Source organism: Salvia miltiorrhiza, unplaced genomic scaffold, assembly GCF_028751815.1.
Source record: "Salvia miltiorrhiza cultivar Shanhuang (shh) unplaced genomic scaffold, IMPLAD_Smil_shh original_scaffold_468, whole genome shotgun sequence".
In the NCBI taxonomy this organism is placed as follows: Eukaryota; Viridiplantae; Streptophyta; class Magnoliopsida; order Lamiales; family Lamiaceae; genus Salvia; species Salvia miltiorrhiza.
The window spans coordinates 259,278-330,480 of NW_026651556.1; the positions used below are offsets into that span (position 1 = coordinate 259,278).

At 37.2% G+C, this 71,203-nt stretch overlaps 4 protein-coding genes and 1 long non-coding RNA gene across 7 annotated transcripts; 3 read left to right on the top strand and 2 right to left on the bottom strand.

Annotated features, from left to right (window-relative positions):
• The first annotated feature begins 1,189 nt into the window (after positions 1-1,189).
• On the top strand, positions 1,190-2,776 carry LOC131004892 (transcription factor MYBS3-like). The gene is made up of 3 exons (XM_057931653.1): positions 1,190-1,832; positions 2,200-2,402; positions 2,508-2,776. The coding sequence occupies exons 1-3, from the start codon at positions 1,541-1,543 to the stop codon at positions 2,697-2,699; spliced, it is 687 nt and encodes a 228-aa protein (XP_057787636.1). The 5' UTR covers positions 1,190-1,540; the 3' UTR covers positions 2,700-2,776.
• A 13,269-nt stretch (positions 2,777-16,045) lies between these two features.
• On the bottom strand, positions 16,046-18,348 carry LOC131004893 (uncharacterized). Its single transcript, XR_009095144.1, has 5 exons — positions 18,161-18,348; positions 17,570-17,649; positions 17,398-17,481; positions 17,246-17,305; positions 16,046-16,496 (listed from the first exon to the last, which is right to left on the bottom strand). It is a non-coding gene; the product is annotated as an uncharacterized LOC131004893 (long non-coding RNA).
• Positions 18,349-19,730: 1,382 nt separating this feature from the next.
• On the top strand, positions 19,731-23,286 carry LOC131004894 (1-aminocyclopropane-1-carboxylate oxidase 1-like). Its single transcript, XM_057931655.1, has 4 exons — positions 19,731-19,774; positions 19,846-20,062; positions 20,132-20,355; positions 22,527-23,286. Exons 2-4 carry the CDS (start codon positions 19,955-19,957, stop codon positions 23,110-23,112), a joined length of 918 nt encoding a protein of 305 aa, XP_057787638.1. The 5' UTR covers positions 19,731-19,774; positions 19,846-19,954; the 3' UTR covers positions 23,113-23,286.
• Positions 23,287-31,549: 8,263 nt separating this feature from the next.
• LOC131004895 (uncharacterized) lies at positions 31,550-39,241 on the bottom strand. 3 transcript variants are annotated; one of them, XM_057931657.1, is made up of 9 exons: positions 38,855-39,209; positions 38,157-38,224; positions 37,293-37,440; positions 37,104-37,184; positions 36,863-36,949; positions 36,502-36,587; positions 36,187-36,307; positions 34,826-34,934; positions 31,550-32,346 (listed from the first exon to the last, which is right to left on the bottom strand). In XM_057931657.1, exons 1-8 carry the CDS (start codon positions 39,098-39,100, stop codon positions 34,860-34,862), a joined length of 912 nt encoding a protein of 303 aa, XP_057787640.1. In that variant the 5' UTR covers positions 39,101-39,209; the 3' UTR covers positions 31,550-32,346; positions 34,826-34,859. The 3 variants fall into 3 exon arrangements, with proteins under 3 accessions (XP_057787640.1, XP_057787639.1, XP_057787642.1); XM_057931656.1 differs by lacking the exon at positions 31,550-32,346 and adding an exon at positions 32,653-33,593; XM_057931659.1 differs by lacking the exon at positions 31,550-32,346 and having other exon boundaries at positions 34,428-34,934; positions 38,855-39,241.
• LOC131004896 (tetraspanin-2-like) lies at positions 31,684-33,521 on the top strand. Its single transcript, XM_057931660.1, has 2 exons — positions 31,684-32,263; positions 33,083-33,521. The coding sequence occupies exons 1-2, from the start codon at positions 31,766-31,768 to the stop codon at positions 33,392-33,394; spliced, it is 810 nt and encodes a 269-aa protein (XP_057787643.1). The 5' UTR covers positions 31,684-31,765; the 3' UTR covers positions 33,395-33,521.
• Positions 39,242-71,203: the final 31,962 nt, after the last annotated feature.

Here is a 71,203-nt window from a genome sequence, read left to right on the forward strand (position 1 = left end):
TATTTGAAATTAAAGTAAGCAAAAATTTATGGCTTCATTAATCATTAGTGTATAAATTAACACTTGTAAACAACACATCTCCTCGGACTATTTAGTGATAAAGTGGATAATCCCAAGGATAAAATCTCGGATTCAATCTCACAACATCTCATTTGGTTCGAGCTAATGTGGTTTGTAGATTATTACGCAAGAACAAAAGTTATTGAACATGAGCATAACTTTACCTGGGCGCGTTCGATTGTCGAGATTGAATTAGCCTAAAATTAAGTTGGCCCGAGATTAATTTTGTTATAGGGATAGACTAAGACCCATATATAATTCAAGATTAGCATTTGCACTCGTGCAACGCACGAAAAATATTTTTATATTTTATTATATATAAAATTGATATTAATTTGATTATTATATAAAATTCTAAATATAATTAAAAATACTACAATTTAAGATAAATATATTTTAGTTTAATATAAAATATTAAATAATAATTCATATTAATAAAAATTGATATTGTAAAAAAAGAAAACAATATAAGTTAATAGATAATTGAAAAAAATAGACTTATTCAAAAAAACGAGGAGAGAGAATTTTCTTAAGTTTTAATCTTTACATAACATATACCAAATTAAAGCTCTTGTCATGATCTTTAATTTGATATGCATATCAAATATCTTATAATTAGTCGAATTTCACAATTTTAAAAAAGAAATAAAATAGAAAAATAAGAGGTTAATAGAAAAGAAAAAAAAGATGTATGGCTTATAAATAAACCTCCAATTTTATTCTAACTACAAAATTGCCACTCAATTTTAAAACTGATTTGAAATCAATTTAAAATTGAAAACTTCATTTTTAATATAGTATAGATTATTCGTACATGACATTGTCCCGAGATTGACTACCGAGTCTCGTATCCATCCAATCGAACAAAATATATACTCCCTTCATCCCTAAAAATTGTGGCTTTATTACTATATTGGGACGTCCCTGAAAATTCATGTGGTCTTTCCTTATTTGGAAATGACCCCACAAATTTTTCCTCTCACTATTTATAAAAGGATATGAGATTCAATCTTTACTTAAACACAATTACCACACTTTTTCTTAAAACATGTGTCATTTCACTTAAACACAATTACCACACTAATTCTATCCGATCCTTCAAAACCGAACAGCCCCTGATGTACTATAGGGTAAAGATAGGCTAGCTTCTGATGTGTGCCATAAAAAATGAGCAGCGACCCTATCACATACAAACAAAAAAGTAAATATAAATGCATGTGCATATTTATATCACTATATATGTACGTATATTTCTATGTTGAGCAAAAGAGTCAAGTTGGGGGAAAATATCAAGCATAAAAAAAAAATGTAGATCCAATCATCTACAATTGGTGTGCAAACCATTTTGACAAACCCCAACTTATCCTCACACATCATATCAAATAATATAATGAAAGAAGCAAGTGTGCTAAGTCAATTAACAATAGCCTTATAATATCCCTCTCTCTCTCTATCTCTCTCTCATGCAGGAATCGTTGAAATGGGGAGGAAGTGCTCGCATTGTGGGAACATAGGTCACAATTCAAGAACTTGCAACGCATCAAAAGGCCCTAATAATATTGCCGGTGTGGTGAGGCTATTTGGGGTCCAACTCGACATCTCTTCGAACTCGGTTTCATCTTCTTCTTCTTGCTCTATCCCAATCAAGAAAAGCTTCAGCTTGGACTGCTTGTCGTCGTCGTCTTCCTCCTCCTCGCGACCCGCCGCCCACAAGCCCTCCCTCGGCTACCTCTCCGACGAACCTCTAGGCCGACCTCCCGACAGAAAGAAAGGTACTACTTACCAATTAATTAGGTTTTCAAACCTCCATCTGAATTCAAGCTGTTGGAATAAATGTTTTCATGTCTGGTTTTTTGTGGAAACATATGCATGATTTTCCATGCCTTGTCTCTCTCCACAAAACACATACTATATATATTTCTCCATTAATACTGTACCCTTTCACAGAAGTTTCTTTTTTTTAAAAAAAGACACACACACAGTGCTTTTCTGCCCACACACACACACACACACACACACATATATATATATATATATATATATATATATTTATTGTTGTTGTGATACCCGTCATTCCATATATATTCTAGAAATTAGACTTCCAAATATACAAACGAGTATAATATTTGAATGAATTAGGAGTGGCATGGAGTGAAGAGGAACATCGCACATTCCTAATAGGGCTGGAGAAACTAGGCAAGGGCGACTGGAGGGGAATTTCTAGAAACTTCGTCACCACTCGAACTCCAACTCAAGTTGCGAGTCACGCTCAGAAATATTTTCTCCGACTCGCTTCCCTCAACAAGAAGAAACGACGCTCCAGCCTCTTCGACATCGACATGGTATCTATATTATACACACTTGTCACTTTTATTCAATAGTACTACTACTTTATTTCTTTAAACATTCAAAACAAAGACAAAAAATAACGACTTTCTCTTTAAAAGGTTGGTGATTCAAAAGACTCTAAACACCACTTCGAGTTCGACGTGGACCTCAACTCACTGGGTCATGACGAGGGCCGTGATTTCCCCCCGAGTTGGGCCTCTGACTCGCCCGAGTTGGAACTCACGCTTTCCGCTCCTAATTCTTCTTCTTCATCTTCTTCCCTCCTAATTGGAGCTATTAGTGTCACTTAATTCATCCTTTCCATTTAATTGTAATATTGCGAGATATATATGAATCTAGCTAATTAATTAATCTTGATTTTAATTTATATGGGGGGAGGGAGACTCTGCTAATTGCTGCTCCCTTAACTGTCTGTTTCCTGCTGCTGCTGCAGACTAGCAAAAGTTATAGGCGTACTAGCATGTTTTTCGCATTATTTTGAACCATTATTCAATGACGAGTGTGACTAAATTTAGCTACATATAATAGAAGAGGGAAGAAAAAAGCACATTGTGTATAATTGCCACTTAATTTTTTTTGTATTATCTAAGCTTATAAAAATATTTGGTTTTTTAGACTTTTAGGCCTCCAATTCAGTTAATTTGGTCTTGTTTGTAGGCAATGATACATTATATATACCTTGTCTTAATGACTTGCAAATTCTAAACGAAGTCGGATAAGAAAACAAAGAATACAAGACTCAAAAACTGAATTATGCATCTATAATGAACTTAATTAACCAAATTCCCACCTCTACAATAATTCCATGAGTCGATCTAGATATGGAAAACTCAGAAACTATACATGCAATTAGTATGTGTATAAATATATATATAAATCAGAGAGCTGAATTTGCAGAAGACATAATTGAAGGGTTGTACGAGTTTTGGCTGAAACTTTCGAGTACATATATAGGCCTTATTAATGTTAGGTGAATTTAGAGAGAGGAATTTCGTATAGATCGAGTACATGAGTTTTGTCATTGGGGTAGAGAGCCAAAAAGACTTAGGTTTAATTTGTTGGTGGAAAAGCATGCATATGCAATGAATTGAATGGAAATTAAATTGAATTACTCCGCTTATAATGTGTGAAAGTAGTAGATAAAGACATGGAAAATAAATTATTTTTTTTGAAGGTACGACATGGAAAATAATTACTACGACATAACTCAAAAATTATAATGGACCACCGACAAAATCTCCTCCTAAATCTAACTTTTTTGGCCGTTTCTTAGGTAAAAAATCTCTACGTGTCGATCTCATAATGGCTCTTTGCAATGGGGATTCACACTTAAAAATGTGGACCATTGTTTGTATTGTATCATCTTTTTCTTTATTTTGAAAAGAAAACTAATAATGGTTAGTTTCTCGTTTTCCATTTCTCCTCGAATTGTACTCCTTATTATAGTATTATATTCTTAGGTGCTTTTATTTTTATTATAAATTTTTCAAGGTGCGCTTTATTTTGATGGAAAAAGAGAGAAAAAGTATATTTAATTTCACCTATATATTTTTCATCATTTTCATATGTTTATTATAATGTAAAATTTTCTCCGAATATGATGAAATATTTTCTCAAGCATCTTTTTTTCACTAATTTTCTCTCCAATGTTGGATAATATTATTTTAGGATAGAGGTGTGAAAATATTTTTTCATTTTTTCATCTCTAATAAACATATGATAAAAAAGGAGAAAAATATATATATCTCTTATCCATCATTTTCCAATGAAAATTTTACAACCAAAGTAAACGTATTCTCATTGGAAATTTAACGACGGCTTGTAGACGGATTTACGATCGGCTTGAGTTGCCGTTGTTAAAGGCACATTTTTCTCTAAGAGAAATTCCGTCGTTAATTTTCACCATTATTTTAAACTTTCTTCTGTAGTGCATACATCATAAAATAATTATATATATATATATATATATATATATATATATATATATATATATATATTTGAGATTTATAATTAATATTCATATCACAATCCGACCCAGTACGATCCAGACTTATTTGCCACCTCAAATTCTAATACATATCTAACTCCATTTGAGATACTGTTTTCCAATACTTAACTTTCTCCTTTTGTTCTCTCTAAATCTATATTTATACTTATCTAACTCCATTATTTCACCCGTATAACCTACATTCTCTCTACTAGTGTCAAGAAAAGGACCTACATATTACGTGCATTAATATTAGTGGCTTTTAACTCTCCTTGAACACAAAAAATTGGGTATAATCAGATATATTGTACAATCGAATTGATTCGCATTCATAATAATGTTATTTATACAGTTCGAATCAAAATACGAGTTCGGGTAAATATGTCATGGTCTAAATGTGGGTGCAACCCACTTGTATCCTAGGATCCTCCTTAAAACTGTTATTCCCCTCGAATAACAATTGCTATCGATTAATTAATTAACTATTCCAATAAATCCACTTAATAATTTAGTCTCAATTAGCAAGTCATTAAAGTTAATTTCTCAGCATTTTAATGATCAAATCAATATATACATGTATATTATTGGCGCAAGATTGTCACTAATGTTATATATATATATATATATATATATATATAGGTTTAAATATATAGTAATTAGTTAGAACTGCATTATGCAGCTGCTGATTGGCTTTCTGAAAACAGTGTCTGGAAAAGAACAAGAGTTTGGTAACACTATCAAGCGCGGGTTGAAAGGGATGTGATCTTTTGTATTTTAGCATCTTCTTATGATATCCATTCATATAATTTAATTCCCATTTGTTTTGTGCGTGACAGAATATATAGAAAATTATTTTCTAGCATGCCAACCCATAGCTCAACTACTTGCAAACAGTTGCGTTATATATCTGGACAAAACTATATATAATTGATTCTGCCGATATTTTGCTATATATTCCTTCCGTATATTAATAAGTGTTTCATTTAGTTTTTTTTAAGGAAGATATATATTATATTAAATACAGAATTTCTAATGCAATATCCAATTATCCATCAACTACAAAGACCGAAAAACTATCAATAACATATAATATAGGTTGGATACATTATACTGCAAATTCGGACGAGATCTTATGTCTCACAATTTATTATTCCCATCATGTTTCATTCTTAATCTCAATATTTTGTAATTATTTAATATAAAAATACAGTAAAAAATATTAATGAGCTCTAATTAATATTTATGACTAAAAATTGAAATTTAAATAATTAATTTTAATTCAAATAAAATATAGAAAATAATTATAAATCTTAATGGAATGAGTCAACCCTAATTAATTATCATAAAATTATACTATAGCAAATTAAAAGTAGAACACAGTAAAACATTAAAAGTGGTATAGAGGAACTCATATGCTGCAAATTGATATGATCAAAAGATAAAGAGAGTCTGTAAAAATCTCAATAGATCCAATCCGATGCTCCAAGCTTGTAGTAAGCCGCACAATCTCTGTAATCATAACATTAGAAGTAGGGGTGTAAACAAACTAAGCCGCTCGCGAACTATTCGGAGCTCGGCTCGAAAAAAGCTCGTTCAAGTTCATTTAGAGAAGCTCGATAAATAAACAAACCAAACTTGAGCTTAGAAGTATTCGGCTCGTTAGCTCGTGAACATGTTCGTCAAGTGATTCAGCTTGAATACAACTTATATTTATCCATTAAAATTAATAATAATTGTATTAAATCTCTAGTTAATTTTATTTGTCATAAGAAAATAATTAATATATTTATTATTTTAAATAAAATAATTTATTTTTAAAATAACATAATCAATATTTTGAATATAAATATAAATTTAGAAAGTTCGTATAGGCTCGATTAGGCTCGTGAGCCTCAAAGTATTCGGTAAGTAAAGTTCGAGATTCGATTCGATACTAAACAAACCAAACTTGAGCACACCACTATTCAGTTCGACTCGGTTCGATTACACCCCTAATTCGAAGTGAAGGATCACGTCACTCGCTCTCTTTTTCTAACTTTCTTGTTTCCTTTTCTGAAAAAAAAATAGTCTATTACTACATCTTTAATCTTTTCTGTCTTCAATAATGTCTCAGTATTTAATAAATTATAAACTAATACCCAACATTATAACATTTTCATAGGTATGTCCTGTGGACTGAGGTTATAAATACATAATCTAATATGTTTCACGTGAGTCAAAAACAACGACATACCACCTAAACAGTTAGGTGATGGGAATACTAAGAAAATATGTGCCGATCATCTGACCATTTTGAACAAGCAAATAAAAGTTTTGGTCACTAATTTAAAAAATATAAAATTTAGTTATATTTTGTGCATTCTGCCCAAATTATCATTTTACCCGTTGATCACGCTTATTTGTGTTGCACGAATGGTACTACTAACCATATTAGTGTCAATAGAGTCCTAAACTTGTGCTGATACACTGCCTTATATATAGATGGATGCAGTTATTTGGCCATTTTGAACACTTACCCGTAGGGTTTAGATTTTTCATTTAGAGTTTAGATTTCCTATTTAGAGCATCTGCAGCGCGGCCTTTTCACCCTGGATCGACGCGCGTAGTCGGGCGCTGAAGACACGGGCGAGTTCGCGTTTTCCTGGCGTCTCGAATCAAAGGGCATATTTTAAGGGCATCGGAGCTGGAAAGTTGGAAAGTTGAAAAATACACTACCATAATAATAATAATAATAATAATAATAATAATAATAATAATAATAATAATAATAATAATAATAATAATAATAATAATAATAAATAGGAAAGTTGGAAAATATCTAGTAGAAACTAGGTTGTATTTTAAGGGCATCGGAGCTGATCTGTGACAGCCATGAAATATGAATTGAACTAAATAGCCAAATAGTAATAGGATAGGACCACAGAGAAGGCTAGAAGGAGACTTAATTTGTTTTATTTGAGACAATTCTATATAATTTACAGTGACACGTATATTCATATTTGAATACCAAGAATTACCGCCCAAGTTATAAAGGGAATTATAAATGTGGTGTGAATTTAGTTCGAAATCAGAAAATTGGTTTAAATTAGTGAGAAGATAATTATATTTGATTAGTTTGAATAGAATTGCATGTGACTGTACGAAAAACTGAATTGAAATTAAATTATTGACATCAATAATTATGAAGGAAAAACCACAATGGTCAACAATATCTAGTAGTAGTGTACATTAACAATATTGCAAACAAAAATATATGAATGAAATATTCCTACAACCAATATTCTTATCCAGACTATATATATTGTACGAGATTAAGTTAAATAAGACAGCAGTTTTTCACCATGTTTTGACGTGTCACAAAATAAACCACATAAAATTATTGTGAAGGTAATGGTCCATTGTCTGAGTTTCGAAAAATCTTGATTGTTATGTAAAGTTTTCAGAAAATAGGACAATCTATTTATAACGAAACGGTCCATATTTAAAGGACAACTTTTGGTATATAGCGACACTTTATACGTAACCTCGACTCTCGGTCTCAATTTTCTGTAGTAATTTATTTTGTGTTTTTGTCTTTTAAAGTCGTTTGAATGGTACCATAACATTCACAAACCCATGTTAGAAATTAAACTATGGTTTTACTAAATCTAAAAAGAGAATGATTTATTGGAGTTTAAATACACCAATTTTGAAAGTAGTTTGGTTTCACACATAAACTTTGAAAGGAATAAAAAAAATACATAAATTTTAATATTATACTTACTACAAATTCAATTTCTAGACGTTCAAACTCTACAGAAATCCTACGATTTTGATGTTTAGTGTTTTGCAAACCTTCTCAAAACAACGTTGTTTAAAGATATATATATATATATATATATATATATATATATATATATATATATATATATATATATGACATTGTTTTTAAAGATGTCCGATGAGTATACGTCAACATTCCGACTTGTCACGTCAGCTTTAATTTGAGCTAAAATTAAATTTGTGGTAAAATTGCTATTAAAGTTCATGTATTTTTTTACTTCTTTCAATGTTTATGTGCAAAATCAAATTACCCCTAAAATTGATGTATTTATACGCTAGTAACCCACAAACAAAAAATTAGTAGTATAAAGTTTCTTAAAAAAAAACAAATAAATAAATAATTCGAAAACTAGCGTAAATGTGCAAGTGATTAATTAGTTAGAGATGACAAACGTTGTCTATGGAAGCTCGATCGTATTTGAGGAGTAATTCCCTGAAATTAATTTCTATATATAGACGAAAAGTCTACTTAGAATAAATTAATTTTAAAAGTACCAATATAAGCTAGAACTTTCTTTTAGCCAGAAAAAAAAAAAAAAAAAAAAAAAAAAAAAAAAAAAAAAACAGTTACTACTACTTAATTGATTTAAACATCTATTGGAAATACTTTAATCTGGCGAACATATGATAATTTTAAAGGGTAATTGTGCTTAAAAATATAAATTTTCATTTAATTTTGGTTTTACACATGAATTAGATATTTTATTTTCAAATACACGAATTTTTAATTGTTCTAATTTTTCAATATGATTGTCAATTTCAAACAAACAGTTTAATGCCATTATAACAAGTTGAAATGACAAATTAATGTCATCGTGACTAGCTAAAGTTGCATAGACATCCAACTAATGTGACTAGGCATTAATTTTTTTGATATGTCTTGAATCTCCTGCTTTGTAGATTTGGGCTTTAAGCCCAATTTTAGTGTATTATCTCAGTACTATATATATGGTCTTGAGATCTGTTATTTGTAACTTAACCGCATAAATAAAATCTGTTTTCCTCTCTGTCTGTGGACGTAGCCAATTTGGTGAACCACGTAAATTTGTGTCTTCTTTACGTTTTCTGTTCGTTTATTACTTTATAATCCTAATCTGTCACAACAAATTTGAGGAGCAATTGACAACTATGTGAACAATTAAAATAATTGAATGTTGTCTGCGTGTGTGTTAGCCAAACGGTAAGGGGTTAATGTCTAAGGCCAAAGGTTTTGGGTTCGAGTTCCCTGTGACGCTGCCTTTAAATTTCTTTATTTAATACTGTTAATTTATATATAAAAAAATTGAATGTTCATGTATTTATAGGCAATTTTTTTGGTTCGGATTGAAAATCATAATTAAGTGAAAATTCACTTAGATAGGCGCAATTAGAAGTATTTTGACACCTAAAAAATGACACTATTCTTTTTCCATAGTGGCTGAAAAAAGTCATGCATCAGTCCTTTTAAGTTATTGAAAATTTTCAACGTATCTACTTTACTATATATAAATAAAAAAGTGGTGTCATTTTTGAAAAAAAATCTAAAATATGTGAAATACCAAAAATCGAATGAAAATTGGTGAATTATTTAGTAATGAACCCAATAAAGAAAATAATTGAGCATGCATATATGGACAATTATAACTAGTGCTGGCAGCTATATATATATATAACTGAGTTATGGTCCCAACTCCCAAGTGAGGGCTCACTACACAACTACAAGAATTTAGGGCTCACCACACACTTTACTCTCTCTTGCTACAATTCTTTAAAGAATAAGTTCCATACATCCACAAGAATTTTCAACACACTTAAAAAAAAATCTTGAAATAATATGGTTTACTTGAACTACGCCATAATGCAACAAGAGTTATCAAAAATTTAGTTTCTTAGACTTCCAAGAATCTAGTTTCTTATACTTCCAAACGACTTCCTAATTCCTCTATTCGAATTTGTTTTACTTTCTTTCTGGCCTAGTTAAAGTAAAGGCTAAAATGGCATGTAAATATAGATAGGATAAAATGAATAAATCTCGTAAAGAAATGATTGGAGAAATTTGTCGATGGTAGGTGGGTGGTGTGTGTGATGTGTGAGTTGACACAAGTGTTGTGGTTTATGGATAGAAAAAAGCAAAGAGAGAGACAAAAAAAAGTCCTAGAGCACATTAACTTGGAACAACAAACAAGCCTTCTTCTCTCGACTATTCTATACCAATTGTCGTCTTCTTTAGCTTTTTATCCTTGAAACTTTATATCCTACCTCAAACCCAACTTCATCATCAAAACCACTCTCTCTCTCTCTTTCTCTCTCATATGATTTGGCACTGTCAAGGCTTCTCTCTCTTAAGCAAGCATTTCTCAAAACTTCCAAGACAAAACTTTTGTTGGTTTTTTTTTTTTGGCCAATTTTCCCACAAATATATACATATATGGGAATTAGATAAATAAAAATAAGAGCCATTTTAGAACTTAATACCATAGATATATATATATATATATATATATATATATATATAATGGATTCATCATTTTACGGTGAATTTGTGGTCTTAAATTTGAAGTTCGTAACGGCAAATATTCTATAATTTTGAATTAATCATTTTTAACAATAAATTCATTATGTTACACAAAAATTTATCATGTGTTTACAGTTCCTAGTTTATATTTTGAAAAATAAATTATAACCTATCTCTAACTTTTATATATATATATATATATATATATATATATATATATAGAGAGAGAGAGAGAGAGAGAGAGAGAGGGAGGGAGGGAGGGAGAGTGAGCGGAGAATTCCATTATATATAATTTTCACCGATGAGAACATTTTTAGGCGGTCCTCTTTATTACTCTTCTCCCAAAAGGCTCGATTTATGAGTAAAGACTTAAAAGTAAAAATATTAATTTATGGCTCAAAATTAGTGTAAAAAATCTAGGGTTAAGTACCAAATATCCCTCTATCGATGACGTCTCTATCGTGCTCAGGACACTATAGTCAGGATAAACGTTGTTTGCTACCTCAACGTGGCAAAATCGAATTAATTTCCTCCCCACCACTTAACGGAGCTTAACACCATTAGAAATTTTTTTCTTTTTTGTTTTTAATTAAGGTGGGCCCCAGCTTGCCTTCTCTCTCTCTCTCAATTCCGACAGGGGGCATTTGCTATTGGTCATTCTCTTTTCCCCGACTCAGCTCAGTCACCGCCGCTGCTCCATCACCCCGGCGAGAAGTGCTGCCACCGGTCACCCTCTTATCATCGATTCGACCCCAGACACAAGATCCTCACCCATAGGTGTGAACCCTGCGCCGCCTCCTTCTTTGGCGACGACAAGATGCCGCCGCCTCCCTCTCTCATTCCGGCGACTGCAGTGGCCAGCGGAGCCAGCCACAGCCCCAAGCCCTATCTCTCTCTCTCTCTAATCGAAGCTGTGGTTAGTGCACGACGGCGCCTAGCTGCTGTTGTCCATCGAAGATCGAGGGAGGGTGGTGCGGCATGGCGGCTCCACCCGCTACTGCCGGGTCAAGGACGCAGAGGAGAGAGAAGGCGGTGAGAGATAGAGAGGCAGCTAGGACGCGGCTGTCGACGGTAGCTCGGAGCTACTGTCCGGCCGAACAAAGGGAGAGGGAGACTAGGGCGAGAGGCAACGGCAGCCTTCGTTGCTGCTCGCCGGAATTGAGAATGAGGCAAGTCGGGGCCCACTTTAATTAAAATATTAAAATATATATATATTCTAACGATGTTAAGCTCCGTTAAGGGGCGGGGGAAAATTGGTTCTATTTTGTCACGTTGAGGTAGCAAACAGCGTTTATCCTGATTATAGGGTCCTGAGCGCAATAGGGACGCCATCGATAGAGGGGTATTTGGTACTTAACCCAAAAATCTATAGATTATCGTTGTAAATTGTATTGGCCTATGAAAATTTGAAAATGAGGAACGGATTCAGCAGAATAATTTCGCCCAATGTATGTTTTCACGAGAAGGAATATCTTTGCCATTATGGGTGTTTGTTTGTAGCTAAAAATATCTCAAATTCAAATCTGAGACGGTTAAAAAGAAAGAACACTAGAATGTTGGCCTATAATTTTAGCCCATAAATTTACTTTTGAGAAGAATATATATGTGTTGTAAATAATCCCACTAGATCTGGACATTTTTTACTATCAAGCCCACTAGAAACATCCTAATGGGCTCAAGATTGACAATAGGCTCACTTGGTACAAGTTTCATGCAATGCAAGTATCAATCTATATATCGAGTATCCTAGGAAAGTTGTGCCTCTGCTGCTCCATGCATATCGTATACATTTTCAAGGAAATTTAAGAAAATATGTATCCTGCCACGAGATCTTGTAAGCAATAATTTTGTTAATAATAATAAAGTCTTAACTGCCTGATGGATAGGAGTCCACTCATTGTATATTGAATTTATAGATCAAGAAAGACTAATTGGAAACATTAACACAAAAGAGCTTATGCGATATGATAGAGCAAGGCTGTTTCTAGACAAAAATTAATACCAAATATATATATATATATATATATATATAAAGGAGAGGGCTACAGTATAAATATTATTAATATATAAAATAAGAAGTAGTTAAAATATATTAATTATATGTAGAACATGTATGAATTTGTTGTGTAATTGTATGAATTGCGAAAAACAAATTTTTTGCTACCTTTGGGATTCGAACTCGGGACCATGAATTCATCCAACAATGTGATGAATCAAACGTAAATATTGATGATCTAAGGGCTGAAAATGATTTCTATTTTATATATTAAGAAGTGTTTTCACAGTAGCCATTCATATATAGGGAAATGGCTAACATAAGAGCATTTCTTAAGATATAAAATAAGAATCATTTTCAGCCATTAGATCATCAAGATCTACGGTTGATTCGTAATCATGTTGGATGGATTTATGGTCCTGAGTTCGAATCCCAAAGGTAGCAAAAATTTATTTTTCACAATTCATACCTTTATACAGCAAATTCATACGTGTTCTACATAAAATTCATACATTAAAAATTGCTCTTATTTCTTATTTTAAGATGTGCTCTCACGGTAGCCCACCCCTATATATATATATATATATATATAGGGAGAGGTTCAAATAAGAACCACTAATAAAATAAGAACAGAGAACCATTTTAAGCCATTCGATCATCAAGATCTACGGTGGATGCATCATCTTGGTGGATGGATGCAGATGCTGGGTTCGAATCCTAAAGGGAGCAAAAAAATTATTTTTTTTGGATGCATTAAATTTAATAGCGGATGCATTAATTTTATTGGTTCTTATGTTCTTACGATAATTGTGGTTCTCACTATAACCGCACCATATATATATATATATATATATATATATATATATATATATATATAGGGTTGGCTTCAATGAAAACAACACCCTATATAGAGAAAGGAGATTCTAGTTCGTTAGATCAGTCTTGATCAAGGGTCAAGATTAGAAGATTATATAATTATTATAATCATTTATTGACTTAAATTATGATATATTTCGTTCGAAAGGTTAATAAAGTAAAAATGCCATGAACAAAAATTGGTAAGATTCTTCATATCCCTAAAATCTCTCACCTTCCATATCTGTAACAAATCTCGGTTGGTTTCAATGGGATTTGATTATAGGCATATGCTACTTTTCAATTTCAACACTGATAATCATGGGTTATTGAAATATTTTTGCTTATGCCGTCGTCGACGAACCCATTATTAATGTGAAAATTGCATTGATATTCACCACATATACCAGGTTCATGCTGAACATGGGTATATAGCCCTTTGAACTTTATCAAACGCACAATTGAACAAGGATATATAGCCCGTTGATATTCACCACATATACCAGGTTATGCTGAACATGGGTATGTAGCCTGTTGAACTTTATCAAATGTGCAGTTGATCAAATATGATGAACATGGGCAACATAAATTCAAATCGTACATCGTACTATACTGAGTGTTCATTAATTCGTTCATTACAGTAGGAGTCTCTGGTTCCATCTTGGATACATAATTATGCGCATGAACAATCGCGTAAATCAGTATAAAACTCTTCTTTCCAACATCAAATCTATAAAGTTCAATAAACTGGACGTTTGAACATTCATATTACACATTCAATTTCTGGAGTTTTTCTTCAATGGCGTTCGAAAGATATTTAGGGGCAAAACTCTACAATTACTAAAGATATGATATGAGAGATTGTGAATAACGTATCTAATGTATCCTCCATCAGTAAAAAAAAAAGATTTGATTGTATTTAATTACGGTAATCAACAGTTACAATAATTATGAAAATACCAATATATCATTTCCCATATATAATATCATGAGATCTGATATTCAATATAGCAACCGTCCGATTTCATTCAATCAATGAACGAGATCATGTCTCATTTCTCTGCCTAACTTTATGTTTTCATAGAACTTTCCCCTATATATATATATATATATATATATATAGGGTTGCGCTAAAATAAGACTCAATGTTAGCCTATAAAATAAGACTGAATTTGAATGCTTGATCTCTCATTTATGGACGGTTAGATGTAGATTAGAAATATTAGGATGGCATTAAACGAAAATCTTTACAAGGTTAATAGTGTAATTACAATATCATTAATTAATATCTTCCCTCATTTTGGGGGATCACGTTTGGATATCATAATTAATCAATATCTTTTTCATATCTTCATACCCAATATTATTCTCACGTCTTCTATCAATACATAAAAATCGATGAATTAGTTATGTATGAATGTTTTAATTCACATATATGAATGATTTCCATACATTTTCTATATTAGGTTAAGTGTTAATATTTTTCATATCCCTAAGGTTGATGACGATGATAGTGATGATGACTAACCGCATTCTCTATTTAACAAATTAGTTTATTTTGTTCTCCATTTTTCATACCCCTATATATGTTTTATATTCACATTTACGAATATTTAATCATTATCGATATAATAATTCATGAATTTTCTATTCTATATACATGAATATGTATGTTTATTAATTTTTTTGTTGCTCCTACTTTATTTTCTATTCACTTTATGTTTTCACTTGTCATAATGTTTGTTTTATTTTAGACTATGTACATGTTTAAACTTATTATAATTTTAAGGGATTATAGCCAAAAAAATACACGAACTTTGATAAAAGTTGCAATTTTCACCTGAACTTTCAAATTGGCCAAAATATACATGAACTTATATTTTTTGTTGTAAATTTCACCTCGACGGAGTTCAATCATTGCAAGTTCAGGTGAAATTTACAACAAAAAATATAAGTTCAGGTATATTTTGGCTAATTTGAAAGTTCAGGTGAAAATTGCAACTTTTATCAAAGTTCGTGTATTTTTTTTGGCTATAATCCCTAATTTTAACAATTTCTATTTCTGTAATACATACTTCAATATACGTCCATCTACATTAAGTCCTTGACGATTTTTTTCATATGATTGGAAATTATGATCGCACATATGAAGTTATGTATGAATTTTTTTAATGTACAAATATGAATGATTTGCATATACATGTATGAATATTTTTCTATTATCTTAGTTTATGAACTATACATTCACTATATTCAGTTAAGTGTGAAAATTTTTCATACACCTATAATCTAAATGTTATATTTCACGAATCAAATTATATTCTTACATCAAACATGATGTAATTCATATGCACAATTTAGAAACACTCAACAATTGAAATAATTTAAACCACAAAATAAATACACCATTAATTGACAAAACCATAACATTCAAACGTACATACCAAATTTAATGGTCTAAAAAATCCGATAAATTGTCATAGAATATTATTCATAAGGCGTCGACACAGAATTATTGTCTTATCGCGCACTATAACAAATGTCCTAAATCAAACATGATATAATGAAGTTTATCCAATCAACTGGGCGTCGACATTCACCGCCGCATCCCTGTGCAGCAAGTCAAAATTCACATTTGCATTTTCTTCTATTGCTCATTTGATGCGGTTATTATTCCATGCAAGAAGCGCTACATCGCACCTCACCCTCAGAAGATTCAACTGCTTTTTCGATTTATTGCCCAGTCCACAGGTCCATGAGGACAATGTCTCACCCATAAACATTTCCATGTGTCGCAGCAGGTAAACACTAGTGTCGTTGATATTCTTGCAATCTCCTCACTTAATTTGGACCACCATCAATCTTGCCCGCTGCACAATATTGCTCCTATGCGTATGTCCTGCGCATGCCATATAATCTGCAAGCATACTCTTCTGTATATATGTATAGCACATTACAATAAAGTAAGTTACATAATAATTATCAATTTTTAGCATCTCCTGCGTACGACACGAACAATTTAACAAAACAAGCAAATATAATTAGCAACAAACAATATTATTTTACATAAATTCACTCACAACTACTATTATATGTTATACTATATGTTTAAACAAATAAGCTATACTAGAGAATTTAATACTATATTTTTCTAATGTAACCATAATGAATTGATTATATTTTATATAGACTAAGTTCAATCAATAACCATATAATATTCATTCATATAAACATCAATATTCATACCAATTATATTACACATGTAAACGAACAATGAAATATGTACATATAGAATAATATCAAGAAAAATTCATCAAAATACTTATATTTATTCACATATACACCAAATTCAGCCTTTAAAAAAATGCACACGAATGTTTGCATTTATTCATTACCATAACAATGAACAAACTATGCAAGTTATCAAGTAAAAAAAATTCACACACGGACCACTTAAAATTCATTCACATAACTTTAATATTCATGATGATTATACATACCCCAGAAAAAATCCATCAAACAGAATGTTCTCCAACAACTAACCCCTACGAAATTATTCATGTATTCACTAATACTATTCATATGAAAAGATAATTTATACATACCCAAAACATAAAAAATATTATCCCACATTATAACAATACAAAATTCATATCAATAACAACTTAATAGAAAATTATACCTTCAGCTATTGTCCTTACAAACGAAGCAAACATTGGATCATTCCGATATTTTGATCAAACTGGAAAGTCAATAAAAAATACGGCATTTAAAAACACATTGTGCTATTAGATAATGCACCCCCCGTGCAAGTCATGTTACTTAATGATTTACCTTCTGTTAAGGTATGGCTAGATTCACCAATATTGCTCAAGCCTTTTCCAGATTTAATGCTTAAAACATTTTCCACAACACTGTCTGCACAATGAACAAAATAAAATATTTATTTATGCAAAGAAAAAAATGCATACACGTAACAAATGCGCACTAAACAAAAAATTCCCACCCGTCCGTAACTCGCTTGGCCTCCACATTCTTTGACTTTACCAGTATTACGACGTGTGTAGAATGACCCTTCATAATTTCCTACACACTCAGCATAGAAGAAACGCAAAAATATGAGTCCCGTTTTAAAGCAACAAAGAGTCAAAATTAATGGGGAAAAAAAATATCACAAAACCTAAAAAATGAAAAACACTCGGCAATGTCAATGTTGGAAGACCATCTACATACCATGAGGACAAGAAAAAACTAAAATACAAACAAACAAATATATGCCATAACAAAACATCATAAAAAATCCAAAAAAAAATATAAATCGACAAAATTATGCATTTGTTCTACTAGATATAGCCATCTCAAACCCCCAAAAAAATAAATTTTACAACATGTGCTATCGGATCTATGTACCAAACAAACCCTCCATAGGAATCACACAACACTTCGAAACCGCACAATCTAGCCGAAAATTGAATTTTACAAAAGTATGTAGGGCATAGCAAATGAACCCATTCGAAAATTGAATAATACAAAAAAGTTCATGGAAACATCAAACTTTTCAAATAATACAATTATAAAACACATTTGCTCATCTCACCCGGTATAGTAGCTTTAGTTCGTCCCATCGTCGTCGCTCTGTTCTCACAATCGAAGAAGGAAAACCCTACTCCTCCTTCGGCGCTCTTTGTTTGTTTTGTGTAGAATGATTTTTATTTTTTTGATTCAGAAGATATTAACTATTTTGAGTAGATACATAATATTTTAATTTTCATTTACTATCATGCTTTCATCACTCCGGTCCATTGAACATATCTAGAAGTAATCATTGCAAATCTTAATATTCCTTTTAATTGATGCTTTAGAATCGAAACTACCATATAAAAGATTTAGGGAGTCAAATTCATGTGGCCGATTATACCCTTACGTCATAATTCGGTCTGCACAATTTATTTTATTAAATGCACTATACACAAGAATTTAATTAAAATCCAGCCGTAGATCATCTACAATCTATGGTTATAAATTAGTCTTATATTATAGACTAAGAGAAGTTCATTGAATAGCACCACCCTATATATATATATATATATATATATATATATATATATATATATATATATATATATAGTGTGGTTTTAGATAGAACTACATTATTTGTGAGAACGTGAGAACTATTAAATCTAATGCATCCACTGTAAAAATTAATGCACTAAAAAAAATAAAAATAATTGCTCCCTTCAGGATTCGAACCCAGGATCTATATTTATCCAACAAAATGATGCATCCACAGTAGATCTTGATGATGAAATGACTGAAAATGGTTCTCCATTCTTCTTTTATTTAGTGTTTCTTTCTTGAACCTCTCCCTATATATATATATATACTCCCTCCGTCCATCAATTCAAGGCCTACTTGCCTTTTTGGTCCGTCCACAAAAACAAGGCCTACCTATTTTTGGTAAGTTTTTATTCATTATTTAATCAAAAAAGTCAAAGATTCTTTACAAAAAAGTGGGACCCTTTCTCCACTCAACTAATAAAAATACACTTTTTTTTAAAAAAGTGAGACCCTTTCTCCACTCAACTAATAAAAATACATTTTTTTTCTTAAAACCCGTGTTTTTTCATATAGGCCTTTAATTGGTGGACGGATGGAGTATATATTAGAGTAGAGCAAGGCTGTTTCTAGACTCGACTATGAATCTTGTTCAACCCAATTTTAATAATCACGCCCACAGACGGCCAAACCGCCCATTGTAATTTGTAAGAGCTACTTGTTCCTTTTTTTCCCAACTCTGGTTTTAACATTTTGATGTAAACTTTATTATGAGAGTGAAATGTAGACTTCTTTCCAAGAAAAACATTTTAAATTTCTTCACAAATATACTCGACTTGAGTTTAGAAAAGATCCGAGAGTTAAAAGAATCAAAGACATGTCCCATATTACTTACTACAGAAATAATCTCCCACCATCTTACGAATCAAAATTCATCAGAAAACATATTATTGAACCAAATATTTGTATTTTATGATTGTTCAAATTAAACTCCATCAGCATTAGTCATGAAAGATGGTAAAAGTGCACCTAGTTTTGGAAAACAACTTAGAATTGAAGAAAAGGGCAACCAATAAGAGTGAAAGGCCGTTGACGAGTTAAAAAACTGCAGAGATCACATGCGATGTAAAGATGTCTATGAAAGCAACCATCCATGGTCTGAACTTGTCCATTTTCTCAATGCCTTCAACTCTAACCGTATTTAACTGTTTTTCATTATTTTATTAGGTAAATACCAATTCAACTCTTTCTCTATATATATGCAACCAAAGTTAGCATCACCCCCACACAAAAAAGATACATATATAGCAGCAAAAACGAAGTGAACATTTCTGAGATGGAGATGGAGATACCCGTCATCGATTTCAGTAAGCTCAAGAGCGAGAAGAGAGGCCAAACCATGGCGCTCCTGCACGAGGCCTGTCAGAAATGGGGATTTTTTATGGTAATCAAACTGCCTACACACACACACACACCATCTTAACTATATATTCTGATCGCCGGCGCTGTGCAGATCGAGAATCACGACGTCGATACGGAGCTGATGGAGAAGGTGAAGGCGCTGACCAAGGCTCACTACGAGCACAACATGAAGCCCGGCTTCCTCGACTCAGACGCCGCCAAGAGCCTCTCCGCCAACGAGTACGTTCCGGACATGGACTGGGAGAGCACCTTCTTCATCTGCCACCGCCCTGACAACACCATCAACGACATCGCCGCCCTCTCCCAACACCTCAGGTAAGAGAGACCGTCGTACCTATTTTTTATTTTTTGATAAATTAATAATATTAAATAAAGAAATTTTAAAGACCGCGACTTAGAACTCAAGACCTTTGACATTAGAATTAACACACAGACGACGTACCTAATATGAGACCTGAGCCAGAATATTACTACGCACAGGGGCGGAGCCAGGGGGGGGCAGTGGGGTCACTGGACCCCCCTGGAATTTCCAAAAATCCCAGGGGTATTTTAGTAATTTTACAAATATATTTTAAAAAAATAAAAAATATTAATTTGAGAGAGAGAAGAGAGTCCAAGGAGGCAGTGGTCGGTGGTTATTTTGGAAGAGAGAGAGAGTTGCTAAATGGGCTGCTGAGTGGGCTTATTCTTTTAATTAGAATGGAATTGTTTCCTTCTTTTAATATGCGAATTCAGAATGATATAGTTTCATATTTGAGATGAGAATTGGGATGAGAGTATATATAATAAATAGGGGTTATTGCCATAAAATTCATCAAGTTTGCAAATTTTCTGGTTTATATCACGACTTTTTATTTTTGCCAAAAAATACATGAATTTAGTATTGATTCTTAAATATCCCGCGATGAATAACTCCGGCGAAATCAAAACTTATGTGTCATTTACGTGGCTTATGTGGCACAGACGTGACATTTAATTTATATGAGATTTAATTAATTGAGTAAAAAATTGAAAATTCTTAAACAAAACAAAGCACCTTTTCAATTTATATGTGGTCATCGATTAAAATAAACAAACAAAAGATAATAACTAAACAAAAGCCCTAATCAAAACACAAAAGGACGAAAACTTGCTGGAGCCAAATTCAAAAAAACTTGCTGGAGCTTGTCGCCTTATTTGCTTGGTTGATTTATGAAAGTTCAAATCTCTACCTTTAAGAGAGATGGGGAGCCTGTCATCCCCCAACTGAAGCACAAGCGAAAAATCAAAATCATAAGCAAACTCAATCACTGAAAATAAGAACAAGAGAGGCTAACAACAGAAAATAATCACCGCAGCAATGTTGTAAAAGAAAAATCGAGTAGGTTCTGTTATATTCCTCGCGCTCGATGACGAACGAGAAAATAATCACCCATCAATGTTGTTGTTGTAGCGAGCCAAAGCCCCAACCTCTCTTTAGTGTTCTTCTTCTTTAACGATGAAAGTGAGATATTTACCCTACTTTTATGCCCAATTAAAGATTGCCCAACTTATGCTTCCTAAATCTTGTTGTTGTAGCAAGCCAAAGCCCAACATTTGCAGAACTCCTTCTTCTCCACGTGTTCTGCTTCTTTAGCAAAGAAAAGGAGTAGCTTACCCTAATTTTATGCCCAATTAAAATTTTCCAACTTAATATAACCAAACGACATCGTATAATGCTGAACAAAGTGATGTCATTTTATCATTGGCCGTTTATTACACGCTGGCAATTCCGGCTGCCACCTAAGATTGGATTTGGGCGAAATAGCAACGTATGGGATATTTAAGAATCAATACTAAATTCATGTATTTTTTGGCAAAAATAAAAAGTCATGATATAAACCAGAAAATTTGCAAACTTGATGAATTTTATGGCAATAACCCCTAATAAATATATATTAATTATAATTTAATCGGTTAATTAATCGGTTATTCACATAAATTTATTCCAGTGTCCTTCCAAAAAATAAAACAATAAATTATCGTACTAGTTTAGTGATGCTAGACGATTAATGTGGTGGTTATCTCATCTGCTATAATAATAATTCAAATGCATTTACAGACAATATTTATGGTATGATGTATTATGTATATTGTGACAGAACAAAGGTAATGTTGCTAAATGGTAAGGTATGTCTTTTCTAAAGAAAATATATGCTATAATTTGAGACTTTTCTAGTTTTCTGCCCCCGTTTCTGTAGAGCTTGCAAATGATGATTTTGGGTATTGACTTTACAATATAACTTGTGCTTGGTTATTAATATGCTTGCTAATTGTTATATTGGACTTTTTTTAAAAAAATAATTATGTTTATTTTTTTAACTTGCTATATAATTTAAATAACATTATAATTATATTAATTATTATTATTTATTTTTTAATTTTTTTTATTTAATTATTATTTTTTTGAAAAAAAAAATTTTGGACCCCCCTGAGTCGAAAGTCTGGCTCCGCCCCTGACTACGCAGGCAGTCGATGGACAAGTACATCGACCAGGTGATCGCGCTGGCCGAGAAGTTGTCAGAGCTGATGTGTGAGAATCTCGGGATCAGCAGGGCCCACATGATGGAGGCGTTCGCCGGGAGCCGGGGCCCCTCTGTGGGGACCAAGGTGGCGATGTATCCCGAGTGCCCGCACCCGGAGCTCATGAGAGGCCTCAGAGAGCACACGGACGCGGGCGGGATCATACTTCTGCTCCAGGACGACCAGGTCCCGGGGCTGGAGTTCTTGAAAGGCGGGGAATGGGTGAAAATCCCGCCTTCCAAGAACAACCGGATATTCGTCAACATCGGGGACCAGGTGGAGATAGTGAGCAACGGGGTGTACAAGAGCGCGGTGCACAGAGTGATGGCCATGAAGGAGGGCAACCGCATCTCCGTCGCCACATTCTACAACCCCGGTGGAGACGCCGTCATTTCTCCGGCTGCCGAGCTCCTGCTTCCGAGGGATATTCAGTTCAAGGATTATCTCAAGCTCTACACCAAGACGAAATTCGGGGACAAAGCCATCCGCTTTCAGTCCCTTAAAACGTCTATGGCGGCGACTGAGAATTGAAGCTGCTCACAAATGCTTCCTTAGAAGTGGCATGCATGTTTGAGTATGCATAAAGTGTGGAGTCTTGAGATCATATATCAACAAAATTTCTATTCTTCACTTGTTAATGTAGTGGAATGAGTGTGACAATCTTAACATCAAGGTTAATTTTCTATTCAAGAATGCTTTGCTCAATTTTTCCTTCTAAATACTCCATTCGTGCATCAATTCATGTCCTATCCATTTTTAGTAATTATTTATATATTTTTTAATTGGTGAATCCCTATAAATAATACATTTTTTCTTCACTCAATTAATAAACAATACACTTTATTAGTCTCTTTCTTCACTCAACTAATAAACAATACATTTTTTTTCTTAAAACACGTGTTTCCTCCCCCTAGATCATGAATTAGTGGATGGAGAAAGTATTATTTTCTCAATCTAGCTTGTTGTGTGAAAATCATACAAATTTTAATAAAATACTTGAATATACGGGAAATAAAAGTTTAATTTTTATTATAGTGTTCAAGTAAAAGGTGGATCCAATAATTAGTAAATTTTGTGAATAAAGGATAATAATCTTAAAGGTTAAAATTAAAAGCGTGTGTGCAATAAATTTTTGGGGACGAATTAAAATGGTAAAATAAATAATCTTTTTAAAATGGCAAAACGAATAAATATTTTGAAGGAGGGATAGAGTGATATACATATTTTACTTACTAAAGTCAAAAGGGAGGGAACAAACTAAAATAAAAGGTAGCACAAAGAGTATTCTTTAGCTAAAGTTTAGTGCGTACGGCTGAAGTTTAGGAAACATACTTGGTTATTAATTAATGTAGCTCTTTTTTTTTGATCGGTAAAATTAAAATTTTATTAAGATAAAAAGCAAGGCACCAGGGATGCCAATCAAAACAAGAAGGAAAGATTGAAACCCTTTGAGCACCACATGGTGAAAGGGATTCTCAACTCCAAAACTTTATAGACCTCATTCCAACTCCAAAGTCTACCCTTGATCTGTAAAACAAGTCTCTCAATATCCCAAATCTTTCCTTGAAAACGACTCTCGTTTCTTTTTTCCCATAGTGTCCAAACCGTTCCCACCCATAACGCATTTAGCAATCTTCTTCCTTTCTTCTTTTTGGCAGCAGAGATGAAGGAAGTGTAATGATGGAGAGTACCTCTAGGATTTGCCGTTTTGATGTGTAACCATTGGAAGATTTGGTCCCACACCGCCGCAGCTTTCGGGCAATGAAGAAACAGATGTTCCGTCGTCTCCTCTCCAGCGACACAGGCGTTGCATCCTCTCTCTTCCCAGCTAATTTGAATTTGTCGTCTTCTTAAGTTGTCACAGGTAGCCAAACGATTTCTAAGACATCTCCACGCTGTCACCTTGGCTTTGTGCGATGTTGGAGCCTCCCAAACCATTGCCATCTCAGCCGGTTGAGTTTGTTGCGCCTCTCTGGAAGCCGCCACCAAATCATAAGCCGACTTTGTTGAGAATTTACCGTCCGTAGTTGCCCTCCAACTCCATCCATCAGTTAAACCTGTAGAAGGGACAAAAGCAGCAACAAGTCTCAAAAGTTCCTCCACCTGTCCATTCTCTCTTTCCCTCAAATCCCTCCTCCAATTCACCGACCACACCCACTCTTCTCCTTCCCAAAACCCACTCTCTCCGACAAGGGCTTTCTTATTCGAGCACAAGTTATACAATCTCGGGAAAGAGAACTTGAGAGGTTCGTAACCAGCCCACACGTCCTCCCAGAACATTGTATTCATCCCATCCCCGAGACTGTGTTGAAGGTGATCAATGAACCATCTATCGTCTCTTCCTCCCCCTTTCTCCACAATTTTCGCCCACCACCCCAACTGCCCACTTCTTCCCACCATCGAGCAATCCCCATCTTCGCCCCAGACAAGTTCCCCATAAATCGATTTGATCACTCTCGCCCACAAAGCTCCCCCATCCACCAAAAATCTCCAAAGCCATTTAATTAACAGAACATGATTAAACAATTCCACATCCCGAAACCCAAGACCTCCTGTTTTCTTATTGGAACACAAGGAGCTCCATTTAAACCAGGTGATTCTTCTCGACTGAGAGTCTCCACCCCACAGAAATCTGGAGAACAAGGAATTGAGGTTCTTGAGCACAGTCTTGGGAATGAAAGCGTAGGCCAGTTGATATACCGGAATAGATTGAAGCACCGCTTTGACAAGAGTGATCCTCCCTGCCAACGAGAGAGGTCTTTTTCTCCAGCTTGCAATTTTGTTTGAGACTTTATCCACCAAGAACTTCCATTCGCTAACACCATTGCTTCGGCCTCCAATTTTGGTTCCCAAGTAAAGACACGGGAAGTAACCAATCTTGCAATGGAGAAACGAAGCCCATGTCCTCTCGACTGACACATTCACTCCCACCGTCATCAGGCTGCTCTTCGCGAAGTTGACAGCAAGACCCGAGACAAAATGAAAGAGAAGCAACAGACTTTTCAGTGATTCCACATTACGCTCATCAGCCTCTAAAATAAAGATGGTGTCATCCGCGTACTGGAGATGTGTAATCGGCACTTCATCCTTACCAATCTTAACAGGAAACAATAACTGTCGTTCCACTGCTCTCTCAACAAGCGCATTCAACCCTTCCGCAACAATGAGGAATAAGAAGGGAGACATCGGATCACCCTGTCTCAAGCCTCTCTCCATTTTGAAATCTCCCGTTGATGACCCGTTAACAAGGACACTTGCTGTGGCTGACTGTAGACACCCTTGAATCCATTTCCTCCAAATCCCATCGAAGTTCATTCTATCCAGCAAAGTATCCAAAAAATCCCATTGAACTGAGTCGAAAGCTTTGGCAAAGTCAATCTTAAAGAATATCCGGCTTCGTCGCTTCTTTTTTGACTCAACAACAACTTCATTCAAAATGACCGCACCATCGAGAATGAACCGCCCTTTAACGAAAGCGCTTTGATTATAAGAGATGATCGACCCCATCACCTTCGTCAGTCTCCCCGCCAAGATCTTTGCAATGATTTTATACAAGCTGGTAATGAGCGAGATTGGACGAAATTCGTTCAACGAATCAGCCCCTTCTTTCTTCGGTATTAAAACGATGAAAGAAGCATTACCTCCTTTAGGAATTTTACCGTTCGCGTGGAAGTCCTTCAAGACCTGGAGGATATCCTCCTTAACCACATGCCAAGCCGATCTCCAGAATGAAAAGTTAAAGCCATCAGGTCCTGGACTCTTATCGCCAGAGCAGCTCCAGACCGCTTCTTTAACTTCTTCGGGTTCGAAACCTCTAATCAGCCAATTTCTCTCCTCATCAGAGATTTTCCTTCTCACAAAGTCAATGGGAATAACAGGCATCTGTCTATCTTTCCGCTTGAAAAAGGTTTCAAAATGATTTCTCACCCTAGCTTTTACCTCTTCCGGTTTGGAGATCCATGAGTTATCAAAGATCAGTCCGCCTATGTCATTCTTCAACCGCCTCCCTTTAATCGCCTTATGGAAGAAGCCAGAATTCACATCTCCCTCCTTAAGCCATTTCAGTTTAGCCTTCTGTTGTAAGGTCATCTGCTTATGCTTCATCTGAAGGGAAATGAGAGCTTGGAGCTCATTTCTCCTTATAACATCCACTTCGCCTAAACAACTCTGCTCGTCAAGCTCATCTTTCTGTTGTAACTCCTTCTTTAATTCGTGAATTTTAGAATCAATCTCACCAAAGGAAGTACGATTCCAAACTTTTAAAGCCTCGCGAAGTTTCTTCAATTTCTCCTTAACCACGAAAAAGCTCCATCCCTGACAGTCAGTCCCCGTCCACACTTTCTTTACAACATCTTCAAACTCCGGGTGATTCGTCCAAGCATTTAGGAACCTAAAAGGTCTTGGTCCCCAATCCTCCGTTCTAGTAGTGAGAACAATTGGGCAGTGATCCGAGATCGAACGCTGAAGACCGCGTGCAGAACTTCCTTCCCAAGAAAGCATCCAAGTTTCGTTAACAAGGAAACGATCGATCTTGCTCTTGCATTTGCCATTGGGCTTGTACCAAGTGTACTTTCGACCTTGTGTATGAATTTCCTTCAGATCGTTCCCCCTAATAAAATCCTCGAAAAACCTCGCATCCGACGCTCGAAACGTCTCCCCGCTGCCCACCCTCTCTTCTCTTCTCCTGACTGCGTTAAAATCTCCCAAAATACACACACTTCGATCCGCATTCTGTTCAACAATAGAACCAATTGCATCCCAGAGAATCCTCTTTTCCTTTGATTCAGTTGGCGCATAAACATTGATAATGCAACACAAGAGACCGTCCTCCTTGTACCTACCGTTAACAACCACGGCCCCCGGTAAATCCCAAGAACTAGATGCTTCGAACACCTCCCTATTCCATAAACACGCAATTCCCCCAGCTCTCCCCTCAGAGTTCCTGATTGCCTTATCTGTGTTATTAAACCCCCACCAAGAATTACAAAAAACATCACTAAAAGTCTCCATTTTTGTCTCTTGTAAACAACAAATATCAATACTCGCTGTCTCCAAGAATTGAACTCTCCGATTCCTTCGCAACAAACCGTTGCAGATACGTCAGTCGAGGTTACCAATCATGAGGAGACAACGTTGGGAGGCTCGAGACTGAGCCTCCCAACGTTGTCTCCTCATGATTGGTAACCTCGACTGACGTATCTGCAACGGTTTGTTGCGAAGGAATCGGAGAGTTCAATTCTTGGAGACAGCGAGTATTGATATTTGTTGTTTACAAGAGACAAAAATGGAGACTTTTAGTGATGTTTTTTGTAATTCTTGGTGGGGGTTTAATAACACAGATAAGGCAATCAGGAACTCTGAGGGGAGAGCTGGGGGAATTGCGTGTTTATGGAATAGGGAGGTGTTCGAAGCATCTAGTTCTTGGGATTTACCGGGGGCCGTGGTTGTTAACGGTAGGTACAAGGAGGACGGTCTCTTGTGTTGCATTATCAATGTTTATGCGCCAACTGAATCAAAGGAAAAGAGGATTCTCTGGGATGCAATTGGTTCTATTGTTGAACAGAATGCGGATCGAAGTGTGTGTATTTTGGGAGATTTTAACGCAGTCAGGAGAAGAGAAGAGAGGGTGGGCAGCGGGGAGACGTTTCGAGCGTCGGATGCGAGGTTTTTCGAGGATTTTATTAGGGGGAACGATCTGAAGGAAATTCATACACAAGGTCGAAAGTACACTTGGTACAAGCCCAATGGCAAATGCAAGAGCAAGATCGATCGTTTCCTTGTTAACGAAACTTGGATGCTTTCTTGGGAAGGAAGTTCTGCACGCGGTCTTCAGCGTTCGATCTCGGATCACTGCCCAATTGTTCTCACTACTAGAACGGAGGATTGGGGACCAAGACCTTTTAGGTTCCTAAATGCTTGGACGAATCACCCGGAGTTTGAAGATGTTGTAAAGAAAGTGTGGACGGGGACTGACTGTCAGGGATGGAGCTTTTTCGTGGTTAAGGAGAAATTGAAGAAACTTCGCGAGGCTTTAAAAGTTTGGAATCGTACTTCCTTTGGTGAGATTGATTCTAAAATTCACGAATTAAAGAAGGAGTTACAACAGAAAGATGAGCTTGACGAGCAGAGTTGTTTAGGCGAAGTGGATGTTATAAGGAGAAATGAGCTCCAAGCTCTCATTTCCCTTCAGATGAAGCATAAGCAGATGACCTTACAACAGAAGGCTAAACTGAAATGGCTTAAGGAGGGAGATGTGAATTCTGGCTTCTTCCATAAGGCGATTAAAGGGAGGCGGTTGAAGAATGACATAGGCGGACTGATCTTTGATAACTCATGGATCTCCAAACCGGAAGAGGTAAAAGCTAGGGTGAGAAATCATTTTGAAACCTTTTTCAAGCGGAAAGATAGACAGATGCCTGTTATTCCCATTGACTTTGTGAGAAGGAAAATCTCTGATGAGGAGAGAAATTGGCTGATTAGAGGTTTCGAACCCGAAGAAGTTAAAGAAGCGGTCTGGAGCTGCTCTGGCGATAAGAGTCCAGGACCTGATGGCTTTAACTTTTCATTCTGGAGATCGGCTTGGCATGTGGTTAAGGAGGATATCCTCCAGGTCTTGAAGGACTTCCACGCGAACGGTAAAATTCCTAAAGGAGGTAATGCTTCTTTCATCGTTTTAATACCGAAGAAAGAAGGGGCTGATTCGTTGAACGAATTTCGTCCAATCTCGCTCATTACCAGCTTGTATAAAATCATTGCAAAGATCTTGGCGGGGAGACTGACGAAGGTGATGGGGTCGATCATCTCTTATAATCAAAGCGCTTTCGTTAAAGGGCGGTTCATTCTCGATGGTGCGGTCATTTTGAATGAAGTTGTTGTTGAGTCAAAAAAGAAGCGACGAAGCCGGATATTCTTTAAGATTGACTTTGCCAAAGCTTTCGACTCAGTTCAATGGGATTTTTTGGATACTTTGCTGGATAGAATGAACTTCGATGGGATTTGGAGGAAATGGATTCAAGGGTGTCTACAGTCAGCCACAGCAAGTGTCCTTGTTAACGGGTCATCAACGGGAGATTTCAAAATGGAGAGAGGCTTGAGACAGGGTGATCCGATGTCTCCCTTCTTATTCCTCATTGTTGCGGAAGGGTTGAATGCGCTTGTTGAGAGAGCAGTGGAACGACAGTTATTGTTTCCTGTTAAGATTGGTAAGGATGAAGTGCCGATTACACATCTCCAGTACGCGGATGACACCATCTTTATTTTAGAGGCTGATGAGCGTAATGTGGAATCACTGAAAAGTCTGTTGCTTCTCTTTCATTTTGTCTCGGGTCTTGCTGTCAACTTCGCGAAGAGCAGCCTGATGACGGTGGGAGTGAATGTGTCAGTCGAGAGGACATGGGCTTCGTTTCTCCATTGCAAGATTGGTTACTTCCCGTGTCTTTACTTGGGAACCAAAATTGGAGGCCGAAGCAATGGTGTTAGCGAATGGAAGTTCTTGGTGGATAAAGTCTCAAACAAAATTGCAAGCTGGAGAAAAAGACCTCTCTCGTTGGCAGGGAGGATCACTCTTGTCAAAGCGGTGCTTCAATCTATTCCGGTATATCAACTGGCCTACGCTTTCATTCCCAAGACTGTGCTCAAGAACCTCAATTCCTTGTTCTCCAGATTTCTGTGGGGTGGAGACTCTCAGTCGAGAAGAATCACCTGGTTTAAATGGAGCTCCTTGTGTTCCAATAAGAAAACAGGAGGTCTTGGGTTTCGGGATGTGGAATTGTTTAATCATGTTCTGTTAATTAAATGGCTTTGGAGATTTTTGGTGGATGGGGGAGCTTTGTGGGCGAGAGTGATCAAATCGATTTATGGGGAACTTGTCTGGGGCGAAGATGGGGATTGCTCGATGGTGGGAAGAAGTGGGCAGTTGGGGTGGTGGGCGAAAATTGTGGAGAAAGGGGGAGGAAGAGACGATAGATGGTTCATTGATCACCTTCAACACAGTCTCGGGGATGGGATGAATACAATGTTCTGGGAGGACGTGTGGGCTGGTTACGAACCTCTCAAATTCTCTTTCCCGAGATTGTATAACTTGTGCTCGAATAAGAAAGCCCTTGTCGGAGAGAGTGGGTTTTGGGAAGGAGAAGAGTGGGTGTGGTCGGTGAATTGGAGGAGGGATTTGAGGGAAAGAGAGAATGGACAGGTGGAGGAACTTTTGAGACTTGTTGCTGCTTTTGTCCCTTCTACAGGTTTAACTGATGGATGGAGTTGGAGGGCAACTACGGACGGTAAATTCTCAACAAAGTCGGCTTATGATTTGGTGGCGGCTTCCAGAGAGGCGCAACAAACTCAACCGGCTGAGATGGCAATGGTTTGGGAGGCTCCAACATCGCACAAAGCCAAGGTGACAACGTGGAGATGTCTTAGAAATCGTTTGGCTACCTGTGACAACTTAAGAAGACGACAAATTCAAATTAGCTGGGAAGAGAGAGGATGCAACGCCTGTGTCGCTGGAGAGGAGACGACGGAACATCTGTTTCTTCATTGCCCGAAAGCTGCGGCGGTGTGGGACCAAATCTTCCAATGGTTACACATCAAAACGGCAAATCCTATAGGTACTCTCCATCATTACACTTCCTTCATCTCTGCTGCCAAAAAGAAGAAAGGAAGAAGATTGCTAAATGCGTTATGGGTGGGAACGGTTTGGACACTATGGGAAAAAAGAAACGAGAGTCGTTTTCAAGGAAAGATTTGGGATATTGAGAGACTTGTTTTACAGATCAAGGGTAGACTTTGGAGTTGGAATGAGGTCTATAAAGTTTTGGAGTTGAGAATCCCTTTCACCATGTGGTGCTCAAAGTGTTTCAATCTTTCCTTCTTGTTTTGATTGGCATCCCTGGTGCCTTGCTTTTTATCTTAATAAAATTTTAATTTTATCGATCAAAAAAAAAAGTAATAGTATAAATTTCTACTGTTTAAATTTCTAAAACAGTACTCTGTCGAGTCAGGAGTATAGATTTATAACTTGAAAACTTGATCCATGAATGACTGACACGTGTGATAGCTGCCACGTCATCATTAGATCTAAATATATACTCGAAAATTCTCCTCAGTTTTCTACTTAAGCTTTGACTAACTAACCAACACTTTTCCTCCATTTCTCTCTCTCTCTCTCTCTCATAGTAAATCATAATCAATGGCGATGAGCAATAACATAACGGCGCTGCTGAACTTCATCGCGCTGATGTGCTCGATCCCCATCATCTCGGCCGGCATATGGCTGGCCTCGAAGCCCGACAACGAGTGCATCCGGTGGCTCCGGTGGCCCCTGGTCTTCCTCGGCATAGCTTTCCTGTTGGTGGCCCTCACCGGCTTCGTGGGCGCCTACTGGAAGAAGGAGGGCCTCCTCGGCCTCTACCTCGTCTGCATGTTCATGCTCATCGTGCTCCTCCTCGTCCTCCTCGTCCTCGCCTTCGTCGTCACGCGCCACGGCGGCGCCTACCCCGTCCCCGGCATGGCCTTCCGCGAGTACCGCCTCGCCGGCTTCTCCTCCTGGCTCCGCGACCACATCACCACCGACGATAATTGGGGCGGCATTAGGGCCTGTTTGGCTGAGTCCCAAATCTGCCCCAAGCTCTCCCGCAACTATATCTCCGCCGCTGATTTCTTCGCCGCCCATCTCTCTCCTATCCAGGTAATTAATTAAACAATACAAAAAGGCCCTTCTTTTTCTCTTTATTTTGCCTTTTGCTTTTCCGACTCCAAACGCGGTCTTACCTGTTTCTCATCTCAGTTTAGTAGAATAATTATTTCACTTTTCTTAATTAGTTTTTTTATGATCCCCATGCCAATCTTATTATTCACACTACAATAATTGTATCATCACTTTGAACTCAAGTAAAAACTTCCACTAAGAGTAAGAGTAAGAATGGATGTCTAGTAATTTTTTCACAAGTTAAGTTTTGGGTTGGAGGAAGGAACATTTTATACTTGATGATTGCATTGTTGTTCATCATTTTGTTATGTTTGATTTTCTGGGCAATTCTGAATTGCATATCATTATTGCAGAGACACTCTGTGATCAATCAAAAAGAGGCAAGAATGACATTTTTATGGACCCACAAACATAATTAGTTTGTCGACCTTGATATAGTGTCGTGTGCTAATTAAGCTAAATTGAAATTTGTCATATAGGCTTCATTATGGCTTAATAAATGTCATCAATCCACACACCTCATCAGTCTCTCTCTAGACTAGAATACTCTTACCTAATGGTAGGTCCCTTGAGCATTTTCCCAGCCAGCCTTATGCTGTGATTCCCATGTTTCCACTAATCATCATTTATTTATTTATCCACAAAAGTCGTACTTGAAAATCATCAGCATCAAATATCTGATTTATGGGATCATATCTTTGTGGTTGTGATGACACAAATATGCTATGAGAATGGTAGTGATCTTTTCCACTCACATCAACAACATTCATTCCTTTTCTTGTTTCCAAAATGGTGCAGTCTGGATGCTGCAAGCCTCCGATGATATGCGGGTACCAGTACGCGGGCCCCACGACGTGGAATGGTGCAGCCAACATGGCAGCAGACGTGGACTGTGCCATGTGGAGCAATGACCCAAGCCAGCTCTGCTACAACTGCGAGTCGTGCAAGGCCGGGCTGCTGGGGAACCTGCGGCACGAGTGGAGGAAGGCCAACGTCATACTCATCGTCACAGTGGTGGTGCTGATCTGGGTGTATCTCATTGCTTGCAGCGCTTACAAGAATGCTCAAACGGAAGAGCTCTTCGCCAGATACAAGCAGGGATGGGCTTGATTTCTTTTTATCACTTTCTTTCTACTTTTCAAATGCCAATTTAGTTAGTGTTTGTTTGTATATATTCTTGGGCTAGCTGGAAAGGTTGGTGTTTTGATGAGAATAAAATTTCCAACTTTTTTGTTTCTGTGCGTTTTGGATTTCCTTGAGCAGGATTCTCTTACTGCAAACTTGATCACCATGTGCTGTTTTATGTAGTCTGATTGACAAAGTAGAACTAGTTTATGACTTTTGTTGGATTGACGCATTAAAGTATGTATTGTTTATGTGCATGTAATTATGTGTACAGACTCCAACAATATTAAAGCAGATATTGTTTAACCAAATAATTGTTCAAACATGGCCTTACACGCGTTCAATTAAAATAACACACAACCACACACACACACACACAAAATGTTAATTAAACTGTCCAAATGTAGTCTTAGAATCTGTTTGTTCGGCCTAAGACCCATTTGATTGGTCATCAAATTTTAATTTGGATATTAAGATAAATAGAGACCAAATTTAGCATAATTATACATACGCTGAAATACTCTGGTTTTCTTTCTCTACATTTTTAGCAAGAGAAGTGGAGGACGCAAACAATCCTACCATCGAGTATGTTTATGCAGTCACAACATGAAACAAATATATTGGTGTTAGTGTTATGTTTCTCCCAAGGTGCATCGACGCATATAACTTAGCAATATTCCCAGACAGAAAGCACCGACATCACCGACTAATTCTTTCATTTCTGCTTCCCAATAGGCCTCTTTATGTGTTTTCAATGTAGGCTTCATTTATTTATTTCTACAATTATTATTATCTTTTAAGGCTCCACCCACCTGTTGCTTGCTAACTTCCAACTTCAGTTCCTTCTCAATTAAAGAAAACTCAAAAACACATTTTAAAAAGACAGTCTCACAACCATCTTTCTTATCTCATCTCTCACTTCAAATAACTAGCATTTTGGCTGATTGACCAAGTAAAGGAACACAATGGAATAACGAAGCATGACAGTTGAGCAACTAATACAAAGAAGGAACGCTCAGGAAGCAAACACCGACTCTTATTGCACCAAAACAGATGATAGAAACACAGACTAGGAGAAGTCCCAACTAAGTAGCAAAATTATACATTATATTACTCTTTTAACAAAATAAATAAGGCACAATTTCATCTCTTACTGCCTACCGCTGGCTCAAACTATCTTAACAAGCTCATGGTTGAATCACTAAACTTGCTCCCACCATTAAAAGTTCAGTTAGCCCATATGCATTTACATAACTACCAAAAAATTATCATACAAAAACAAGTTGGTTCGTATATCATATTCTCTCATAAAGCATTCAGATTTCAGAACAAACTATCGTGTTGCCACTCGTGAATTTGTGGATTTTCCAGAGTGAAACTCAATATTGGCACCAAATAATTGAATTGAGAGCTCACCAGTAATTGTGAGGACTGAATTGTGATCCGGACCTCAGGCTGCTAATTTTCTTGAGTACACAACATACATAGGATCGGTGCGACCAGGGTTTGGAGATATATCTACAGCCTAAAAGAATACAAAGATAACCTGATCATCGCTCGAGCAACATGAAATGTCAGGATTCCTATATCTAGATCTAGTTTAAGAAATATGTAAACAAGCAGTATAAAGTTCAATGCTGAATTGAAAGAAAAAATCTTTATTGGAGATAAACAATTCAGTTCTGGTTCCCTGAAATATACTGCTATCTCAATTTTGATCCACCTAGTTCTAATGTATACAATTTAGATCCCCAATAAAGTTGCATGAGTTTATAAGGAAGGGGAAATGGTTTTAGGCTTGAATTTCGAAGGGTCGCATCTAACCAATTACACTAACACAGTAGGGTATGGTATGGCCTCTCGTTCTTTTGTGTATTTTGTGGAAACTGGTGTTTTCTAGTTTAGGTGAGGTGTTCTATTTTGTGTTAGCTTTAGTTTGAATTTGTTTAAAATTAATGCAAAAGTGAATGTTACTGGGTCGCATCCAAGAAAATTAACACTCTGCATCAAGGTAGTTGAAGTATCTAAAATTTTGCCACTAGCCTTGCCTCATACAAGTAAATGGTCTGGTTCTTATGTAGTCCCTAGTTAAAGATAACCACCTACAGGCAAGCAAAAACATGATATTAAGAGGAACTACCTATACCTTCCAAACCTTTAGGGGGCGTTTACTTTGCATGATTGACTATTTTTATCCTCAAGAGTAGGATATCTTCAATCTCACCCTTTCCATGGGATAAAAATCAAGCAAAACTTGCTTGAATGATAGAAATAATCAAGGGCCTTGGGATATCCCAAAGTTGCAATCCATCAAAGTAAACAAGGGATTAGCCTTACTATTTTTATCTATCAAGGCTAATCCTCCAAAGTAAACGACCCCTTAGAGATTTAAGCAATACGACCAGACACATCTATTTCATAGCTAAATTCAAACTCAGGTAAGAAGCATTGCCTTACGGTGACAATGACAACTGTAACAGATTCCCCTACTATTCCCAAGGCCATTATTCTTAAGTTCCTTCAGATTCTGTTTGTTTTCCTGTCCTTTTTATCACCAGACTACAACACCCAATGCTCTTAATGGTTTCCCTCGCACAACAGATCCCCAGTCCTCGGTACTTCCTTTTCCTTATTTTTCTGTAGCCTTTGGGAAACGTAAAGATCTTGCACTAAGCATCCTAGGTTTGCTATTTGGCTAACCAAGTACAAGCTAAAGTGGCAATGGACAGTGTGGCAAATGTTTGAAATTGTGAAGACAAAGTCTAGATTCCAATTACCTTAGGAGGCTCAAACCCTCCAGCATAATGGAAATAGGCTCCAACTATCATTACATGATCTGTATCTCCTGTTGATGTCCAAATTGAGATTGCCTTTGTCCAGAAGCAGCGATTGGAGAAGCTTACATGCAAAACTCACAAAATCAGTGGAGGTTCAGTGAAGACCAGAAACCGATTCAATTAGCAGAAATCTAGAACCACTGCAGATACCAAACCATCAAGGCCACAGAAGATATCTGAGAATGCATTGCTAATAATAAATCTGCATGTCATGCTTGTACATATTTTAGTTGCATGAAATTGAGTGATTATCACCTCATTACAGCAAGTCCACCTGGCTTGAGGATCCGTGCCATCTCCTTGAAAATTTCGATAGGCTTTGATAGGTAGTCCACACTAACCTGAGACATAATAAATCTGTTCATACAGGATTTAAATCACAGGCGTAATCAGGTCAGATTTTTTATATAATCTTAAACAAATAGTAAGAAACTATGTAACAATACAAGAGAAAAAGGAAAACAAATATATCTCTCCATTGATAATTGTCCAACCAACAACAGCTGGACTTCTTTGAGACAAATCAAGAGGAAATCAATAAATGATCAAATGTATGACTCCTGGAAAATAATTCTCGAACTTGAGTATGGACAGATCTGAAAATAGATTTGCATACCACATTTGTAATTGCGTCGAAGGTGTTATCTTCAAATGGGAGTTTAGGATCAACATTTAAGTCTTGCACGACATACTCTGTCAAAACCTACAAATTCATTAGTTGGAGAAATGTTAGCAGCCATCAAAACTAATATCACAACATCGTGCTTCGACGTAGGCACATGACGTTGAAAATTTTATAAAATGACCCAAAGAAGAAAAAAAAAATACATAAAGAAATAAATAAATAATGATCTTACTGGATTGCGCTTTAGCTCTTCTTCATTTAAACCCATTCCAGCTATCCTTGGTTGCTTATATCCCTTAGGATAATGACTGACCTAGACAAACCATAAGAATCATGTTAATGTCAACGTAACAACTTTTTCTTTCAAGTCAACGTAATGAATTTTGATTAGGCAAGAGCAATATATAAACATGTAACTCACCCAGCTGCTACACATGTCAAGTATAGCAACTCCAGGAGTATTGCTTGGGGGCAAGACCTCTGAGTAATATTTAGTCAGGGCAGCAATTGCTGGATCATCAATATGAGTCACAAAACGTGGAGATTCATAAAACAATGTGTCTGGTGACCTGTAGTGTTGTCCAGACAACCTTTGTCAGTGGCTGAAGCTGAAGTTTGTAAAGAGATGCATCACATGATTGATTATAAATCTTCAAACAAAAAAAACTATTGATTGAGAAAATTCCATTTTTCAAGACATTGACATATAAGTCAGCTAGATTGTTAGGCTCCTGTGAGGAAAATCCTCATACCACAGCCACTAGTATTCTCTCCTCCCCCACTATCTCACTTCTCACTTGAGGGTCACAGGGATTAACAAAAAACTCCCTATAGTTATAATTTGTTTTAATCCTTGGGAAGCTGACAATTGAAAAGGAAGCATTCTCTCCTGTCTGCCATATCATTCACTATTGCCTGCACTCTACTATCTCAAGTCTCGAGAAATATGTTATCAGGACAGCACATGCAATGTGGATGCTGTTCTTCAAATCTTGCCGTCCTGAATGTAATAACCTGTCTATTCAGCAAGTAGCAAATCTGAAGCCCCTGCCAAAGACAGCTGCTTATGCACTGATGAGGGCACGATTGGGTTTTATCCCTCCCTTCAAACTCATAGTTTATGCTTAACTTATCTAACTGTACTCACTAAGCTTATTTTTCAATTTATGAGGCAAGTGCAAACAATTCAATTTATGAGGCAAGTGCAAACAACTTTAATCAGACTCAGTGCTTGCTTCAAGCATAAAAAGTTAAGAAGATGTGTGTGGGATCATAATAGACTTACTCATCAAAGCGCTGGAAGTCCTCTTCCTTGAAGGGAAATTGCTCTGGCCATTCCACATTCTCCAATACCTTTAAAATTAAAACAAAGCCATTAATCATTGATAATCAAAATCAAGAAGACGCCGCCTCGTCAGCCAACCAATATAGTTCCTCAAGCTAAAGATAAATGGTCAAATTAACAAAGTTCTCCTTCCTTAAAAAATAAATAAGCAAGTAAAAAAGGCACACACACACACAAGTTCGACCTATAAATTAACAATTAGTATAGAGAGTGTTTATAAAATCTTTTTCCTTTAAATGAAATGATTAAACTTAGAGATTGCGGAACAATTGCTCAGTATCATAAATTGTGTTGAAGGTCAGAATTGCCGCCAGTCGTCCAGAAGAGCACTTCCTGAAACTCCGACGGCTAAGGCCGCGGCAATTAGTCCAAAAGCAATGCACGAGTTTGGAGCATGCGTCAAACTCAAAAATTAGAAATAGAGAGGAGCAAAAACCGGCCGGCGGAAGAGCTTTTGATCAATTGTCGGTGAATTTGGGGAATGTATGCAAAGGACAATTGGGGCTACCGTGAAACTAGTAGCATTTACAAAAGTAAAACCATAGCAATATATTGCGACATAATTCGATCATCCCTAATTAAAAGCAATTCTCAACAAACAATACATGCAACTAATCGAAAACACACACAAGTTTCACCTTTTCAACGGCACCCGTTTGCCTGGCAGAAGCGATGAAGGATTTGGCGCCAAGAGTGGGAGCAGCCATGTTGATGAATTGTGACAAAAACGAGAATCCAAGGCCTAAAACGGCCCTGCGAGGCGCTCTGTATGCAGCAACTCTCCTTGAAAGCGGAGGCGGAGGCAGAGCAGCAAAAGGAACTGCAACTCCAGCTAAATGCGGCAGACTATGCCGCAGTTTGATCACGCCCAATCCATTTGCCATTTTCTCTTTATTTTTTAGCTCATTTAGTGTTGGAATCGGTTGGGCTTTTTTAAGTTGATTTTAGAGACTTCTTTTATCTTTCCCCTCGCTGTCAAATTAGTAACAAATATCCACAATTACAAGTTTGGGTTGCTTCATTTTATTAAATACAATCAATTAAAAGTAAAAATAAATTATCCTTTGAGCATTTGGTGACTGATGCAACTGCACTTTACGTGGCTACCTTATCTAACACTTGTATTCGAGGATAAGAATATGATGGGCTTTTGCACTCAACCAATAAGGCGCAAATCCAATAAAAGTCAAGCCCAGCCCAATTCAATGCTGGAGTTAAAATCTGATTGACATATCATAGATTCATATTTGAGAGGCAGAAGTACTATTTACCAAATAATTTTCCTTCCACAAGTTTAACTTTGGGTGCAATCGGTTGCACCTAATCCGTATTCTGCCTCGAACTCGCATCCTGACCCAAATCATGTAATAATGTAAATGACATTATTCGTTTATACAAATGATACTGTGTATAATTGACATTATTTGGTCATACAAATGACACTAATTGTGTAAATGACATTATTCGATTATACAAATGACATTAACCGAATAGTGTCAATTATACGCAGTGTCATTTGTATAACCGAATATGTAATTACAAGCATTTTCATTTGTATAATTAAATAGTATCATTTATACGGTTCGAATCAGGATACATATTCGGGTCAAGGCGCGGGTGCAACCCGATTACACCCAAGACCACCTCTTTTTCTTTTCTGTTTAATAGTCTTCTATAGAAATCGTTTCGTATTAAATTCTAACAGTGTTATTTAGGTCAAAAAAAAATCAACCATGAAATTGCATAAGTAATTGGTCCGAAAACGGCTCATAGTGCTGTATTTGCGGAAGAGATAGAAACGTGTTAACCCCTCAACTAAGGCATACGGGGATTTAAATTAGATGTTAACGTGTTACGTGTACTAAAATTATGTGCATTGAATGCAATATGTAAATTGCCCTTCTCACATATTTTATTTCCAATTTGTGATTATTAAACTATAACCTTGTAAAATTCTAACAAACTACTATCATAAAGATATACTATTAGTTTTTAGTAATAACAATAGTTTATGCTCTCCTCAGTCCTCACAGCCGGCTAATAATTTAATCATGGAAAAGAAGTTGTAAAATGGCTCAATATTAGGGTGCCTCCAACGGCTCATTTATCCAGTTTCTTAAATTAAGAACTACCATTGGGAAATTTGGAAACCAGTTTCTTGGAAAGAATCGAGAAACCAGGTGCAAGATTGCACTCAGTTTCTTATGACAAGTGGGTCCCTAAATTCTCGGTTGGCATGCAATTTTGGGTGCTATTTCATTTTTTTTTCTTTTGCTGCCTACTTTGTTTAATTGGAAAACGTGCCAATTGATTTCCCTTTTTTTAGCAGCGTTTCTCTTTTGTTGGCTGGCTGTTTTTTTTTTTTTAATTATATATGTTTTATTAATTTTGCATTGTGTTTTAGTTTTGTTTTTGCTTTGTAAAGCCAACGACTATATATTAAAAAATGGCTAGAATTTTAAATTTTTGCAATGTAATTTTAATTTTGGTAATGTAATTTTAATTATAATTTAGATTTTTAAATTTAATTTATTTTATTAAATTAGATAATTAAAATATAGAATTTTAATTTAAAAATATAATTAAAGTATATAAATAATAATGCAAATAAAATTAATTGAGAAATATATATATATATATATATATATATATATATATATATATATATATATAGAGGGAGTGTGTATTATGGTGGGAGTCGTGGGACCCTAAAAAAGTAAGAAACTAGTTTATTGTTGGAAGAGATGTGAGAGAAAAAAGTAAGTGAGTTTCTAAAGCTGATGTGGCAATATAGAAACTAGAAACTGGGATCATTGTTGGAGGCACCCTTAAAGTCCTTACAAGTCACAAGCTGGGGAGCATGGGCGGAGCTACACTATGAGGTGGTGGGGCAATTGCCCCCCCTCAAAAAAATTTTAGCATACTTACTATATTAATATATATGTATAATTATTATTTTTTAGAAAAGTTTGCCCCACCAAAATTTTGAGAAAAAAGGGGCAAAATGTGGAGATTGGAAAAAAGTTTACTTTGATAAACTACATTCTTTTTCTTTTGTCTAACGTGGAGATCGGAAAGAAAATAAAGAAGTTAAATTTGCACCAATTCAGAAGTCTTGCAATAGAGATGGTGAAGACAAAAAGAGATGTTGTGTATTCATTGGTGTATAAGTTTATTAAACTGGCACTTGTTTTACCTGTGACAACTACAACTGTGGAAATAGTTTTTTCTGCTATTTAGATTGTCAAAGTCAGCTTCGAAATCGAATGGGTGATCGTTTGATGAATGATTGTTTAATTAGTTACTTATACTGAGAAAGAAATTTTTGAGACAGTTGATAATAATTTGATATTACGTCGCTTTCAGAATATGAGTGATCATAGAGAATTATTTTTATCAAAGTTATTTTAAATTTTCTTATCATGTTCTGCCCCCCTTGTCTTTAGGGGCCTGGCTCCGCCCATGCTGGGGAGAGTCAATGCTCTTGCAAGTTCGATTTCAAGTTCGAGCAGTTTGATTTTTGTTTTATAAAATTATAATTTTTTATTTTTGGAAAAATTGAATCAACTGGGTGTTAAAGTCTTCTGCAGGTCAAGCGAGGTGGTGGGTAAAACCGTAGAGGCAATGCTCATGCAATAATGGTCTTTCTCTTTCATCATTTTCTCAATGAAGGATATTTTTGTTTCTTCACTATAAAAAAATGATAGAATAATTATAGTATGTAGTAGGTATATACATTATTCAAAGTGCGTACCTATTGATAATTTTTATTATTCCAATATACTGTTTTTTTTACTTAGAATTCCCACACATTTTATGGAAACTCCGTGAATTGTGTATGAATATATTTAATCTATGAACTAACAAAGTCAAAATGATAAACAAATATTACTTGGAATATATGAATTCGACTGCCTACCTACATACTTAATTCAAATAACAAATGTTTTGGTGGGAGAGCCAAAGAAGCCAAGTAATCGAAGTGGGTGTCATTTTTCTATATCCATCCAAACCCCAAATAAATAGTTAGTAGTATATAGACTTGCTATCCAAATTTGTTTGGGCCACAGTTGCTCTATTATTCGTAGTTGACAAAATCTATAATTTCTGCCCTCAAAGAGACAAAATCTATAATTTCTTCTCAGTTTTTTTTTTTTTCTCTAATAAACGCAAGTATATAAAGACTAATATAGTCTTCAAACAAAGCTACAGTATCTATCTCGTATAATTTTATTTTTTTTCTGCGAAGATGGTTATTGTTACGACTCAATTGAATGTTAGGCAGCAACAATGAAAATCTGGGACTCTGTCAAAAAGGGTTGCTTTTGACAGAGGAGGGGAGAATTTCAGGTCAGAAAATCTGGGACTTTGGGAAGAAGTTAGGTCTTTCAAGTCAGACTGAAGAAGAGGTGATTGTCCGCCAAATCGAGATGCAAGGTAACTTTCTTTCCTTCAATAATGCTGGGAGTCAGATGAATTGTCCATGAATTTACTGTCATACAACATTAGGGGCTTGGGGAGTATTGCGAAACAGCGAGATGTTATGGAACTTGTAAGAGGGTATAAGATTGATATTTGTTGTTTACAAGAGACAAAAATGGAGACTTTTAGTGATGTTTTTTGTAATTATTGGTGGGGGTTTAATAACACAGATAAGGCAATCAGGAACTCTGAGGGGAGAGCTGGGGGAATTGCGTGTTTATGGAATAGGGATGTGTTCGAAGCATCTAGTTCTTGGGATTTACCGGGGGCCGTGGTTGTTAACGGTAGGTACAAGGAGGACGGTCTCTTGTGTTGCATTATCAATGTTTATGCGCCAACTGAATCAAAGGAAAAGAGGATTCTCTGGGATGCAATTGGTTCTATTGTTGAACAGAATGCGGATCGAAGTGTGTGTATTTTGGGAGATTTTAACGCAGTCAGGAGAAGAGAAGAGAGGGTGGGCAGCGGGGAGACGTTTCGAGCGTCGGATGCGAGGTTTTTCGAGGATTTTATTAGGGGGAACGATCTGAAGGAAATTCATACACAAGGTCGAAAGTACACTTGGTACAAGCCCAATGGCAAATGCAAGAGCAAGATCGATCGTTTCCTTGTTAACGAAACTTGGATGCTTACTTGGGAAGGAAGTTCTGCACGCGGTCTTCAGCGTTCGATCTCGGATCACTGCCCAATTGTTCTCACTACTAGAACGGAGGATTGGGGACCAAGACCTTTTAGGTTCCTAAATGCTTGGACGAATCACCCGGAGTTTGAAGATGTTGTAAAGAAAGTGTGGACGGGGACTGACTGTCAGGGATGGAGCTTTTTCGTGGTTAAGGAGAAATTGAAGAAACTTCGCGAGGCTTTAAAAGTTTGGAATCGTACATCCTTTGGTGAGATTGATTCTAAAATTCACGAATTAAAGAAGGAGTTACAACAGAAAGATGAGCTTGACGAGCAGAGTTGTTTAGGCGAAGTGGATGTTATCAGGAGAAATGAGCTCCAAGCTCTCATTACCCTTCAGATGAAGCATAAGCAGATGACTTTACAACAGAAGGCTAAACTGAAATGGCTTAAGGAGGGAGATGTGAATTCTGGCTTCTTCCATAAGGCGATTAAAGGAAGGCGGTTGAAGAATGACATAGGCGGACTGATCTTTGATAACTCATGGATCTCCAAACCGGAAGAGGTAAAAGCTAGGGTGAGAAATCATTTTGAAACCTTTTTTAAGCGGAAAGATAGACAGATGCCTGTTATTCCCATTGACTTTGTGAGAAGGAAAATCTCTGATGAGGAGAGAAATTGGCTGATTAGAGGTTTCGAACCCGAAGAAGTTAAAGAAGCGGTCTGGAGCTGCTCTGGCGATAAGAGTCCAGGACCTGATGGCTTTAACTTTTCATTCTGGAGATCGGCTTGGCATGTGGTTAAGGAGGATATCCTCCAGGTCTTGAAGGACTTCCACGCGAACGGTAAAATTCCTAAAGGAGGTAATGCTTCTTTCATCGTTTTAATACCGAAGAAAGAAGGGGCTGATTCGTTGAACGAATTTCGTCCAATCTCGCTCATTACCAGCTTGTATAAAATCATTGCAAAGATCTTGGCGGGGAGACTGACGAAGGTGATGGGGTCGATCATCTCTGATAATCAAAGCGCTTTCGTTAAAGGGCGGTTCATTCTCGATGGTGCGGTCATTTTGAATGAAGTTGTTGTTGAGTCAAAAAAGAAGCGACGAAGCCGGATTTTCTTTAAGATTGACTTTGCCAAAGCTTTCGACTCAGTTCAATGGGATTTTTTGGATACTTTGCTGGATAGAATGAACTTCGATGGGATTTGGAGGAAATGGATTCAAGGGTGTCTACAGTCAGCCACGGCAAGTGTCCTTGTTAACGGGTCATCAACGGGAGATTTCAAAATGGAAAGAGGCTTGAGACAGGGTGACCCGATGTCTCCCTTCTTATTCCTCATTGTTGCGGAAGGGTTGAATGCGCTTGTTGAGAGAGTAGTGGAACGACAGTTATTGTTTCCTGTTAAGATTGGTAAGGATGAAGTGCCGATTACACACCTCCAGTACGCGGATGACACCATCTTTATTTTAGAGGCTGATGAGCGTAATGTGGAATCACTGAAAAGTCTGTTGCTTCTCTTTCATTTTGTCTCGGGTCTTGCTGTCAACTTCGCGAAGAGCAGCCTGATGACGGTGGGAGTGAATGTGTCAGTCGAGAGGACATGGGCTTCGTTTCTCCATTGCAAGATTGGTTACTTCCCGTGTCTTTACTTGGGAACCAAAATTGGAGGCCGAAGCAATAGTGTTAGCGAGTGGAAGTTCTTGGTGGATAAAGTCTCAAACAAAATTGCAAGCTGGAGAAAAAGACCTCTCTCGTTGGCAGGGAGGATCACTCTTGTCAAAGCGGTGCTTCAATCTATTCCGGTATATCAACTGGCCTACGCTTTCATTCCCAAGACTGTGCTCAAGAACCTCAATTCCTTGTTCTCCAGATTTCTGTGGGGTGGAGACTCTCAGTCGAGAAGAATCACCTGGTTTAAATGAAGCTCCTTGTGTTCCAATAAGAAAACAGGAGGTCTTGGGTTTCGGGATGTGGAATTGTTTAATCATGTTCTGTTAATTAAATGGCTTTGGAGATTTTTGGTGGATGGGGGAGCTTTGTGGGCGAGAGTGATCAAATCAATTTATGGGGAACTTGTCTGGGGCGAAGAGGGGGATTGCTCGATGGTGGGAAGAAGTGGGCAGTTGGGGTGGTGGGCGAAAATTGTGGAGAAAGGGGGAGGAAGAGACGATAGATGGTTCATTGATCACCTTCAACACAGTCTCGGGGATGGGATGAATACAATGTTCTGGGAGGACGTGTGGGCTGTTAACAAACCTCTCAAGTTCTCTTTCCCGAGATTGTATAACTTGTGCTCGAATAAGAAAGCCCTTGTCGGAGAGAGTGGGTTTTGGGAAGGAGAAGAGTGGGTGTGGTCGGTGAATTGGAGGAGGGATTTGAGGGAAAGAGAGAATGGACAGGTGGAGGAACTTTTGAGACTTGTTGCTGCTTTTGTCCCTTCTACAGGTTTAACTGATGGATGGAGTTGGAGGGCAACTACGGACGGTAAATTCTCAACAAAGTCGGCTTATGATTTGGTGGCGGCTTCCAGAGAGACGCAACAAACTCAACCGGCTGAGATGGCTATGGTTTGGGAGGCTCCAACATCGCACAAAGCCAAGGTGACAGCGTGGAGATGTCTTAGAAATCGTTTGGCTACCTGTGACAACTTAAGAAGACGACAAATTCAAATTAGCAGGGAAGAGAGAGGATGCAACGCCTGCGTCGCTGGAGAGGAGACGATGGAACATCTGTTTCTTCATTGCCCGAAAGCTGCGGCGGTGTGGGACCAAATCTTCCAATGGTTACACATCAAAACGGCAAATCCTAGAGGTACTCTCCATCATTACACTTCCTTCATCTCTGCTGCCAAAAAGAAGAAAGGAAGAAGATTGCTAAATGCGTTATGGGTGGGAACGGTTTGGACACTATGGGAAAAAAGAAACGAGAGTCGTTTTCAAGGAAAGATTTGGGATATTGAGAGACTTGTTTTACAGATCAAGGGTAGACTTTGGAGTTGGAATGAGGTCTATAAAGTTTTGGAGTTGAGAATCCCTTTCACCATGTGGTGCTCAAAGGGTTTCAATCTTTCCTTCTTGTTTTGATTGGCATCCCTGGTGCCTTGCTTTTTATCTTAATAAAATTTTAATTTTACCGATAAAAAAAAAACAATGAAAATCAATTATTATTTGTTTATCTTTTTATTATTTGATATGTGTGTGTATGTATACATAAACAATAGACTAATAAATTTTAGCGAAGGTCTCTTATACATGTGAATATCCGCGCACGCGCACACAAATTTAAACTTAAGACACTTACAAATATCTTATTATCCATTCTAATAAAACACTTACAAGTGCCGTACATAAAAGATTTTGTGTAGTTTTATGATTTAAGGGGTGATCAAATATTTTAAACTTTGACAGTGAATTAAATACTGATTAAATACTTATCAAATATTCTCAATACTGATTATAACACATTTTCACCACTTTCAATACTAATTATAATATTTTTTCTTCATTACAATATACTTATAACAACTTTTTCTTATAACTCGTACCGTCCCATACTAAGAAGTTATTTGGGGGACGGAGGGAGTAATAACTTTCGGTTAAATAAATTTTACATATAATTAATAGAATGAAATGGGCCACATGCATGTATCGTACATAACCAGACAAAGAAAAAGTCTAAATTCTACTCATTAATAACAAAATATAAACTGTGAAAACTAATAGCACGTCCAATTAAACAAATAATCAATTCTCTATTTGGGAAATATGGTCTAAATCTCAAAACAATTTCGATATAAACTAACTTAAAGCTAACTAAAATTTAGTAAATCTCAAAACAATTTCGATATAAACTAATTAATTTAAATCGGTCATAAACTATCCAACTTTCTAAGCTAACTAAAATTTATTACTTCATCCATCTCATTATAAATGGCTCAAAACTTTTCGGAATGAGAATTAAGGAGAATGTGTCGTAAATTGGTTAAAAGTGATAGAACCTACACTTTTTTAAGAGTTAAAAATTTTCATCTATGAAAACAAGTCACTTATAATGGGACGGTCCAAAATAAAATACATGTCACTTTTAGTGTGACTGATGGATTAATATATATCTAATTTATGAATGCAAACTGGTCCAAATAATGAGGGACTTAAAATGACACAAAATAATTTAGTAGTATTTCTTTTTGGAAAGAGGCAAAATAATTTTAGTCTTGGCACACACACTGACTAGTAAAGAAGGAGAGGGCTCCATATATAAATGGGACATCTCTTTATAAGCTTTAGGAAGCAATGAAACATTCAAGAAAGTAATGATAGTTTATAGTTAATTATGAAACATTTAAGAAATTAATGATAGTTAATCAAATGATGAAAGCTTAAGCCTACAATTAATATACAACACAGTTAAAATTGTAATGCTTGCAAGCTTGCACCAACTATATATGGAATTGATACAAACCTGCTTTTTTTCATCTTCTATTGATGCATCATACGTCGTTTTCAATCCACAACTAGGAATCGACAAAACCAGCTCCCTTGCTTACTGCCACATTATTGCCGATTAAAAGAGCTTAATATTCTCAAAACTTTTATGTGAGAAAATTGTGTTCAAGTGTATGAGATGGAAGAAGCCACTTTTATTTTAACTTCGCACGCATAATTATCTTTTAAACAACAAATTTGAGGGGGATTTGTTGGTAAATTTGTGAAGCACGATTTTCATAGTGTGTTGTTTCATTGTTTGTCAAGATTCATAATTATCAACAAAATTACAAAAATAAATAATTAATAAATTAATGAGATTTTGAGACGAAAGATATCGTAATAGTCAAAAAAATTAGTTACAATTGCCATTATTAATTAATAAAAAACTTCATCATTGGACAGTGATGGTACTCATGTTCGATTCAAATTACAATCAAATACTAGCAACATTACAAATATCATCGTATGCAAATTTAAATTTAAATTTAAATGCAATATTACAAATATTGACCCCTAAATCCGCAGTATAGGCTCTTAGATAAAATTTGTCTAAGTTTGGAGGTTGTTCTAGTTGCTCGTCTATACCCTAATTTCAATATATAATGAAATTCTCATCTGTTCGTGATATTTTTTTTATTTTACATTTTTATGTAAATCTATGTGTTTTTTATTTTCTACTTATCTAATTTCGTAACATCCATACATCATGTCTACTCGATTTCATTTCAACTTAAATTTCACTATTCATGACAAGCGGTGCATCACCTACTAATTAAACTTGTTGCTTACCAATGCTTGGGAGGTGTCCACCAGAATCATAGTTAAATTTATTAATTATGATTCTATGTATTCAAATGTATTAGTGTGCGCCTCTAAATCCTTGCAATTTGCAAATGCCATAATATTAAAGTTTTGACCGAACCAAATAATCCCAATAAAATCTGCAAAAAAAAGGGAATATTTTCTATAAAATACACCAACTTTCGAGATTTTTCTCATAATTTTAAAATTTGAAAAAAAATACATCATCTTCCAAAAATTTTTTCTTTCTAATTTTTCCCATAGATTTGAAATACCCTCAAATATAAGCTAATTTTAGAACTTCTGACTTAGGTTTTTTGATACTCATCAAGCGTGAGGAATTTTTAATTCACATTTACATCAACTTTATTATGCTACTTTTATTGTCCCTCACGTTTAGGTATCAAAAAATATAAGTCAAAAGTCCTAAACTCAGCTTCTATCACATCCATCGCGAGGGGGAATCGGCATGCTGATTTTATGGCGAGGAGAGGGCATCAGGTTCCGGCTCTGACTACTTTCGATTGTTTTTATGCGCCTCGTTATTTTCTAGCTCTGGTTAGGATGGACCAACTTGACTATCCTAATTTATGTGCAAATTTCATGATGATAATTAGTTTGGCTTGCTTCAGTTTTGATTGTGTTTAAGCTATCTTTTGGTTTTAGTCACTTTTGGGCTACGGTCATGTATTTCTTTTGTTAGTTTGATTTACATTTTTTCATGTTGATTCTGAAGGGCGTTGTCACTTTTGGGAAGCGTTATGTATGTGATATTGATTGATGTTATTTATTGGTTGGGGGTCTACCTAACCCCTCATCTTTGAGAGTTTTTATTAAAAAAGAAGGCAGCTTCTATCTTAGTGTATTAAATATTCGTAAAAAAAGTTAGAAAAAATTGAAAGATGATATATTTCTTTTTTAAATTTTAAAGGTCACGAAAAAAAATTAGAATTTGTTAATGATTGGTACTCCTATATTTTACGGCAAAATATTCAGGAAAAAAAAAATAATAATTTGGCAGGCGCGGGTTAATCCGAAAGTCCGCGCACTGGCCCACCCAAATGAATGAATACTACCTATCATCATAAGATAAAATTCCGTGAATACCCCTCTTCGATTTGGATTTGAATTGCTCGCGTGGAGGATATATTCATTTTTTTTTCTTTTTTTCTTTTTTTTTTGAGAAGGTACTGCAGAAGTGGATTTCATCATTTCAATGATTATCATAACTTGATTGAGTATTATATTTCTCAATCACATGGCCACGTTAATTGATTTGCTCAATAATGGAATTCAATTAAAAAAAATTCTTCAAATTCTTTTGGTTATTATCAGAACAACACAATTAGTATATGCCAATAATAAATAATTATAGTTGCTTCTTGAGAAATTAAAAATTATACTCTCTGTCCCTTAAATAACTTTTTAACTTTTTTTCATTCGTCTCTATAAAAACTTTTCTATGTATTTTTAAATTATACTTCACCACTAATAATACCTCATTTAATCTCAAAATATATTGTTTTTGATTGATAAATTTATCATAAGAATAAGAGGAATAACAAAAAATTCTCTCTTTAAATGTCTCTTTTATTTTCCCTCATCCTCATTCATTCTTTTTACTCCAAAAAGGAATAATATTATCCCTCCATTTTTGATGTGATATATTATCCCTCCTTGAAGTGAAAAATGATTAATGGGAAAGTGAGAAATTCATTTTTGTATGAAATGAGGGAAATAAACGAGGGATTTAAATAGTGATTTTTTATTGTTTTTTATTTTCTCATGATAAATTTATCAATTAAAAAGAATATACTTTTATTTTTTCACCACTTTCAATATCTATTTTACCCTTATTTTTCATTTTTTTTCATCTTAAAATTTGTGTCTCCTCCTTCTAAGAATTTATTTGGGACAGAGCGTGTAATTTTGAATTCACTTGTATTCCAAGAATCAAATACTATAAAGGAAAAACTAACTAATATTCTCTTCGTCCCACAAAGCATGATCCACTTTTCTTTTTGGGTTGTTCCACGAAGCTTGACCTGTTTCTAAAAATGATAGTATAAAATTTACTCTTTATTTATCTTTTCACTTTTTCACCTACCACACTTAATATACAAAATACTAATTTCTTAATTTTCGTGCCGAAAAGAACTAGGTCATGCTTCATGGGACGGAGGGAGTATTACCCATATAAAAAAGCTGATTATGCAAAATTATCTTTATCCCCCAAATATAACTTTACGCTTTTGTCCCTTTGCCACGTCAACCTTTTAAATTCTATTTTTCCACTTGAACTTGTCATTCTTTTCTATTTTAACTTTTTGAATATTTTTTTTTCTATTTCTATAAGTTTCTATGTCAAGGTTTGGAAATTGCTAAGATTATATCTTCTGCCACAAGAGTAACGAAAAAATTACAAGTTCAAAAAAGTACATTGGACCTTTTATGATTAAAAAAATTACTTTATTAATTAGGTGTAAATTCAATCACAATATATGCTTAAATTTATTTTCTTACGTCCGTTCACTTTCGTAACTTCTAATAATGTAAATCTTGACCTTTTCTTTTTATCTTAAAGTATGGGGCGTATTTTTTGTACTTTCAATCTGAAAAAAAGAATGGAAAAAATATACTTAGAGAAACAAAATTTATTTGAGTTAATAAAATAAATTAGAGTGACAAAAGAATAGAAATGATAAATTGGCAAACCTACGAAAAATTCAGGACCCCGTACGATTTTAGCCAAGAAAATACATATATAATTCATGATATTATAACTTAAGGAGAGTTTATTTTTCATAATTGATAAGATACATGATTGAGTATGTTTATTCTCATTACTAAAATATCTTCAATCTCAATCTTTCAATATCTAATATAAATAAAATTAAATTAACTTAAATGATACTCTCTCCGTCCCACGAATCTAGACACGTTTGGTTTCGGCACGAGAATTAATGAGCTGTAGATTAGTATTTTAAGTATGTAGTTTATAAAGTATAAAAGTGATAAAGTAGGAGAGAGAATGTAATAAAAGTGATACAAATTCAAGGAGGCACAAGTGCATATTGAAGATTTCAAGAATTTCAAACTTTTTGTTGTTTTTGTAAAGTGAATGCACATGTTTTTGAAATGCACATATGCACAGATGCACCGCTGCACACTCTATGTAGAGTTTCAAATGCACATGTTTTTGTAATGTATGTTATGCTTGCAAAGTTTTAATGAAATTCACATGCACAAGTTTGAAATGCATAGATGCACACTGCTTCAAGCAGATCCAACACATAGATCACAAATACTGCTACAAGCAGATACCAACAGTTAAGAATGCCATCCAACAGGGCCAAGCAAGAACATGCACTACACACAACACATAGACCATAGAAAATCAAACCATAATCAACAAGGGAACATGCAAGATCAAATTTTCAGTTCATCTCATACAATTTCAAATTGTAATCATCGATGTACAAATTTTCGGACAGAACACATATATAGAATTAGCATAATCCTATCATTTTAGCCACAAATTATCACTTCTCACAGTACAATTGCAACATAATCCCACATATCACAGATCACCATAAAGAGTTGTTTAAAAATAGGGAAGATCTCACAAAAAAGAATACAGGAAGCAGGATCTGCATCATAGAAAGCTCAACATCGCTCATGTTTCGATGCTCCCAATTTTCCTCACAAAAGAAGAACGAATCACGGTAAGCATCAAAAATGAAATATGAAGAGGACAACGGTTGTTCACCGGAATTCGTCAGAGGACAGAGAGTAGATGGAGGAATCGGCCGTTTACCTTCTTAGGCTGAAGCCCGGCAAGCCGCCTCTTCTCTGCATCTATCTTCTATCACCGTCAATTCAACCCACGTTTGCAAAGACGCCATCCAGTCAAAATCGAACAGATCTCTGTAAAATCTCGACATTTAACCGACGAAATCAAACAAATCACGGCCAAAAGAAACCCAAATCCCTCAGACAATATTTTCAGAAAAGAACTAGGGCACGATGAAATCAATAGATTTAAATCATAGGGATTTTGGGGGATATGGCGAAGGTATTTTCGGGCACGGTGAGAGACGAATGCAGAGAGGTCAGCCGCTGGAACCCAAGAAAGCCACCGAGGGAGAGGAGGATGATGAAGAGTAGAGGTTTCAAGTGGAACATTCGAGAGAGAGAGAGAGAGAGGGAGAGAGAAGAGATTGAATTAGGGTTCACAGATGCGGCAGAATTGAAGAGAGAGCAAAAATGGAATAAATTGCTTTGAGGTCCGAAAAAGACCATTTAATTAAGGGTTTGTGTTTTAAGTGTAAATGTGTAATTAGCGAATATTTTAATACTTAAATGACCCCTGATTTTTTCTAAAAAATGAAATGTGTCATGTAGGTTGGGACAACCCAAAAAGAAATACGTGTCATGAATAATGGGACGGAGGGAGTATTATCTTATTTGGAAATATGTCAAGATTCGTGGAACGGCTCAAAAAGGAATACGTGTCAAGATCTGTGGGACGGAGGAAGTAGAATTTATCAAGAGCCTTGAGAATTTGAGATATTTCAAATTTAAACCCATTTTAATTAATAATAAATACTAAATTAGCTTATATTATCTTTATGTAAATTAATTTCAAAGGTAAACACCCTAAAATACTAATTTAAGAAAAAAAATGTTCATCACATGACGCGCGCCTCTACATATAACTTTATAAGTCGAAGGTCAACTCAAGCCAAGGCCTAAAATATCAAGGGTTAAGGTGCAGATAGGCCCCTCAAGTGGAGGCCCTTAGAGCGTTTCAGTCCCCTTACTAACTGTGTGTGCAGATTGGCCCTCGAACTCAAAAAAATGGTGCAGATCGCCCCCTCTGACTTAACACTGTTATGGACCGTTAGTCAGAGGGGGCGATCTGCACCGTTTTTTTGGAGTTCAGGGGCTAATCTGCACTTTTTCCCTTTTTGGAGTTCGGGGGCTAATCTGCACACCATTCATTAAAAAAAATCACATCTCATCTTCTCCGACCAACTTTTCCGGTGTCAATCGTCGTCAGATGAGGAAAATCACGAAATCAAGTTCCCAAGCCCCAAATCGGGAATTCCAAATCGGCATCATTGCTCCCGAAAATCACATAATCGAAATGGAAACTCGAATTCTCCCTCGAACGTCACCACCCCCCAATTGCAGAATCACCCCCAACGAATCGAACTTCGCCTCGCCGTAGGCGGTGATCGTGACCCCAATCGAGATCGAGATCATGTTGGCCATGGTCTCTGATTTGGAGGCGTCCTTCTTCAACAGCACGTCGATAGTGTAGATGGCGACGGGCATCGTCGGCCTTTATCACCGAATTTCGCCGGATTTGAGAGAAAGAGGCGACTCCTTATCGAGAAAAGCTAGGCGACTCCTCATCGAGAAAAGCCAGGCGGCGGGTTCACCGAATATTGCGGCGGCGATTTCCGACGGAATGGGAGAATTAGGGCTCGTCCTTGACGCTAAGCGTGTGCAGTCGAGCGAGCTCCGAGGTTTAGGGCCCAAGAGAGAAAGAAAGGGGCGGCGCCCTCCGCCGGCCTCGTCGGAGCTTGAATCAGCGACAACGACGATCAAATTTTGAGCGAGAGAGATGAATTAATTAAAAAGTTAAAAGGTGCAGATTAGCCCCTGAACTCCGAAAAAACGGTGCAGATCGCCCCCTTGACTAACGGCCCATAACGGTGTTAAGTCAAAAGGGCCGATCTGCACCGTTTTTTTGAGTTCGGGGGCCAATTTGCACACACAGTTAGTAAGGGGACTGAAACGCTCTAAGGGCCTCCACTTAAGGGGCCTATCTGCACCTTAACCCAAATATCAAATTTGATAGTTCTGAACAACAAATTTATATATGTAAGGCTTGGTGTGGGTGTCACACCCCAATTCTTGAATGAATAAATATAATCGAGGTGTGAATAATTCATAGAAATAAAAAGGAACAACCTTCTTAAAACCCGAATAATAAGATAACGAGTCGGGCTAGGCCCCTTTGGATCACAAGTTTTGTTTCATGCTTCTGACAACCGACATTCATTAGCATAAATTTAGTAGTGCAGAGTCTAAGCTCGGTCAGATATATCATTTGTAATTTAACATAAAGATCTTGAGTTGGGAAAACAAAAGACTGATATGAGTAATTGCTACAGCGGAAGTCTAACATAGGAATTTATCGCTAGCCTCAGCTCCGTCCCGTCAGCACCGGCCAGCCAACCTGAAAACATTTGAAAGTATTTTTGGGCTAAGTACTAATGTACTTAGTGGGCATGCATTTTCTGAAACATCTCATATTTTAATAAAGACAGTTTATCCAATCATACTTGACATGACTTAGAAGGTTTTAAATTGAAAGAACTTCTAAGCATGTTAAAATAATTTCTTTCATTTGTGCGCACATGTCACACTCCCTTTCCGTTACTCGCTGTGATCCCGGACCTTTTAGCCACCGACGGATCCATTACTCCCGCTTGCTTGGACTGAGGGCGTAACCCAGCCAAGTTCCCATTTGGGACCCAATGCTCCGGAACACATCCCGTCGAGCACCCTTATAACGCCTCATACATGATTAGTGCCCGATGGAGATCAACCCACCAGGTCAGCTAATAGGTGTACACAATTCTCAAATAACGTGTTAGGTCAAGAGAGAACCTCGATCGATTCATTGTTGCGAGCCTTAAACGGAGCAGAGTGCACAAAATATTTTATTGGATAAACAGTTTGCATTTCATTAAATAAATAATTTGCAATTCGTTGAAACATTTAGAGCTTAATAACTCAATCATACTTTATACATTTGGAAAGTAAGCCCACCTGGATAGGCAAAGCCTGAAGATCATACACATATAACTTGTCTTGGGAAAGCAGCGCTAATCCCCTGGTCACAAAGCCTACAAGAAATTCTATTCTTAATAGGTCTCGTGAAGCTAATCTTACGTCGTGGTGAAGTGCTTAACATTCTATGATTCACTTAGCCGGGTTTTCAAAATTTAGTAAATAAATACTTGAAAACTAAATTCTTGAGTTAAGGACACCAACAATATCCTTACTCGATTTTCTTAAATAATTGGATTTAATGAAAACCAATTTAAATTATAAATGCCTTCATTTGCAAAAATGCTTAATGCAAATCATTCATGCTCAACTCATATAATAAGTAATTACACTTAATATATGCACATAATAATAATAATATTATCATCAAATTTTTCTATAATATAATTAATCAAATTAATCTATGTCATTAGCCCAACTAAATAAAATAAAACAGTCCAAGATCTTTTATAAAAAAATACAACGGCCCAACACCTTAATAGGATACTGCAGCCCATCTTTTAAATAAAAGAGACCCAACTGAATAATTAAAGAAAGGCCCATCAGTCAATTAAATGAAAATCGGCCCAGCTCCTCATCACAGCCCAACATCCCAACTCCATCCTAGCCCAAACCTAAAGCCCAACACTTCCTCCCCCCCTTCTTCTTCCCCCCAGCCGCACAACACTCACACACACAACTGCAGCTGCGCCCTCCTCTCCCTCTCTCGGCTCCCTGCCACCTCGCGCCGGACGGCAGTGCTGCCGCCGGACGCTGGCGGCTCTGACTCCGCCTCTCCTCAACTTCTCTCCCTCTTCCCTCATCTCTCGCTTCACGCCAAACCCCCTTCTCCCTCATCCTCGAATCTCCTCCGGCAGCCGCATCAACCGAAAAGGCCAGCCGCCTCCCTCGGCCCCTCTCTTCTTAGCTCATTTCCGGCGACTCAGGGAAGCGACGACGAGCGCCGTCGACTCCCTCTCTCGCTCTGAATCAGTCCGGCGACTGCAGCAGGAAAGCTGCCGCCGACCGCCCCCCTCTCTAAATCGGCGGCCGCAGCAGCCGACAAGGTCTACCGCCGCCGCCTGACGTCCCTCGAAACAGACCAGCGAACAGCAGCAGACGAAGCCCACTGCCGCCGCCGAACGCCCTCTGAAACTCCCTCTCTGTCCACTCCCCTCCGTCCGTCCTTGGCTGGGCAGCAGCGGCACCACCGCCGCCAAGCCCAGCCTCCCTCATCTCTCTCCGACGACGACGCAGTTACAGGCTGCGCCTCCGCCTCCGGTCTCGCCCTCCGTCAGACCGCAGTAATGGCCGCTGCTACCACCCATCTACCCCTTCACCCTGCTCAATTCCGGTCGACAGCAACTGCTCTTTGCAGCCACCGTCGCCGCCCAGACTCTACCCAACTCGAGGCATCGCAGTTTAAAAACAAGGAATAAAAATCAAAAGTTTCAAACTCAACTTCTTCTCCTTTTATCTCAAACATGCATCATATATGTATGTATATATGCAGATATATATATAGCTTGTATCTTCAGTTATGGGGCTGCTACTCATGCTTGTTGGTTTGTAAAATCTTAATGGTGTTTGAATCATGTTGCGTCAATGAAAGAGATTGAAATAGGGGTTTAAAGACAAACCTTGATTGAATGAGTTCTGCTATGTTATGTGGTGATCTTGTTTCTGTTTGAACTTTGTTGCTGGGGTGAGGAATTAGATGAATAAGGGAGATATTTAAGGAGTAGGATGAACATACTTGCTGCAGTAGAAGACATGGTAGGAAGCGTGGGTGAAGGGGTCAAAAGATACTGCATGGTAGGAAGCGTGGGTGAAGAGTCAAAAGAGTGGGCGAGCATGGTGGTGAGATGCGCTGATAACTGTAGCTGTTGTACTTTGCACAGAAATGGAGGTGGTGGGTTGGGCTTCTCTTTTAGGAAAAATGACTCTTGGGCTTAATTATTAACAAGGAAGGCTTAATTAAAACTAGGGCCCAAAATAATATTTGTCAAAGCCCAACACATTCAAAAATTAAAGCTTAACATAGACTTAAATTAAATCATATACAAACAAATACTAATCATATAGAATAATCACATATTCATATAATTCGATTTATGAAATGCACAAAATTTCAAAAGACTAAATTTTTATAAAGGCTTCTGAAAATAAATTTTGTTGGAATTTAAAATATAAATCATTTTTTTCATTTTTCCGGCGTAAATCATCCTAATCTAAGTTTAAAATAAATTCTAAACTTAATATAAATAGGCGGGGTGTTACATTCCTCCCTCCTTATAAAAATTTCGTCCTCGAAATTGCATACTTAGGAAATCTAGTTTGGAGTACTAGACATTCACTATCAGTGCACCTACATAGCTTGATGCTTATCAAATTTTCTAATCGTGAGAATGCTACGTCTCATGTCTCGAGAACTGTTGACAAACGAACTCATTCAAATTATACTATGCTTATCGTGATCAAAGAAGATCTTATTGGGACAACTATATAGTACGAGTTTATACATTGGGATGACGCTCTATTCAAGGTCAAAATTCTAATTGACAATCACCGAGATCTTAGTTATGTGGGGTGGCCAGACCCAGCACAACGAATCTCTCAGTTAAATGGGAGCTTCGCCCCCAATCATGTCAACTTCTTATCTCTTATAAAGCTCTAAGTCAACTTCTAACTTAAAGCACTTACTTCTAAGTACTTTAATCATAAATCTTTGGTATCATATAGGTCCATTCTATGTCGTTCTAGCGGTGCTATCACGACTAACATTCGTAAGGCATTATTGGATGGTTCTCAAATGGTTTGTAAAAGAACTCATCATTATAATCATATAGGCAGTGAACCTAAAATGATAACATAAAGCTTTCTCATCATTCATTCATACATACATACATACATATATTTGTTTTCTTTGAAATTTTGAGTCATATGGACATTAAATGTCCCTTTCATGAAAAACTTTGCTTATGCCGAAAAGATTCAAGGAATCTAACTCGACCATACATACATACATACATTGATTCGTTAAGGGCTCGGGTTGTCCCAAACACGAAATACATTCATTGAGTCGTTATGGGTTCGGGTAGTCCCAAACATGACATTGAGCTTAGTTATATGAGTCAGAGACCCAAAATAACAACATGAAGAATAATTTGCAGTTCACATAACATCATAAACATAAGGTGCACATTTTCTTGAAAATTTTCATAACTTTGAATATACATATATATTTTTGAAACTATTATCGTACCTTAGTTGCGGCAGTGTGACGGCGAGCTGAGGGCTACTGACATTCTTAGAAGTCTAGAGATACTATTCTAGACTCTACATCAAAAAGCTTATGGTTATCAGAAACATGAAAGAAAACTCATGCTCTGATACCATTCTGTCACACCCCAATTCTTGAATGAATAAATATAATCGAGGTGTGAATAATTCATAGAAATAAACAAGGAACAACCTTGTTAAAACCCGAATAATAAGATAACGAGTCGGGCTAGGCCCCTTTGGATCACAAGTTTTGTTTCATGCTTCTGACAACCGACATTCATTAGCATAAATTTAGTAGTGCAGAGTCTAAGCTCGGTCAGATATATCATTTGTAATTTAACATGAAGATCTTGAGTTGGGAAAACAAAAGACTGATATGAGTAATTGCTACAGCGGAAGTCTAACATAGGAATTTATCGCTAGCCTCAGCTCCGTCCCGTCAGCACCGGCCAGCCAACCTGAAAACATTTGAAAGTATTTTTGGGCTAAGTACTAATGTACTTAGTGGGCATGCATTTTCTGAAACATCTCATATTTTAATAAAGACAGTTTATCCAATCATACTTGACATGACTTAGAAGGTTTTAAATTGAAAGAACTTCTAAGCATGTTAAAATAATTTCTTTCATTTGTGCGCACATGTCACACTCCCTTTCCGTTACTCGCTGTGATCCCGGACCTTTTAGCCACCGACGGATCCATTACTCCCGCTTGCTTGGACTGAGGGCGTAACCCAGCCAAGTTCCCATTTGGGACCCAATGCTCCGGAACACATCCCGTCGAGCACCCTTATAACGCCTCATACATGATTAGTGCCCGATGGAGATCAACCCACCAGGTCAGCTAATAGGTGTACACAATTCTCAAATAACGTGTTAGGTCAAGAGAGAACCTCGATCGATTCATTGTTGCGAGCCTTAAACGGAGCAGAGTGCACAAAATATTTTATTGGATAAACAGTTTGCATTTCATTAAATAAATAATTTGCAATTCGTTGAAACATTTAGAGCTTAATAACTCAATCATACTTTATACATTTGGAAAGTAAGCCCACCTGGATAGGCAAAGCCTGAAGATCATACACATATAACTTGTCTTGGGAAAGCAGCGCTAATCCCCTGGTCACAAAGCCTACAAGAAATTCTATTCTTAATAGGTCTCGTGAAGCTAATCTTACGTCGTGGTGAAGTGCTTAACATTCTATGATTCACTTAGCCGGGTTTTCAAAATTTAGTAAATAAATACTTGAAAACTAAATTCTTGAGTTAAGGACACCAACAATATCCTTACTCGATTTTCTTAAATAATTGGATTTAATGAAAACCAATTTAAATTATAAATGCCTTCATTTGCAAAAATGCTTAATGCAAATCATTCATGCTCAACTCATATAATAAGTAATTACACTTAATATATGCACATAATAATAATAATATTATCATCAAATTTTTCTATAATATAATTAATCAAATTAATCTATGTCATTAGCCCAACTAAATAAAATAAAACAGTCCAAGATCTTTTATAAAAAAATACAACGGCCCAACACCTTAATAGGATACTACAGCCCATCTTTTAAATAAAAGAGACCCAACTGAATAATTAAAGAAAGGCCCATCAGTCAATTAAATGAAAATCGGCCCAGCTCCTCATCACAGCCCAACATCCCAACTCCATCCTAGCCCAAACCTAAAGCCCAACACTTCCTCCCCCCCTTCTTCTTCCCCCCAGCCGCACAACACTCACACACACAACTGCAGCTGCGCCCTCCTCTCCCTCTCTCGGCTCCCTGCCACCTCGCGCCGGACGGCAGTGCTGCCGCCGGACGCTGGCGGCTCTGACTCCGCCTCTCCTCAACTTCTCTCCCTCTTCCCTCATCTCTCGCTTCACGCCAAACCCCCTTCTCCCTCATCCTCGAATCTCCTCCGGCAGCCGCATCAACCGAAAAGGCCAGCCGCCTCCCTCGGCCCCTCTCTTCTTAGCTCATTTCCGGCGACTCAGGGAAGCGACGACGAGCGCCGTCGACTCCCTCTCTCTCTCTGAATCAGTCCGGCGACTGCAGCAGGAAAGCTGCCGCCGACCGCCCCCCTCTCTAAATCGGCGGCCGCAGCAGCTGACAAGGTCTACCGCCGCCGCCTGACGTCCCTCGAAACAGACCAGCGAACAGCAGCAGACGAAGCCCACTACCGCCGCCGAACGCCCTCTGAAACTCCCTCTCTGTCCACTCCCCTCCGTCCGTCCTTGGCTGGGCAGCAGCGGCACCACCGCCGCCAAGCCCAGCCTCCCTCATCTCTCTCCGACGACGACGCAGTTACAGGCTGCGCCTCCGCCTCCGGTCTCGCCCTCCGTCAGACCGCAGTAATGGCCGCTGCTACCACCCATCTACCCCTTCACCCTGCTCAATTCCGGTCGACAGCAACTGCTCTTTGCAGCCACCGTCGCCGCCCAGACTCTACCCAACTCGAGGCATCGCAGTTTAAAAACAAGGAATAAAAATCAAAAGTTTCAAACTCAACTTCTTCTCCTTTTATCTCAAACATGCATCATATATGTATGTATATATGCAGATATATATATAGCTTGTATCTTCAGTTATGGGGCTGCTACTCATGCTTGTTGGTTTGTAAAATCTTAATGGTGTTTGAATCATGCTGCGTCAATGAAAGAGATTGAAATAGGGGTTTAAAGACAAACCTTGATTGAATGAGTTCTGCTATGTTATGTGGTGATCTTGTTTCTGTTTGAACTTTGTTGCTGGGGTGAGGAATTAGATGAATAAGGGAGATATTTAAGGAGTAGGATGAACATACTTGCTGCAGTAGAAGACATGGTAGGAAGCGTGGGTGAAGGAGTCAAAAGATACTGCATGGTAGGAAGCGTGGGTGAAGAGTCAAAAGAGTGGGCGAGCATGGTGGTGAGATGCGCTGATAACTGTAGCTGTTGTACTTAGCACAGAAATGGAGGTGGTGGGTTGGGCTTCTCTTTTAGGAAAAATGACTCTTGGGCTTAATTATTAACAAGGAAGGCTTAATTAAAACTAGGGCCCAAAATAATATTTGTCAAAGCCCAACACATTCAAAAATTAAAGCTTAACATAGACTTAAATTAAATCATATACAAATAAATACTAATCATATAGAATAATCACATATTCATATAATTCGATTTATGAAATGCACAAAATTTCAAAAGACTAAATTTTTATAAAGGCTTCTGAAAATAAATTTTGTTGGAATTTAAAATATAAATCATTTTTTTTCATTTTTCCGGCGTAAATCATCCTAATCTAAGTTTAAAATAAATTCTAAACTTAATATAAATAGGCGGGGTGTTACATTCCTCCCTCCTTATAAAAATTTCGTCCTCGAAATTGCATACTTAGGAAATCTAGTTTGGAGTACTAGACATTCACTATCAGTGCACCTACATAGCTTGATGCTTATCAAATTTTCTAATCGTGAGAATGCTACGTCTCATGTCTCGAGAACTGTTGACAAACGAACTCATTCAAATTATACTATGCTTATCGTGATCAAAGAAGATCTTATTGGGACAACTATATAGTACGAGTTTATACATTGGGATGACGCTCTATTCAAGGTCAAAATTCTAATTGACAATCACCGAGATCTTAGTTATGTGGGGTGGCCAGACCCAGCACAACGAATCTCTCAGTTAAATGGGAGCTTCGCCCCCAATCATGTCAACTTCTTATCTCTTATAAAGCTCTAAGTCAACTTCTAACTTAAAGCACTTACTTCTAAGTACTTTAATCATAAATCTTTGGTATCATATAGGTCCATTCTATGTCGTTCTAGCGGTGCTATCACGACTAACATTCGTAAGGCATTATTGGATGGTTCTCAAATGGTTTGTAAAAGAACTCATCATTATAATCATATAGGCAGTGAACCTAAAATGATAACATAAAGCTTTCTCATCATTCATTCATACATACATACATGCATATATTTGTTTTCTTTGAAATTTTGAGTCATATGGACATTAAATGTCCCTTTCATGAAAAACTTTGCTTATGCCGAAAAGATTCAAGGAATCTAACTCGACCATACATACATACATACATTGATTCGTTAAGGGCTCGGGTTGTCCCAAACACGAAATACATTCATTGAGTCGTTATGGGTTCGGGTAGTCCCAAACATGACATTGAGCTTAGTTATATGAGTCAGAGACCCAAAATAACAACATGAAGAATAATTTGCAGTTCACATAACATCATAAACATAAGGTGCACATTTTCTTGAAAATTTTCATAACTTTGAATATACATATATATTTTTGAAACTATTATCGTACCTTAGTTGCGGCAGTGTGACGGCGAGCTGAGGGCTACTGACATTCTTAGAAGTCTAGAGATACTATTCTAGACTCTACATCAAAAAGCTTATGGTTATCAGAAACATGAAAGAAAACTCATGCTCTGATAACATTCTGTCACACCCCAATTCTTGAATGAATAAATATAATCGAGGTGTGAATAATTCATAGAAATAAACAAGGAATAACCTTGTTAAAACCCGAATAATAAGATAACGAGTCGGGCTAGGCCCCTTTGGATCACAAGTTTTGTTTCATGCTTCTGACAACCGACATTCATTAGCATAAATTTAGTAGTGCAGAGTCTAAGCTCGGTCAGATATATCATTTGTAATTTAACATGAAGATCTTGAGTTGGGAAAACAAAAGACTGATATGAGTAATTGCTACAGCGGAAGTCTAACATAGGAATTTATCGCTAGCCTCAGCTCCGTCCCGTCAGCACCGGCCAGCCAACCTGAAAACATTTGAAAGTATTTTTGGGCTAAGTACTAATGTACTTAGTGGGCATGCATTTTCTGAAACATCTCATATTTTAATAAAGACAGTTTATCCAATCATACTTGACATGACTTAGAAGGTTTTAAATTGAAAGAACTTCTAAGCATGTTAAAATAATTTCTTTCATTTGTGCGCACATGTCACACTCCCTTTCCGTTACTCGCTGTGATCCCGGACCTTTTAGCCACCGACGGATCCATTACTCCCGCTTGCTTGGACTGAGGGCGTAACCCAGCCAAGTTCCCATTTGGGACCCAATGCTCCGGAACACATCCCGTCGAGCACCCTTATAACGCCTCATACATGATTAGTGCCCGATGGAGATCAACCCACCAGGTCAGCTAATAGGTGTACACAATTCTCAAATAACGTGTTAGGTCAAGAGAGAACCTCGATCGATTCATTGTTGCGAGCCTTAAACGGAGCAGAGTGCACAAAATATTTTATTGGATAAACAGTTTGCATTTCATTAAATAAATAATTTGCAATTCGTTGAAACATTTAGAGCTTAATAACTCAATCATACTTTATACATTTGGAAAGTAAGCCCACCTGGATAGGCAAAGCCTGAAGATCATACACATATAACTTGTCTTGGGAAAGCAGCGCTAATCCCCTGGTCACAAAGCCTACAAGAAATTCTATTCTTAATAGGTCTCGTGAAGCTAATCTTACGTCGTGGTGAAGTGCTTAACATTCTATGATTCACTTAGCCGGGTTTTCAAAATTTAGTAAATAAATACTTGAAAACTAAATTCTTGAGTTAAGGACACCAACAATATCCTTACTCGATTTTCTTAAATAATTGGATTTAATGAAAACCAATTTAAATTATAAATGCCTTCATTTGCAAAAATGCTTAATGCAAATCATTCATGCTCAACTCATATAATAAGTAATTACACTTAATATATGCACATAATAATAATAATATTATCATCAAATTTTTCTATAATATAATTAATCAAATTAATCTATGTCATTAGCCCAACTAAATAAAATAAAACAGTCCAAGATCTTTTATAAAAAAATACAACGGCCCAACACCTTAATAGGATACTGCAGCCCATCTTTTAAATAAAAGAGACCCAACTGAATAATTAAAGAAAGGCCCATCAGTCAATTAAATGAAAATCGGCCCAGCTCCTCATCACAGCCCAACATCCCAACTCCATCCTAGCCCAAACCTAAAGCCCAACACTTCCTCACCCCCTTCTTCTTCCCCCCAGCCGCACAACACTCACACACACAACTGCAGCTGCGCCCTCCTCTCCCTCTCTCGGCTCCCTGCCACCTCGCGCCGGACGGCAGTGCTGCCGCCGGACGCTGGCGGCTCTGACTCCGCCTCTCCTCAACTTCTCTCCCTCTTCCCTCATCTCTCGCTTCACGCCAAACCCCCTTCTCCCTCATCCTCGAATCTCCTCCGGCAGCCGCATCAACCGAAAAGGCCAGCCGCCTCCCTCGGCCCCTCTCTTCTTAGCTCATTTCCGGCGACTCAGGGAAGCGACGACGAGCGCCGTCGACTCCCTCTCTCGCTCTGAATCAGTCCGGCGACTGCAGCAGGAAAGCTGCCGCCGACCGCCCCCCCTCTCTAAATCGGCGGCCGCAGCAGCCGACAAGGTCTACCGCCGCCGCCTGACGTCCCTCGAAACAGACCAGCGAACAGCAGCAGACGAAGCCCACTGCCGCCGCCGAACGCCCTCTGAAACTCCCTCTCTGTCCACTCCCCTCCGTCCGTCCTTGGCTGGGCAGCAGCGGCACCACCGCCGCCAAGCCCAGCCTCCCTCATCTCTCTCCGACGACGACGCAGTTACAGGCTGCGCCTCCGCCTCCGGTCTCGCCCTCCGTCAGACCGCAGTAATGGCCGCTGCTACCACCCATCTACCCCTTCACCCTGCTCAATTCCGGTCGACAGCAACTGCTCTTTGCAGCCACCGTCGCCGCCCAGACTCTACCCAACTCGAGGCATCGCAGTTTAAAAACAAGGAATAAAAATCAAAAGTTTCAAACTCAACTTCTTCTCCTTTTATCTCAAACATGCATCATATATGTATGTATATATGCAGATATATATATAGCTTGTATCTTCAGTTATGGGGCTGCTACTCATGCTTGTTGGTTTGTAAAATCTTAATGGTGTTTGAATCATGCTGCGTCAATGAAAGAGATTGAAATAGGGGTTTAAAGACAAACCTTGATTGAATGAGTTCTGCTATGTTATGTGGTGATCTTGTTTCTGTTTGAACTTTGTTGCTGGGGTGAGGAATTAGATGAATAAGGGAGATATTTAAGGAGTAGGATGAACATACTTGCTGCAGTAGAAGACATGGTAGGAAGCGTGGGTGAAGGAGTCAAAAGATACTGCATGGTAGGAAGCGTGGGTGAAGAGTCAAAAGAGTGGGCGAGCATGGTGGTGAGATGCGCTGATAACTGTAGCTGTTGTACTTAGCACAGAAATGGAGGTGGTGGGTTGGGCTTCTCTTTTAGGAAAAATGACTCTTGGGCTTAATTATTAACAAGGAAGGCTTAATTAAAACTAGGGCCCAAAATAATATTTGTCAAAGCCCAACACATTCAAAAATTAAAGCTTAACATAGACTTAAATTAAATCATATACAAATAAATACTAATCATATAGAATAATCACATATTCATATAATTCGATTTATGAAATGCACAAAATTTCAAAAGACTAAATTTTTATAAAGGCTTCTGAAAATAAATTTTGTTGGAATTTAAAATATAAATCATTTTTTTCATTTTTCCGGCGTAAATCATCCTAATCTAAGTTTAAAATAAATTCTAAACTTAATATAAATAGGCGGGGTGTTACATTCCTCCCTCCTTATAAAAATTTCGTCCTCGAAATTGCATACTTAGGAAATCTAGTTTGGAGTACTAGACATTCACTATCAGTGCACCTACATAGCTTGATGCTTATCAAATTTTCTAATCGTGAGAATGCTACGTCTCATGTCTCGAGAACTGTTGACAAACGAACTCATTCAAATTATACTATGCTTATCGTGATCAAAGAAGATCTTATTGGGACAACTATATAGTACGAGTTTATACATTGGGATGACGCTCTATTCAAGGTCAAAATTCTAATTGACAATCACCGAGATCTTAGTTATGTGGGGTGGCCAGACCCAGCACAACGAATCTCTCAGTTAAATGGGAGCTTCGCCCCCAATCATGTCAACTTCTTATCTCTTATAAAGCTCTAAGTCAACTTCTAACTTAAAGCACTTACTTCTAAGTACTTTAATCATAAATCTTTGGTATCATATAGGTCCATTCTATGTCGTTCTAGCGGTGCTATCACGACTAACATTCGTAAGGCATTATTGGATGGTTCTCAAATGGTTTGTAAAAGAACTCATCATTATAATCATATAGGCAGTGAACCTAAAATGATAACATAAAGCTTTCTCATCATTCATTCATACATACATACATACATATATTTGTTTTCTTTGAAATTTTGAGTCATATGGACATTAAATGTCCCTTTCATGAAAAACTTTGCTTATGCCGAAAAGATTCAAGGAATCTAACTCGACCATACATACATACATACATTGATTCGTTAAGGGCTCGGGTTGTCCCAAACACGAAATACATTCATTGAGTCGTTATGGGTTCGGGTAGTCCCAAACATGACATTGAGCTTAGTTATATGAGTCAGAGACCCAAAATAACAACATGAAGAATAATTTGCAGTTCACATAACATCATAAACATAAGGTGCACATTTTCTTGAAAATTTTCATAACTTTGAATATACATATATATTTTTGAAACTATTATCGTACCTTAGTTGCGGCAGTGTGACGGCGAGCTGAGGGCTACTGACATTCTTAGAAGTCTAGAGATACTATTCTAGACTCTACATCAAAAAGCTTATGGTTATCAGAAACATGAAAGAAAACTCATGCTCTGATACCATTCTGTCACACCCCAATTCTTGAATGAATAAATATAATCGAGGTGTGAATAATTCATAGAAATAAACAAGGAACAACCTTGTTAAAACCCGAATAATAAGATAACGAGTCGGGCTAGGCCCCTTTGGATCACAAGTTTTGTTTCATGCTTCTGACAACCGACATTCATTAGCATAAATTTAGTAGTGCAGAGTCTAAGCTCGGTCAGATATATCATTTGTAATTTAACATGAAGATCTTGAGTTGGGAAAACAAAAGACTGATATGAGTAATTGCTACAGCGGAAGTCTAACATAGGAATTTATCGCTAGCCTCAGCTCCGTCCCGTCAGCACCGGCCAGCCAACCTGAAAACATTTGAAAGTATTTTTGGGCTAAGTACTAATGTACTTAGTGGGCATGCATTTTCTGAAACATCTCATATTTTAATAAAGACAGTTTATCCAATCATACTTGACATGACTTAGAAGGTTTTAAATTGAAAGAACTTCTAAGCATGTTAAAATAATTTCTTTCATTTGTGCGCACATGTCACACTCCCTTTCCGTTACTCGCTGTGATCCCGGACCTTTTAGCCACCGACGGATCCATTACTCCCGCTTGCTTGGACTGAGGGCGTAACCCAGCCAAGTTCCCATTTGGGACCCAATGCTCCGGAACACATCCCGTCGAGCACCCTTATAACGCCTCATACATGATTAGTGCCCGATGGAGATCAACCCACCAGGTCAGCTAATAGGTGTACACAATTCTCAAATAACGTGTTAGGTCAAGAGAGAACCTCGATCAATTCATTGTTGCGAGCCTTAAACGGAGCAGAGTGCACAAAATATTTTATTGGATAAACAGTTTGCATTTCATTAAATAAATAATTTGCAATTCGTTGAAACATTTAGAGCTTAATAACTCAATCATACTTTATACATTTGGAAAGTAAGCCCACCTGGATAGGCAAAGCCTGAAGATCATACACATATAACTTGTCTTGGGAAAGCAGCGCTAATCCCCCTGGTCACAAAGCCTACAAGAAATTCTATTCTTAATAGGTCTCGTGAAGCTAATCTTACGTCGTGGTGAAGTGCTTAACATTCTATGATTCACTTAGCCGGGTTTTCAAAATTTAGTAAATAAATACTTGAAAACTAAATTCTTGAGTTAAGGACACCAACAATATCCTTACTCGATTTTCTTAAATAATTGGATTTAATGAAAACCAATTTAAATTATAAATGCCTTCATTTGCAAAAATGCTTAATGCAAATCATTCATGCTCAACTCATATAATAAGTAATTACACTTAATATATGCACATAATAATAATAATAATATTATTATCATCAAATTTTTCTATAATATAATTAATCAAATTAATCTATGTCATTAGCCCAACTAAATAAAATAAAACAGTCCAAGATCTTTTATAAAAAAATACAACGGCCCAACACCTTAATAGAATACTGCAGCCCATCTTTTAAATAAAAGAGACCCAACTGAATAATTAAAGAAAGGCCCATCAGTCAATTAAATGAAAATCGGCCCAGCTCCTCATCACAGCCCAACATCCCAACTCCATCCTAGCCCAAACCTAAAGCCCAACACTTCCTCCCCCCCTTCTTCTTCCCCCTAGCCGCACAACACTCACACACACAACTGCAGCTGCGCCCTCCTCTCCCTCTCTCGGCTCCCTGCCACCTCGCGCCGGACGGCAGTGCTGCCGCCGGACGCTGGCGGCTCTGACTCCGCCTCTCCTCAACTTCTCTCCCTCTTCCCTCATCTCTCGCTTCACGCCAAACCCCCTTCTCCCTCATCCTCGAATCTCCTCCGGCAGCCGCATCAACCGAAAAGGCCAGCCGCCTCCCTCGGCCCCTCTCTTTTTAGCTCATTTCCGGCGACTCAGGGAAGCGACGACGAGCGCCGTCGACTCCCTCTCTCTCTCTGAATCAGTCCGGCGACTGCAGCAGGAAAGCTGCCGCCGACCGCCCCCCTCTCTAAATCGGCGGCCACAGCAGCCGACAAGGTCTACCGCCGCCGCCTGACGTCCCTCGAAACAGACCAGCGAACAGCAGCAGACGAAGCCCACTGCCGCCGCCGAACGCCCTCTGAAACTCCCTCTCTGTCCACTCCCCTCCGTCCGTCCTTGGCTGGGCAGCAGCGGCACCACCGCCGCCAAGCCCAGCCTCCCTCATCTCTCTCCGACGACGACGCAGTTACAGGCTGCGCCTCCGCCTCCGGTCTCGCCCTCCGTCAGACCGCAGTAATGGCCGCTGCTACCACCCATCTACCCCTTCACCCTGCTCAATTCCGGTCGACAGCAACTGCTCTTTGCAGCCACCGTCGCCGCCCAGACTCTACCCAACTCGAGGCATCGCAGTTTAAAAACAAGGAATAAAAATCAAAAGTTTCAAACTCAACTTCTTCTCCTTTTATCTCAAACATGCATCATATATGTATGTATATATGCAGATATATATATAGCTTGTATCTTCAGTTATGGGGCTGCTACTCATGCTTGTTGGTTTGTAAAATCTTAATGGTGTTTGAATCATGCTGCGTCAATGAAAGAGATTGAAATAGGGGTTTAAAGACAAACCTTGATTGAATGAGTTCTGCTATGTTATGTGGTGATCTTGTTTCTGTTTGAACTTTGTTGCTGGGGTGAGGAATTAGATGAATAAGGGAGATATTTAAGGAGTAGGATGAACATACTTGCTGCAGTAGAAGACATGGTAGGAAGCGTGGGTGAAGGAGTCAAAAGATACTGCATGGTAGGAAGCGTGGGTGAAGAGTCAAAAGAGTGGGCGAGCATGGTGGTGAGATGCGCTGATAACTGTAGCTGTTGTACTTAGCACAGAAATGGAGGTGGTGGGTTGGGCTTCTCTTTTAGGAAAAATGACTCTTGGGCTTAATTATTAACAAGGAAGGCTTAATTAAAACTATGGCCCAAAATAATATTTGTCAAAGCCCAACACATTCAAAAATTAAAGCTTAACATAGACTTAAATTAAATCATGCACAAATAAATACTAATCATATAGAATAATCACATATTCATATAATTCGATTTATGAAATGCACAAAATTTCAAAAGACTAAATTTTTATAAAGGCTTCTGAAAATAAATTTTGTTGGAATTTAAAATATAAATCATTTTTTTCATTTTTCCGGCGTAAATCATCCTAATCTAAGTTTAAAATAAATTCTAAACTTAATATAAATAGGCGGGGTGTTACAGTGGGTGTATGTGATTGCATAGATTTTGTAAAATTGTAGTATAACAAAATTGTATAGCGAATGAATGTCTTATGCAAGTTCAACAGTTTATTTACGATACCCTTCCATTATATTCAATTTTAGAACAGTTCTTGGTTTCCCTAACTAAGTGGTTAATTAATCCAAGTCAAAAAAAAAAAAAAAGCTAAGTGGTTAATTATAAAATTTAAATTTGTCAACTAACAAATAATTTAATCGTAGTGCATATTAGCATATCCTTATGCTCTTGCAATTGCAAGAGAAAAAAAAGTGCATGTTTAGCTTTTTCCTTTCTTCATCTTTGAAAGTAGGAAAAGAAAATATCTCCAAATTATAGTTTAAACTTTATAACAACATTTACTTTTTTTTTTTTTTTTTTTTTTATCGGGCAAAGTCATGTTAGATGTTAGTAATTAGTTCCCC

What these genes read in the sequence shown, in the direction of transcription:
- LOC131004892 (XM_057931653.1), top strand. Translation starts at nt 1,541, where the DNA reads ATGGGGAGGAAGTGCTCGCATTGTGGGAACATAGGTCACAATTCAAGA. An exon ending in ACCTCCCGACAGAAAGAAAG is followed by an intron (nt 1,833 to 2,199) that starts GTACTACTTACC and finishes TGAATGAATTAG; the next exon opens with GAGTGGCATGGAGTGAAGAG. An exon ending in GCCTCTTCGACATCGACATG is followed by an intron (nt 2,403 to 2,507) that starts GTATCTATATTA and finishes TCTCTTTAAAAG; the next exon opens with GTTGGTGATTCAAAAGACTC.
- LOC131004894 (XM_057931655.1), top strand. Translation starts at nt 19,955, where the DNA reads ATGGAGATGGAGATACCCGTCATCGATTTCAGTAAGCTCAAGAGCGAG. An exon ending in AGAAATGGGGATTTTTTATG is followed by an intron (nt 20,063 to 20,131) that starts GTAATCAAACTG and finishes GGCGCTGTGCAG; the next exon opens with ATCGAGAATCACGACGTCGA. An exon ending in GCCCTCTCCCAACACCTCAG is followed by an intron (nt 20,356 to 22,526) that starts GTAAGAGAGACC and finishes CTGACTACGCAG; the next exon opens with GCAGTCGATGGACAAGTACA.
- LOC131004896 (XM_057931660.1), top strand. Translation starts at nt 31,766, where the DNA reads ATGGCGATGAGCAATAACATAACGGCGCTGCTGAACTTCATCGCGCTG. An exon ending in CCCATCTCTCTCCTATCCAG is followed by an intron (nt 32,264 to 33,082) that starts GTAATTAATTAA and finishes AAAATGGTGCAG; the next exon opens with TCTGGATGCTGCAAGCCTCC.
- LOC131004895 (XM_057931657.1), bottom strand. Translation starts at nt 39,100, where the DNA reads ATGGCAAATGGATTGGGCGTGATCAAACTGCGGCATAGTCTGCCGCAT. An exon ending in TCGACGCAATTACAAATGTG is followed by an intron (nt 36,588 to 36,862) that starts GTATGCAAATCT and finishes ATTATGTCTCAG; the next exon opens with GTTAGTGTGGACTACCTATC. An exon ending in GGTGGACTTGCTGTAATGAG is followed by an intron (nt 36,308 to 36,501) that starts GTGATAATCACT and finishes TTTGCATGTAAG; the next exon opens with CTTCTCCAATCGCTGCTTCT.